This window comes from Canis lupus, chromosome 2 (genome assembly GCF_003254725.2).
Source record: "Canis lupus dingo isolate Sandy chromosome 2, ASM325472v2, whole genome shotgun sequence".
NCBI classification, from domain to species: Eukaryota; Metazoa; Chordata; class Mammalia; order Carnivora; family Canidae; genus Canis; species Canis lupus.
In genome coordinates, this window is record NC_064244.1 from 27,735,748 (window position 1) to 27,807,836 (window position 72,089).

Consider the following 72,089-nt stretch of genomic DNA (forward strand, 5'->3'; position numbering starts at 1 on the left):
AAACCCATTTTGAATCCATTTTGATGTTTCTGTGTGTTACCAAAGGGCCGTTCGAAGTAGATGGGCTTTCAGCGTGCAGAGGGACCTGCTCTAGCACTGTCCTGGCATGAGGATCACCCAACAACCCCGCAGAACCGTGGGTGTGTGGCGGGGTGCTAACAAGAGTCTAAGTTTGGGGCAGTCTGCATTAACCAGACAGAAATAAAGCAAGGGTGAAACAGTGAGTTGGGGACCCGGGAGGTGTCTATGTCCTTGCTTGACTTCTTCAGTGAAATCTGAGAAAGAAAAGAAGCTTCCCTGATGTGTGTATGGATGTGACCTTATGTGGAATCTTCAGTGTTATCACAATCTGGCCTGATGCTCCCACTGAGCCTTGCATTCTCTCAAGGGACATAAATAATCTCAGAGCATCCACTCAGACCCAGGTCACACGAGATACCCAAATCCTCCAATCTTACTAAATAAGTGGCTATCACATCTTTACCAATTCTTGCTTTATCTTGGCTCTAGTGTGCCCTGCCTCTGGATGAGATTTATTAAGATACTCACTTACAGACTTGTTCCTGCTTTTTGACAATTCCCAGTTATTTAGTGCAAACCTCTGTTTCCTTACACCCTCCCCCAAATTACCCAACCAGAGCCCAAATCCTGTAACAGTTTCTTTCCAACAACGTCTTACACTGAGATGCCCTCTGTCCCCAAGCTGTACGTTCTCTCTCACTGCAACTAGTCATAAATCCCCCTTGTTTAACCACAGACATGCTCCTGGTGGCCTTCGGCTGCAGGACTTTGACGTATCTTCAGTACGGAGTTGAGTTCTAACATCTTGGTTTTGGTTACTTATTTTTTTGCTTCTGACTACTGAACACTTTGTTCATCCAGAACCACTGGGCATCTCAGGCCACCCACACAGTCAGAATCCCCGAGAAATCCTCTCTGTGTTCTGCTTGCTGTGGCATCTCGCTCACCTGGGTCAAGCGTGGTCTCCCACACCACAGGTCAGGAATCCCAGCCAGTGGACAAATCCCTACGGAGCGTCCGCAGGCTAAGCTCTGGGCTAAAGCTTGAGAGGGAATCACTTTGCCCCAAACATCATTTTAACTCTCCACCAACTACTTTACACGGTGTGGAGACAGCTGGCAGGGTTCAACTTGGTTTTCAGGGGATCCCAGCGACCTGGGTTACCATCCGTCTGGCACCTCCCACACACACATCCCCATTCCAGAGTCTTGAGCCCACTTTGAACCAGGATGCTGCTTCTCCAAGTCTAACTCTGAGCTCAGAAAAGCTCACAAGAGGTGAGCCCAGAGAAACAAAGCAGGAGGAAATACTTAAGGGAGGACCGTATCTGCGCTGATGGGCTGAGGGTTACTTGGAAATTTCGCTTATTCCATGGACAGGCTTGGGTTGAAATCATCCTTGGATTGTTCGTCACCTTCAAATCTGCAAAATTGCCTTTGACATCACAGCCGAACAGACTCCCCTCATGGGCTGTGGTTGCATTTTGTTTCCATCTGAAGTGGAAACACCCCAAGAAGTGCTTTGCTTTGCAACATCCTGTATAATTTTATTCTGTTTGGATTTCCCATCATCTGTAAAGAAAATAAATAGCTTTCTTGCGAGCAGTGTTTGGGGCAGTATAACTATAATCAGTTTCCATTTCAAGTTTCTTCTGCTCATCTTTTCATTGCAGCCAGAGGTATTAGATTCTGATGGTCCTTCTTCTCTTTGTGTATTGATCTTGGTCTGTAGCAACTGGCTGATAAACGTAAAAATCTTGTGTTTATCATGTGCCAGATTTTTTTTGTGAGGTTTAATTTTTTTCCTTTACAAGCTGTTCAAGTGTGCTCGCTGTAGAGACCAGATGGTTTTTCTATCGCCTTGATGTTTCCTTCATGTGAATGATTGTCCAGAGATTTCTGAGGCTGGGCTGGGGTAGTATAGTTTCTATAGTTACTCTGGTTAGCATCTCTGCATTTATGCCTTTGCCAGCACAAAAGAATATTCAATCTATCAAAGTCTGGAAACCGCTTAAAAGTAAATGGCCCTGTGTGTTTTGAAATTATGCGAGGAAACCCCAGGTTTCAAGTGACCATTAATAAATAATTACCCTTTTCTTAACGTGTCCTGCCGATTCCTGATAAGAAAGAGTTGCTGGATGGCATAGCTGGTCTACGGCTTCGGGTTGGTTCGAATGTGCCTGTCTTCTATTCCCCACAGATGTAAGCTTCCAGAGGGCAGAGGAAAGCCTCAGCCAGGTGGTTTCTCCTGTGATTTCCAGGTCTCCAGTCAGCAGCAATCTGAAGAGTGGGCAACATAACAATAATAATACTTTTAACTGAGTAGGGCATTTCGATTTTTTCTAAGTCTTTCTAGGGCCATTTAATGTATATTCACACACATGGGTGTGTGGATGTAGCTGTCTCACCAAAACGACAATATCCTTTAAAAGCGTCCCTTTGCCTCCTAATCCCATCACCCTGAAGTATCCACCGTTACTAGTTTCATATGAGTTTTTCTATACTCATCAGACACTCACTTTAAAAAAATTTTTTTGCATCATACTTTACATCACTTTCTACAACTTTCTATTTTACCTTGTGACCATTATGGACAACATGACATTCTAACTCGTCCCTTGCAGACGTGCCTTCTGCATATTAAGGGCTGCAGGGCTCCGCTGTGCAAAGTTGGCCTCCTTTGTCCACGCTGCCCTAATTCCTTCTAATGACAGACAGAGTCGCAATAAACATCTTTGAGCGTGAAAAAAAAATTACAATGGCCTACCAAGGTTTTGTTTTTGTTTTTGTTTTTTTTTACCTGTTTAGCCAAATGGGGATCTAAGGCTCTTGTCTTCTCACGTACATCACCCGATGAGCGCCCCTGCGTCAGTGAGCTGAGGTTGGCAACAAGCTTCTAAGAGATGGCACCCAGTTTCAAATGCAAGAATTATAGATATTTTAGGGAAACTCCATCCTGTTGCTTACCCCTACATTTAGTTTGAACACCGAATCCCAACATTTCTTGCTTTTAAGTGTTTCCCAAGTGAATCCACTCTTTTTCCCTCTCCCCTGGATCCCCATCAGCCCCCATCTCTCCTCCGGGTCCCTGGGATGGCCAGGCAGACCTCTCTATGCCTCTCTTACCCCCCCTTCCATCCGGCAGCCTGGCCATCTCTGTAACACTCCACTCACATGACAGCACTGCCCCTCCGAGCCCCCTCCCTGTGGTCCCTCTGCCCTCGGGATCAAGTAAACACTTCTCCACACAGCTTTCACGGTCCCCTGCTTTCTGCCATCACCTGGGATTTTGCCTTTTCCCACCTCATAGCCCATAGTCCAGGCAGGCATTGGAATAACGTTCAGTTCCTCAAAAGCACCCCCTTCCCTCCTCCACCGGGTCTCTACACCTGCCATGCCCTGAGCCCCGGCCAGTCTTGCTCTCTCGTCGCCCTCCCCCCCACACCCCAGTGACTCCAGCTGTATACACGGAGCAGGCAGCATCCCTGTGACCCACAGGGAGCTTCAGCTTTTGGGCCTCGTGGACTCCAGTCACTTTCAATGTCCTGTCCTATTTTTTTTCAAGATGTTATTTATTTGAGAGAGAGATCGAGAACCCGAGAGAGAGCACAAGTGGGGGTGTAAGGAGGGGCAGAGGGAGAATCAGGGTCCCTGCTGAGCAAGAAGCCCAAGTGGGACTCAACCTCAGGACCCAGGGATCATGATCTGAGCCGAATGCAGATGCTTAACCGACTGAGCCACCCAGGTGCCCCTGTGTCCCTAATTTTAAATTAATACTTGTTTTTTCTTGAATTTTTTCTTAAAAAGGACTCACCACACTTTATAAACTCCAGACCCCACAAACCAGGGTCCTCCTTTATCGGCCACCAAACAGCTTTGCCGCGTTATACCTCATGTACAGTGCCATTGCCCTCCTGGGCCTTTCTCTACTATGGTACCCCTGTGGGCTCCTTCATGTAATTCCAGAACCTACTCTTCTACCGATCAACATGTTGAGATTTCCCAGGCGGATCTCCCTGTGCTCCTTCCATCCTCCTCCTCGTACACGCTCATAACGTCTCTGTTTATCCCTCTGCACAGGACCCGATCTTCCGTGCTTTTTCTAACATTTGCTAATTTAGTATTCTTGGCAGAACTCGGGCACATCCTGTTGACTGGCTCTTCCAACTCATTGATAAAGATTTTTAATAAACTCAGAAACCCCTGGGATAGTCTTCTAAACACCTTCCAGCAGCTAAAGCTGCTGCCATTTATACATCACTTCCACTACCTTTGGTGTGTGGTGTGGGAGCCAGTTTTTCAATCTGCATTGGAATTCTCCTATCCCAGCCAATTTGAACTTGTTTTGCAAGTAAAATTTCATGAGACATTTTTATCAAGTGCTTTAGTAAAGTCAAAATAAGTAACATCTGCTGTGTTGCTCTTAACCATCCGTTTGGGTGATGTGTGTGCATGTGTGTACGCGTGCGTGTGCGCATGCAGACGTTTCTTTTCGAGAAGCAGGCAAGGGTGTTTGCTTGGTGGTGTTTGTCCCTAAGAAACCCATGCTGCTGTTGGTCCTGGATTTTGCTGTTCTCTGGTTTGGTGCTAGTTTCCGTCAGTTTTAGGATTTTCCCTTCTCCTTATATGTGCCTGATACTACAAACAATGTTTAGCTGGTCAATGCCGCTGAGCATATAGGACTGAGTTTCACGAGCTCACCTCTTCCTTCATTGGAGGACCTCGGGGGTTCACTCTCTGCTCCCAGCTGATTCCAATCAAAGTGAACTCCCTCCCACAGGCCTCACCCGGCTCCAGGTGCTGGCACCCACTACCCTCCGGCGCAAGATGACTTGGTGCATGGAGAGCAGACTCTCATTTCCTCCACTTTCTGGTAGCTTGCTGCCGGCCTCCCTCTGGTAAATCTTCCCAGTTGACATGTGACTCAGGACCTCCTCAGCCCATGTCTCTTCAATTCTGTGTGCCTGCATTTTCTGGAACGGGACTGGTCCCTCCCTGACAAAGACTCTCTCCCTAAGCAAACTTGAGTCAGACTCCCTGAAGCTCTTCCCCCCAATATGCCTCCCCCTTGCCATACCTGCAGAGGCCAATTTATCATGAACCCTGCTAAGTCAGTCTAGAGAGAATCCTTACCTTCCATACCTGATCCATGGTATCTGACCGAATTCTTGATCGCATAGATGTCTGATGACCCTGAGCTGCTATTAGCAAGAAACCTGTCAACTGTTCAGCCGGCATCACACCTTTCCCTGACATCTCTTGGTGAGTTCCCATCCACAGATGCCACCCCGCTCCTTGGCTACCTGTCCGTGCTATTTAGAACTGAACCCGGTTCTGTACTGAGGTCTCTTCCTCCCGACCCCTTGTTACTGCTATACTTCCTGGGAAAAAATCTGGTTTTTACTGCTTTAACTACTGTCCAGCTCCAGTTTCCCTGATCATACCCACTCCCCTGCCCCTTGGAAAGAGACATGGAGGCAGAGTTAATTTCTGTAATAGTCCTTAGGCTCTTGAGGTGATGCCACTGAGGATTCAGAGCTTTCGTGGCAGGAGGGTGACAATCAGGGAGGAGCAGGGAAACAGATCGGAGGCTGAAAGGAGGATGTGAAACTTAAGATATTATATACCAGTAGTGATCTGCAGAAGATACAGAAAAAAAGGAAAAACAGAGATTGCATAAAGGTGAGCGTGTAAAGAAAGCTTGAGAGCTTCAGAGAAATGCAGATTTTGCTACGAACCATCTGTGATGGTGGCACGAAGCCTCTGACCTGAGAGGTGGAGACTCTGTGAATATTGAACGTTTTGGGAAGCTTCTTTCTCCCCACTGACCCTACCCTGTGAGCTGGCAGGTGACAGTGAGCACCCAGGTTGATACTTAGGCTGGGCGCTTGGGGAGAGTGCTGCTGTGTTTCTCTGGGTTCCCCGGGGTGAAGCAGAGGAAGTAAGAGGGTCACAGACACAGCATGTTTGAGTTCTGCTGTTTCCATGCCTAGAGCCTGTGACAGGGCTCATTTCCTGAACCATTTCTGATGCAGTATTTCAGACTTCCTGTCCCTTACGAACATGTCAGAAAATAAGCCTTGCCCCTCCAGGAACTGGGTCATTCTTAGCTTCTAATCTCTTCTCTAAAACCACAGGAGATGCCATCCTACCCATAAAGGGTGGTTTCTGGCCGACGGTTGTCCCTACGAAGACTAACCCTGACTTTATCCTAGGAGTGTCTAAGAAAGAAAATCCATAATACATTTGATGCTTGGCCAATGGCACTCCCATTGCATTTTTCTGGCTAAATGTTAAAAGGAGCATCATGAAATTCTGGGTGAGAGTGTAACTAATAATATAAGGGTTGTTAAACTAGAACTCCTCCTTTATGCTCGTGACCCCTCGCAGCCACCCCACCACCATCCGTTTGCGTACTCAGCACCCATGACTCAAGTTGGCTAGTATTTCCTCTGGCGTTGCACTAGGCCTTGGGGAAGCTCCCTTCGGTCTGTTATCTGCCTCGAATTTACCTCCTTCCTCATTGTCTTTGTTCCAGCCCACAATCTGGCTCTCCTTTCTCCTTCTCTGCAACTTCCACGCCTGCCATCATCACCTTCCTGATGAAAAAGCAAAAATTATTCCCTACCGAGAAAGTAAAAACCTGCCCGGCCATCCGTCAGGCTAGAATAACAGAGCCAGCTGCAAAGTTAACAGGAAACAATATTTCTCCCAAGGACATACTGCAACTCTCACGAGTCATAACAACTCCTTCTTTGAGTGACTACTGCTTTTTTTTTCTTTTTTTTTTTTTCTTTTTTTTTTACTCGCTGAGAAACTCTGTTCTCTTAAAATCCTAGACTGGGAGAGCCTTTGCTGTTCAAAATTGTACCAATAAGGGTGAAACCTCCCTGCTTTGGTCTGGAGGACCCAGTCGTTTTTTTGACACAGAGAGGCAGTCACAATTTACAAACCAGGTGCAGAACTTCAGATAAGAGCACAACATGCCATAGCTATCTTAACGTTATTGTTTCCACGGAAACACTTTGCAGGCCAGACCTGACACTGATCCGAACACTACGCTACTTTGCCTTGTGCCTATCAAAACATTGCTTCATTCAAATTTTATCTGAACTCCCATCGTTGCCCCCCCCTTTTTTTTCTTATTTTTTTCTTGGTGAGATAGTCTCCAGAGTGCCTCATTCTCATTGCATTAGATCAATAAACCCAAATGCATCAGTTTGTTCCTAGTGGTCTTACGATCGAGCTAGGACACTGAGTGCCTGTTTATTTACCACAACAGAATGCATTTCCCCAAAGGTTGCCAGAATAGCGACTAGGTGCATCCCTTACACTTACATGTGGTTCTAGATTTCTTTTCAAAGTAGTTAGAAACTGGAACTTCTTCCTTTGTTAGGGATATTCATACAGGAAATAAGCTGTTTAAATTATACAAATCTTGTACTCAAGGAGTCAGTCAGTCAATACTTTCAGGCAAAATTGGAAACAATTACCCTAGACCAGGGATCACTTTTTTTTTTTTCTATAAAAGAGCAATAGTAAATATCTGAGGCTTGATCACATATAGTTAACCCTGTTGTGTAGCACAAAAGCAGCTGTAGACAATGTGTAAATGAGTGAGTGTGACTGTGTTCAGATAAAACTTTATTTACCAAAACAAGCAGTGAGCCGGATTGGGCTCAAGGACCATATAGCTTGCTTGCTTTCTTTCTTATTTTCTTTCTTTCTTTCTTTCTTTCTTTCTTTCTTTCTTTCTTTCTTTCTTTCTTTCTTTCTTTCTTTCTTTCTTTCTAAGATTCAGAGAGAGAGGCAGAGACATAGACAGAAGGAGAAACAGGTTTCCTGCAGGGAGCCTGATGCGGGACCCAATCCCAGGACCTGGATCATGGCCTAAGCCAAAGGCAGATGCTCAACCACTGAGCCACCAAGATGCCCAGGGCTTATAGCTCTCTGCCCCTGGTCTTGACCATGTTGATAAAGTGGAATCACAGTTCATGAGTTTGCTAATTATCTTCTCCATTGAGTATATATGTCAAATATTACATGAGTGCCTAAGGAAGGTTGATTGAAATTTGAAGTTCTTTAAGAGCCCACAGAAAAAGAGATAATCCTATAGTTGTGATGAAGGACCATGAGAATTAACCAATGTTTGGTGCCTACTCTGTGCTTGATACGTAATGTAAAATGACAAATCTTCATAGTGCTACCAGGTCGGTATTTAAATCCCCATTTTATATGTAAGAGAATCTGATCCAGAATAATTACGAAGCCTTCCTAAAATCATTAGACTGTTCAATAGTGGCACCAAAATGCAGAACCGAGTCCATCTTACTCCAAAGCGGATCGTTCTCCAATACACCCTGTATGAATTTAAGCAAGTCAGCTCTCCTCTGCCCAGCTATGTCTTCTTTCTCATCATTGTTAACAGAGCCAGGACATTCTATTCTCCTGTGTGTGTTTAATCAGAGACTTCTGTGAAGACTTAGTAAAAGAAACATTTTATAATAGTGAGCCACCAGCTTCTTCCTACAAGAGCCTCCTGACAACATCTTTCTGAGAACAAATGAGAAAGAACTAGAACTACTGAAGATGAAACTCAACTAAGCCAGCCAATGGGAAATAAGCAACAATGGTCCCAGCTGATCAACAGGACACAAAGGTAGACAAGATCAGGGACGCCTGGGTGGTTCAGTGGCTGAGCGTCTGCCTTCTGCTCAGGGCATGATCCTGGGGTCCTGGGATCAAGTCTCACATCGGGCTACTTTCAGGGAACCTGCTTCTCCCTCTGCCCATGTCTCTGCCTCTCTTTCTGTGTCTCATGAATAAATAAATAAAATTAAAAAAAAAAAAGGGCAGATGAGATCTCTGGAGCTGGTACACGATTGAGGGATTCTGATCCTAAAAGTATTGGGCTTAATCCCTCCAAAGCCCCTGAGGTGTGTCCCGCCCCCAAATTCAAATGCTGAAACTAACCCCTAGTGTGATGGTGCTTGAATGTGGAACCTTTGGGAGATAAATGGGTTTAGATGAGGCCATGACAGTAGGGCTCCCACGATGGGACAAGTGTCCTTATAGGAGGAGACACAGGATAGCTTGTTTTCTCCCTCCATCTGTACACACACACTAGGGAAAGACCATGTGAGGACATAGTGAGAAGGTGACTGTCTGCAACCCAAGGACAGAATTCGAACCAGACACATACCCTGCTGGCACCTCCATATTGTACTTCCCATTTCCAGAACCATGAGAAATAAATTTCTTTGCTTAATCTACCCAGTCTATGGTATTTTGTTATGGCAGCCCATGCTGACCAAGTCACACCTCGAGGAAAAGACATGTATCCACAAAAATCTTTGAAATAACTAGATCTCTTCAGTAAGTTTCACTTGAAAAAAAAAAAAAAAAAACTATCTAAAGAAACCACACTCTATTCACCTTTGAGACCTGAATAAAAATAGGCTGTATTGGCAGAGCATTGAAAGCTCTGCCCTTCATGTTCTCAGACAAGAAAATTTGAATTGATTTCTAGACTAGAATCAGAGTATCGTTGCCTCACCCTCAGCAGCAAACAATCAGTGGCCGGCCCTCACAAACTGCATAGATAACATATTCACCCTCTTTAGGAAACACTAAAAAGCTAGCTTCCTTAAAGTATACACTAGGAGTAATCACCACCTTGTCATGATGCATCTTAATGCCATTTTATATTCTTTGGGGAAGAGGAAGAGAGAGGATAGCTGACAGGGAGGGTAATTGAGTTACAGACTATGGTTCATGAAACCCAGAAAGACCCACCGTGCGGTACAAGTCACAATATGCAGCTAATATAGGCTAGGCAGGCTTTGTATGTAGGCTACATGGTGGACCAAACAATCCTCACCATGGCCAATTTTAGAAGTTATTTTCTGGTCCATCTGTATCACCCTCACCCACTCAGTCTATACAGAGGAGCTGGAACTGCAGGGAGTCCAAGCAAGTCCAGTTAACACAAGAGTCCCAGGAGTTGACCACAATTAAACACTCATATCTGCCTTATGCATCTGCTTTTGGTTCCCAGATAAGTCAATGAATCTTTTGGGGAAGTTTGAACAGAAGAGCGTCTTGGCAAATGACCACTCTGCTTAAAAAACAGACTAGAGCTAATTTCTCACCTCTGATGTGCTAGGAACGGCTTTCCTGCTTACTGAGGGGAGGTAGGGGTCTTTGCTCTGATATGACAGTTCAGGTGTCAGATAAACCATGAGAGAGCCAGGGATCTAGGACACTCATTTTGTAGGAAAAGGAACTCCAGACCAAGGTGTAGGCCTTAGCTGTCTCACTCACTAACTCTTTAAGTGTGAGTGGATCGCTAAAGCCTGACATGAACCTGAGTTTTCACACAGGGAATTGAGGATTGTAGTATTTACCACCAGGGTTGAGCTAAGAGCAATTGTGTGATGGAAACACAACTAAGGAATTATAACATTTTTTTCTTTTTCTGATCAAAATAATAGTGAAGGGGGCCGTGGGACTAGGTTCCAGGTATTTGTCATGAAAACATCTCAATTCACAATCTTCATTTCATTGGCAAGCCCTTTGAAAGCACACAGTAGGGGCGCCCGGGTGGCTCAGTTGGTTGAGCGTCTGGCACTTGGTTTCGGATCAGGTCATGATCTCATGGGTCATGTGATGGAGCCCTGCATGGGGTTCTGTGCTCAGTTGGCAGTCTGCTTGGGGATTCTTTCCCTCTGACTCTCCCCCTCTCTCTCAAATAAATAACTAAATCTTAAAAAAATAAAATAAAAAAAAGAAAAGCACCCAGGAATTCAGAGAAGGTAATGTCCAGAAAAGGTGGTTATAGAGAAGGCCCTTGGCCAACACATCTTCCTGCCTGTAGAAGCCTGGAGCGCTGGTGGGGCTCCATGATCTATGTCAGGATCATTAGCAGCTGTCACTCTGACATTTAATGATGTGTGCAGAGACATATGAAGCCAAAGTCTTGGGTTTGAGCCCCTGTTATACTGGCCTCTACTCAGGTAATTTGGGCAAGTTATTTAACTTCTTTGCTCTCTCTTTAACCAAACTGGTAAGATAGGGGTGGTATGATAGTAATTTTGATGTGCCAGCTTGTCTGGGCCAAGATGCTCACTTGTATGATCAAAGATTCCGGATGTTTGGTGAGGGTGGTTTTGAGTAAGACTTAACTTATGATGGATTTTGAGTAAAGCATATGGCCCTCCATAGTGGGTGCGTCTCATCCAATAGGTTGAAGGCTTGAATAGAACAAAACACGGACCTCCCCTAAGCAAGAGGAAATTCTCCAGCACACAGCCTTCAGACTTCATCTACAAAATCAGCTCTTCCTGATTGTCTTGAAGTTGAGCTTTGAACTCAAACTGCAGCTTTTTTCCTGAGTCTCTAGCTTGCCAGCTTCTCTCTTCAGATTTTGGACTGAAATACACACACACACACACACACACACACACTCTATTAGTTCTGTTCCTCTGGAGAACCCTGACCAATACTGATGGCAATACCTATCTTGCAACGTTGTTTTGAGGGATAAATGAAAGTACTTGGTAATACCAAGTTAAATATCCTATTTTCATTATCATAAGGAAAATGAAAAAGAGAGAAAAAATCTCCTGCCATGGCTTCTACTTTAGCAAAAAATGATGCCACATCTTATTGTTTTTGTGTGTCAAGGGGATGGCATTACAGAGACAATGATCCTCTTATAGACCCAATGGGGCTAAATGTCCAACCCTGTTGGAACAAAATTGCTGTTTGTATTTGCTTGAATTATCCAATTCACCTGAACTCAAGGGAGAGGGACAACTATAAGAGCTTGCTTCTTTTAGCGCACACCAAATTTTAGGGCAGAGGCATAGAGATTGCCTCTTCCCTTTTTCCACAAAGGTAGCCTCATAAATGTGTGATCATGTGGAATCTGGTAAAGGCCCTCCTAGAGGCTACCTGTTAGGATAAAAGGAGGAAGAGGATGTGCGCCCTTGAGAATGACAGTACAGGTGGGACCCTTGACACTAAGTTTGGCACTAGATGCAGAACAAATCCCAGGGGAAACCCCATTTATGTGTCCTCTAAGCACACCTTGGACACCTAGTCTTCTCTCTACTAACCTGCTCAGAAGGGGTAGCAAAGAACCCCTGAAGATGAATTAAAAAGTTGAGATCCATGGTTAATGAACATATTCAGGAACCTCTGAAGCTCCTGTAATTAAAAAGCCAGCCTTTGGGGGAGGGTGGGGGGAACCACATCTGAGCCATTAGGAGGAGCAGCGAGAAACATGCAGGTGAATGAGCTCCCAGCCCTTCATTCTGACCATGGAATTGAATTTCCCCTTCAACCACAGAATAAAACATAATTGGATTTCTCTAAGTCTTATGGAGGTATAACTCGTAATTCGGAAGAATTTGTGTATTTAACTTTCTTCCTCATCTGACCCAGGGGGATGAATTTGAACGAAATGATGCTGGAACAAGGCTGGAGGGGGCTCTGATGCTCGCCGGGCCCCTCCTTGCTGTACTGCGCTGCTGCTGCCTGCAGAGCCCAGCTGAATACAAAACCCAAGCCTCCTCTCCACCTTCCCTCCAGTGATTAATCTTTCTGTGCTTTCCGCAGGAACCTCCCTCTGCAGTGTGCATCATCTGGCCGGGATTTCCCCTCTCCTTATCACCATCACTGTCTTTGTTTTGGGAAAAAGAAGGAAAAAAATCCATGGCTCGTAGAGCCTGCATGGGAGGGCAGCTATGTGTGGAACCCACCCCATCACATGTAAAATTCATGTGGCTCCCTCCCTCTGCCAACCCGAGCATCCTTCCTCTCCCTAAGAACTCAGGACATGCAGTGCCAACCTGCGTTCTCTCTAAGACTAGAATCCCCAAATTTTTACTTATTAATAACTAAAATCATTCTCTAACGAGTGCACTACTGCTTTGAAGACACCAAAACCCCCTTCCTGAGCATGGAGATACTCCATTTCTGTGCCGAAAGAAACCAATATTTCTGAACTCCTTTACCCTTCACTGAGGTAGTTGCCATGGAAACCATAACATTAAGCCAGGCAGTTACTTACTTCCATATTACATAATATTATCTAATGCTTAGTTACTCCTGAACAAACGTGTTTATTCAGTAGCTTTTTGGTCCATGTAATCAACCATATCTGCCTTGATTTGATTAAACAAGGAGCAGCAGCATAAAATCGTCCATCGCTGCGCACCTTGCGCCTGTTACTCATCCAGAAAATGACATGCTCTGCATTTGCCAAAAGGTCTATATATGTGAAGTTGTGGAAGAGGCTCTGTCACTGCTTATGCTATGTGTGGTTATGGATTAAAGTAATTGAGATTAAAAGGACATGAAGTTAGAAACTGGAGAAGTGTTTAAGATGAAATTACGATAGTTTTGAGCACTTTTTAAAATGTGTTATTTTTTTAATCAAAAGGGGAGGAGACAGCACAGATTCTCTGGAAGTCTGTATGTAAAGTCCTTCAAGGGAAGAAAATGTTCCCACTTAGGAACATCGTCCCCCGTATTCGTAGTGGGTTTCAAGAGTACTCACTCTCCATTTCCGTGTTATTTCTGGGACCATAATGGATGACCATTCTCCATGACCTTGGGCTCCTTCCTTGTTTAGGTATGGCATTAGACAATCCCTTATACCTCTTCTGGCTCATTTTAATGCACAATTTTTGGTTATTTCTGATTCATTTTTATGCACAATTTTTGGTTATTTCTCAATGAGGGCAATAATGGATAGAATACTAAGACATAAGTAATGCTTATTGAGACAAGGTTCTTGAAGGAGTAGTGAAACTTGCTCTTGCCCATGGGTCAGTCTACTGTCCATACATAGCAAGATCTGGAGAAATTTATTACTGCCCCCATTTTTTCCTCCCTCCCTCCCTTTTTCCCTCCTTTCTTCCTTTTGGTTCGTCTTTTTTTTCTTCCTTCCTTCCTTCCTTTCTTTCTTTCTTTCTTTCTTCTTTCTTTCTTTCTTTCTTTCTTTCTCTTTCTTTCTCTCTTTCTTTCTCTCTTTCTTTTCTTTTTTTCTTTCTTTCTTCTTTCTTCTTTCTTTCTTTCTCTCATCTTTTAAAAATACTGCTTTAGGGATCCCTGGGTGGCGCAGCGGTTTGGCGCCTGCCTTTGGCCCAGGGCGTGATCCTGGAGACCTGGGATCGAATCCCACGTCGGGCTCCCGGTGCATGGAGCTTGCTTCTCCCTCTGCCTGTGTCTCTGCCTCTCTCTCTCTCTCTCTCTGACTATCATAAATAAATTTAAAAAATTAAAAAAAAATTAAAATAAAAATACTGCTTTAGACAGTCGTTGATAGTGTTTATTAAGAAATGAATTGAATTCCTAGGCTGACATTTTTAAAACATTTTACTAAGTATTCGTATAGTTCTATAACCCATTGATGAGTCTCTGATACGTCCTTTTTAAGTATGTTCTTATTAAAGACATAATGATAATGCACATTATTATTTCAGGGGAAAAAAGATAAGGCAAAAGTCCATTAAAACCACTCAAGACTCCCACCACCCAAAAAAGAAAGATTTGTGCCATTTTAATGCAAATGGAAATAGCATGTAATTAGAGACTCTGCAGGAATACTTTTTCTTTTGATTTGGTCCATAACTCCTTTCTTCGTGTATTTTCTTGTGTGTATTGATTCTGTCATGTTCTGCTCCGTCGTGACATTTTATTTCAGGGTCTTAATTTGTTTTGCATGGAATCCTTGGTCTTTTCATCTGCAGAAAGTCAATGTTGACTTTTCCTGCTGTTCTAGAAGGTTCATTTCCCTGCAAAGTTCTCTCTCTCTCTCTCTCTCTCTCTCTCCTCCTTTTGCTATTTCTAACAACTCTGAACTGGCCAGCACATTGCTCTTTTTATGCAGCTTCCTTTGTCTATGAGAGCCTTCCTCCCTCTTTCTTCCTCACCGTTTGGGCATCACACCTGCCTACCCTACTCACTTCTTTCTGTAAGACTCAGTTCAGGCATCAAATCCTGGATGGAGTCTCCAGTTCACAACACTCGACTCGACCCACCCACCAGTGAATTTTCCCTTCCTGGCTTCTAGTTCTAATTCCTAACCTATATAGAATATATAGAAATAATTAAAATATTAATGTCTCAGTTGTTGATCAGTCTCTCTCCATTTATTTATTAAACAAATATCTATGGGGCCCTACTCTGTGTCAATCCAGGACAGTAGGTCATCAGAGGTAAATAAGACCAATGGGGTCTGGTCCCTAAACAAGCTTATCCCTGCATCTTGAATTTCCTAGCAAAATATCTGGCCCATACTAGACACTTAATATTTGCTTGTTCAATTGGTTTTTAAAACTGCCACCTTTTGTACATGTGTTACCTAAATTTTAGAATAGAAAAATATAAACTAACAGAAAAAAAAGATTTGTCTGTACTCTCACTTAGCTACAAATTAAGTTACACTTTAATGTACATATTTTCCAAACAAAATTTTCTTAGATATAACACAAATCTTATTTTAAAATGGGGTCCAACAGCACGGGTTTCTTGTACTTGAATGCCCCACAGGCATGACCATCAGCATGCGGATGGCTTCTTGTCATGCAGGCATAAATGTTTCTGAATGAGGGGACACTCCAACGGATAGGGTGATTTTTTTAGCCATTCTTGCCTCGGGTCTGGCTCTATATTTTTTTATAACTTCACTACAGGGCAGACTGCTGACTTATCCACTCATCTGGAAACAAGAGCAAGAAAGGATAGGAACTCGGTTCCCTGAAGACAAAGAGTTCAATTTCAAGAAAGCAGACCAGGATTCATCTTTGTCTATGGTTTAATAATCTAAAAGTTCTGGTGGGTCACACAAACCTTTATCTGGGTCTCTGACTTTGTACTCCAAATATTTGCCTACAAATACACCTCAAAATGTAATGTTTGGAGTCAAACTACCTTGACTTTCAAATGTTGGTCCTACAGTTGGGAAACTGGACAATGAAATCTCTCTTTTGAGTCTCAGTCTCCTTTTCTATAAATTAGTACAATAATGAAGGATTGATCAAAGTGCATGCATATATAAAACCCTCCGGCTAATGCAGGACACACAGAAAGCATTTAACAGACATGAATGTTACAAGTCTCTCTCTCTCTCCATACATACACACATACGCGTACACACTCGTAACTCAAACACACAAAGATCACAGACTTCTCTCTTTTGGAAAATTTCTAAGTCCTTTCTCCTTAAAGTAATACAATATTAATTACATTTGTAGTTTATACACCCCCACCTTTTAATAAAATGTTTTCCTTTGGCTTGAAATCTCATCAGCATATTCTTTTTGAGTCTGTAAGTTACTTATCTCATAGTATAAGAGATTTCCTCCGCTTGAAGACTCAATGTTAGCTGCACTTAAGAGTTTTCATGGTATCCACTTCACCATTGTTCAGCCATACAATCACAGAAAAGAAAACTTTGGCCCCTAGTAGTCCTAAATGATTCCGCTTTGACACATCTATGATAAATTTTGTTTGGGGAGTTGAATTGAAACCATTTCATAAAATGGAAATTTCAGGTGGAGAATTGCAAAGGAAGATTGTTAAAGTAGAGGGCATTGTTACCACCACCCTGGTTCCCTTTGATTGTTCAGGATTTTGCACTTCAGTTGGGAAATATGTTATGCTCACGAAGACCATCTTATTTTATATCCCAAGTCACAGGCTGGAAGGCTCTACCCCTCATGTACTTCAATAGGAAACCCCCAAATTAGAAAAGAAACAAAGCTCACCCTTCAAAATGTGGGGAGTTCTGAGTTAAAAGAGCCTCAAGCAACCAATCCAGGTGGATCAAAAGAAAAAAGATGATGAGGAATATGAAAGCCAGAGTGAGGGGAACTGCCATTTAAATTCTCTTTATCTTCCCCTGGCTCTACTTGCTACAATTCCAGTAGCCTCTTTATGTGCTCTGTTAAAGGAAGGCCATGTGTTTATTCTGCTATTAACAAATCAGGAAGCCTTGCTGAAATGTTTGCTTTAGCTTAACACTATGCTTGGTGGATAAGTTTAATTCAGGTCAGCACAGTTTCTTTTGCGGTGATAATAGTGGGACCTTGCTGGGGGGTTGGGGTGGGGAGAGAATATGTAGGCACGTATACATTTGATGACAGAAACCTACTTTTATGCAATTGGCTGCCTCAATTTATCCAAATATTTGTTGGATGTTCTCATAAGCCTGCTTTTAAGGTAAACGGTTCATAAGATTTTATCACCCACCGTATTTATTTATTCTCAAAACAACTCCTTCAGTACGTATACACTTACGTTTGACTTTTTTTTTTGTTTTGTTTTTTTACGTTTGACTTTTTTTTAATAATAAATTTATTTTTTATTGGTGTTCAATTTGCCAACATACGGGATAACACTCAGTGCTCAGCCCGTCAAGTGCCTCCCTCAGTGCCCGTCACCCATTCACCCCCAGCCCCCGCCCTCCTCCCCTTCCACCACCCCTAGTTCATTTCCCAGAGTTAGGAGTCTCTCATGTTCTGTCTCCCTTTCTGATATTTCCCACTCATTTCTTCTCCCTTCCCTTCTATTCCCATTCACTATTATTTATATTCCCCAAATGAATGAGACCATATAATGTTTGTCCTTCTCCGATTGACTTATTTCACTCAGCATAGTACCCTCCAGTTCCATCCACGTTGAAGCAAATGGTGGGTATTTGTCATTTCTAATGGCTGAGTAATATTCCATTGTATACATAAACCACATCTTTATCCATTCATCTTTCAATGGACACCGAGACTCCTTCCACAGTTTGGCTATTGTGGACATTGCTGCTAGAAACATCGGGGTGTAAACAATTCCCACTGAGCCTCACAGTGGCCTCGCCGGATCAACAGGGTAAACATTACTCACTGAGCCCTGCACCAGGCAGGGGGCAGAGCAGCTCCCCCAAGTGCTAACACCTGAAAATCAGCACTATAGGTCTCTCCCCCAGAAGACCAGCTAGACGGACAGGGGAAAAACAAATTATTGACCAAGCAGCACTGGAAAGTTCCAGGGGACGTTTGACTTTTGATAATTTGAGTCCACATCTAGTCTTTGAAATCTTTAGCACTTACCATCCCCACTTTATAGAGAAGGCAGCCAGACGCTCAAAGAACTAAGGTCATACACCCAAGTCCAAACATGAGTAAATCAGTGATACTTGGCTTTTTAATGAAAGCTATAGAATCTGACCCCAGGAAAATGTGAGATACATAAACTTTACATATGACTTCTGGAATGGTAGTCTCCCCCAGAGCCCACTCGTGGAAGTCCAGTTTAAGGAATTCCCTATAGTAAGTGAAAGGCCTGGATCTAATCTCATTCTTCTAAATGCAAGTCCAGCATACCTGCCCCCACCCCACCGCATTCTAATATCTAGACTTAAGTTCATGTGGTCCATGTCTGTCTACAGCCTTTTTTAAAATGATACTCTGACTCATTTCTTTTTTAATTTCCAGGCTGAAACAACTTTTTGTCTGCCTGATTCCTTCACTCCTGAATTGTTCTGGATCTTCTCTGAAGCTGACATGCAGCAACACATTCAGAAAGTACCATGAAGATTTATTCAAAGGATGCCCAGAGTTCCCCCTGGTGATTCCAGACAGCAGTACATCGAATCCACATCTTGTGAGCATGAGAAATTCATTTAACCTTTGGATATTTCATCTTGGGATTGGTAATCTTTTGTATGGCCATCACCAATTGTTGCCACTGATGTGCTGCTAGCTGACCTGTCTTTGGTACACTTAATGGACCTCTTATTTGAACGCAGAAGCTAAAAACCTAAATAATCTATTAACTGATTGAATTAAAGAGAATGTTAAAATAACCAAGTCATCCTTCTTTGTGACCAAGTTGGGTTTATTCTAGGATTCAAGCACCATGCAATAGTAACATCATAGTTGACTCAAAATAATGAATTAAGAGAGAAAATTCCTTTCAAGCTGTGCTGAAAAGCATTTGATAAAATTCAGTGCCTGTTCGTGATGAAAATGCTCAGCAAGCTAGGAATGAGAGGAAAATATTAGAAATGCATTACATATTCTTATTGAAATTTGGAAAGGTGAAATATCTGCTTGCTAGAATGGTCGCTATCAGCATTATGCCACAAATCTTAGCCAATGCAATGAGATATGATTAAATAGAAACCCTAAATACTGTAAAAGAAGAGACTGGCCAGATTTTGTTTTTGCATACAATCAAATTCTCTACACTGAAAAATGCATCATTGACCTTTCTACCTTTGCATTTGCTGCCAGTCTTGTGGGATGAGTGCTAATATCAGCCTCTCAGACCAAGGTCGCAGAGCTAAGAGGATCTGAGCCATGCTGTTACCTTTGTCTGTCTGACTCCCAAGCCACAGGCTGCATCACCATCCCATTTCATCTCTGCACTGTTGTAAAATGGAAAGGGTTATGAAAAGCAGGCACCAAAGTTTCCTAACCATTTCTCCTGTGTGTCCCTCCTAAAAAAAAAGAAAAAAGAAAAAAAAGAAAGAAAAGAGAAGAGAAAGAAGAGAGAGAAGAGAAGAGAAGAGAAGAGAAGAGAAGAGAAGAGAGAGAGAGAAGAGAAGAGAAGAGAGAGAAGAGAAGAGAAGAGAAGAGAAGAGAAGAGAAGAGAAGAGAAGAGAAGAGAAGAGAAGAGAAGAGAAGAGAAGAGAAGAGAAGAGAAGAGAAGAGAAGAGAAGAGAAGAGAAGAAGAGGCTGGGAAGTTTCTGTAAAAGTCAGAACTCTTGTCCTAGTTAAAACACACACATACATACACACACACACACAAAAACAACCTTCATTCTTCATTAAAATAAAAAGACTAAACCAACAGAAAAATGCCAATGAGCAGCACATGCCCACTGGAATTATTACTCATGGAACTCAAGCCAAGGATGTGCTTTTATTTTTCATCCTAAGATCTCATGGGTCAGCAGAAGCCTCATTTTTCTAAAATAAAATAAACAAGGGATATCTGTGCCATCTCTCAGAGGCTAATGGCAAGCCCAACAAGGGCGCTATCCCAGAGCATTTCACATAATCAAATGCCAAGGAGAGTCTCTGCAGGAATGGGGGTGGGGAGGGTTAGGGAACAACTTCTCCCAGCCACCTTTGCTCTGTCCCTCTAGCCAGCACTTGTTCTCAAGCTTTTGGTTGAAATTACATCAGAGGAAGAGAAGAAAAAACATAAACATTTGCTCTGCTACCTCTTAATTTTTCAAAATATAGTTGGCTTCACTGTCCTGAATTAATTAAGCTGCACTCCATTTAAAGCACCATTGAATATTTCTCTTTGCATGTGATTCATTTATGCTTCCTTTTCTTCTACTGATAGAAATCAGTGTGTAGGTGAGCACGTCTTGTTAGGTCCTTAGAAAAGAAACTGCATCACCAAGATCTGGTATTTATAAACTAGGCTTCGAAGCAGTCAGAGAACTCCAGAGCTATATTTTAGGGAAAAAAAAATGTGTTCTCTGCAATATATTGAAATACTGAGTGAATACTATGGGAACATCATTATTATTATGTGGCATAGATCTCTGACTTCAGCATGGTTCTTTGTGGTGTAGTCTATTAATATAAACCACCGTAGATATCCATTATAATGTACTACCGACATATGGATTTTTCTGTTCACTTTAAAATAGGTGGTTTTAATTTTATACTAGACTATCATGTAGAAGAGAATCACGTCTAACTATCTTCTGAGGTTAAATAAGAAATTTCGAGTTGTTTCCAAACACCTTGTTTCTGCAAACCTGCTGGCCATGTTGGGAACAGCTGGATTCAGAACTTACCACCTGTGCCTCCCTGGATTTGAGCAAGTCCCTCGAGTTCTGCTGTCAAAGGAAGGCTGCCTTGTCTGGTTGCTGCTGTTACTGCTCTAGTTTCTGGTGCTGACGACCTCTGAACTTACTCTCCCTTCAATAAAATGAGTGCAGATCATGGAAGGAGCTCACACCAGGATGGGATGAGTTCAGAATTATAAACTAGCTCCTCCAGCTTCATAGTTTTATCACACAACGTGGATGCAGATTTTCTCCGTCAGCATTGATTTCCTGAAACTCAAGAGTCAGGTGGATTCGAAAGAGAGTTTAAAAAATGTAGGTGTCTTTTCAGGTTGGGTTGCTCATTCTGAGTTGAGCTCAGCCAGAGAAAGACATCGTTGTCTCTGAGTGTGTTCACAAACACGATGGTGGGGGGGAAAGATGTGTGCTCTCAGCCCTACCGAGAATACACAGTCTTCTGTGAGCTCACTGTTGCCCAGCCTAACGGCTGGATGTTGCCCTCTGACCTGAGTATGAAGCAGAGCTTCTGAGGCCCTCATGTTACGCATCAACTTTGATATTTATAAGTTCACAGATGTCTCATTGTCATCTCGCTGAGCTGGGCTGTGGCACTCCCGAGCGACGAGAGCCACGCAGTGTCTTCATCCATGTAGTCCTGGCATGCACCTCGGATGACAGTCTCATCTCTCACAGGGCAATGTGGAAATGATGCATCATGGTCAAGGCTACTGGCGGTATCATCGTCATCATCATTTCTATGAATATCAATCAGACACTCAAATGAGTCAAAAGCCTTGGAACAAACAAATTAAGGTGCTTGGGTAGGCATCATGCCCAACGCAACACTCTCCCCCCTGGCAAAAAGAGAGCAAAGAGGGAAAGGATGAGGATTTATTTGGGGTTCTTTCTGGTGCCAGGCACTGTACTGGGTGGCGGGTGGCAACCACATCATCAGCTGTAGGAAGAGTTTAACCAGCAGAAGTCTTGAGAGTCCCCCAGGAAGATCCCAGCAACCGTGTTCAGATCCAAATGGAGGATCTGTGTGCAATTTAAACTTTCTAAAGGAAATCAGTGGTCTGCCATAAAGATCTAGTGTGCAGTACAAAGATTAAGAGAATGTAATGAGGAGGAAGGCAGGAGCTGCCCTCAGTCCCTTGGGCCCAAGCCTCAGCTCTGACTTGTGCCTGTCAGTTTCCTCCCTGTATCTCACAGAGCCTCTGTGACATGGGTAATAGCGGGCCTGTGCCATTCTGTTGTGGTGACACGTAAATAAGAATCCAAGCAAGCTCTCAGCACACCAATTCACACGCAAGGGCAGTGCCTGTTCTCCTCACACAGCAGATTCAGGACACCAACCATACTGAGCGGCACATGAGATTGTAGAGTCACAGCACCTGGAGACACCGAGCAAGGCTTTCCCTGGAAGGAGGACTTAGCAGCAGGTGCCGTTTTGCAGAATATATTGGAAGAGACAAACCTCCTTAAAAATACAATTGATCAGACCATATCTGATGTTCACTTTGAGCATAGGCTGAGAGTAGAAGCTCTGATATTAGCACACGGTACCCAAGCCCAGACAGGAAAGGCCAAGAATAGCATTGGCAGCCACCGAGGATCAGTAGACCTTGCTCAACACAAAAGTACCAGAGAACCAGACCAGAACAGAAATCGTTCTTCACCACATCCTGCAAAGGATTTCCCTTTTTCTTTTCTTTCCTTTTCTCTTCTTTTGAAAAATCTTTTCATCCAGTTTCTGAATGAAGGGGAAATGGAAAAAGGTAATAACACCCCACGGTGTGGTATGCATTTATGTTTGAGTCAATTACAAAGAAAACATGGATACTGTTTTCATGCCTTGCTTCCATATCCACTCATTGGTAGCAGTTCTCTCTGGGTAACTTTACTCCCTGGGGGCACCTTATCCCCAGATGCTGCTCGAGACCCCCAGAGTAGTGTAGAAGCACACATCACCCAAGGATGTCCTCCTGCCTGGAAGTCCCATGTACTGATGTCACACACTTTCCCTCATTTCAGCCCATCTACTGAGGCAGGGGTCTTGGCTGTACTGGGAGAAAATGGGATCACAGACCCTGAGCTGCAGCCCAATGCCACCTTCACCATCCCAACGGTCTTGGCACTTGGCTGCTAGGATTTCTATATTCTCCGAAACTAGATGGTCCTTTACTTGAGTGAAGTCTGTTTACCTTTATGCTTCAACCCCCAAACCTATGCAGATTGAGGAGGAAACCACTGCTAAAATCATCACATTTTCTGCCTCGACGTGAAATTGTCAGAGCTACCCTCTGCAAGGTGTGAGCCAGATGCATATCTACTTTTGAATCCTGATACTTCAATCTGCTCACCTCGGGCCCCTGTGTCACATCAACATTTTGCCGCTAAATTACCACTTGTCCCTGTGTGTTTCATCCTCTTGTATTTGGGTTTGGATTACCAGTTTAGTATGGGCAAGAAAGAATCATAAAAGCAGATGGTTTCACTGTGGACTCTAAGATGCTTTCTGGGCGTATGAATGATAGGGATGTGATTTTAGTTTACTAAACAAAGAAAATTTCAAAAGAAGCTCCAAGATTACACGAGAGAGGTGACCTTGGGACCAATTCGTGTCTGGTGCTGGGAACATGACATGCATCCTGCTAACCAGGGAGCAGGAGATAGCACTTCTCGAGGAAATTTGAAGAGATCTTTCCTCCTTGTTATGGACAAAGAGGCTAGTGAGTCCCCCTCCCCACCAACTTGTGCTTAGGAAAAGGTAGGAGAAGTTGGGTTCAGCAATCGCAGAAGGAATTTTCTGACATGGTAATCTCTTTAAGGGAAGCCAAGTGGAAATGGCATTTGACCCCTGGCATCTCCATGAGACAAACATAGTAAGTGGGGAAGTAGGCGATTGACACTAAAAAGTCACCCCGGCAAAGGCGGTGCCCCCCTTTCTTCCAAGAATTTAACTGGATGAATGAAGACAGAATTATCGAAGTTGTGGGTTCTCTCAGAATACATACAATGGTGTCATTTTGTAGTTAGAATTTCCTCCCAGTTGTTTACGTTAATTTTCAAAAGGAAATCACAGAAGAAAAGCATCAGTGGGTATTGCTAAGTCATAGTTCAAATTATTTGAGGCCATTGTCCTTGAAGAATCCCAGTCTGTGAAAGGTAGGTATACCCCATCTAAGAACAGTGTAGAGCCTCTGGGGGAGACTGTCTTCTCCCGGGGTGCCCAAGAATGGCTGTACAGGTTATGTACTGCACAACTCTGGAGGATACCATTCACACCGTGGTTACATAGTCTAGGTGACTGGCATTTCTTAGAATTATGCAGTGCCCAACATGAAAAGATGAGCAGATTAAAATGCTCTTTGGTCATCATATTGACATGTCCTAAAAATTTCAGAACAGTGACTGGAGAAATGGAGTTGGTATGAAAGAGACAAATTTGGTGTAATGGAGAAGGGTGACAAAGAACAAGAATGAAGGGGCTTTCACCAAAGCATGATGAGTCTGAAACCCTGTTCCAAACTCCTTAGGAGACAAAGCAAGAGGGGAAATACCTCCAGATTCCAGAGTTGTGGTATATGTGAAATTAGAACAAGCTAGTTGCTACTCAGAGATACAGATTTCCCTGGTCCTATGGTCTGAGAGAAATTTCTCCCTACGTGTTCAGAAAGAAATAGTTGAATGCTAACAAACTCTGAAGATGATGCATTTGAATGTGAAGCAAAACATTTCCCAAGTTGAAGAACTAGGACAAGTCAATGTTCCTGAGAATTTCTTTCTTACCCTAATCCAGAATTGGGCTACTTCAGAGCACTTGACGTTTGTCTCTCATCCTTAGCAAGGGAATTTGGAAAGTGAGTTTAGAAGGAGCAGTAGCTGTGGTCTATTTCTATTCCGATCCGACCTTCTTTCTCATAACAAGATATAATTCACCCAACACATGACTTGCTAGAGGCTCAAACCCTAGGAGCCTCTACTCTTAGAGATTGAACAGGCTCTTAAGTGGAATCCTACTGATCCTACCCAGAGCAAGGACGTTGGCATTTTGAGGCTTCTCATACATGACCCATCCCTCTTCTGCCATCCACCAACCTTACAGGTACCCGGACTGCTTAGGTTCTGTGTTTTGTGAATTTAGAAGCTGTTGACTAGTGTCATATCTCAAGTGGCTTGTGCCATGAGCCTGTTCAAGAAAAAGGCACACTTCTGAAAAGTCCAGGAGTGATCAATAAATATAGACTCAGGAGTTTGTTGAAATAGGCTCATTTTAATCCATTCACTCTCACAGAGCCACTGTGCTTGTGGAAAAAGGCTGGGGTCAGCAGAAAGAGCCATTCCCAGGAGATCCTATCATTTGTCTACACAGGATGAAAAAAGTAATGAGTTGAAACAACTCTATCTCCAAAATAAAGATATCCAGAGAAGAACTTAATGCAGTGTTGGTTGTTTAAATGTATTTTGCAAATTAAAAAGGCAAGTGCACAACTCGAAGTTTTGCTTTCCCCATGACAACACTATCAGTTGCTCTCTGCTTTTCCTCATCAGAGTTTTGCTCTAAGTCTGGGCCTGCACTATATGTGTAACCCAGGTGGGAAGCCTTCATATCTTTTATGTACATCTACAGTGTGACCTCATTAAATAGGATTTCCCAGTTTGAAGTCAATGACAATTAAGACAGGGGATCACTAAAATTTTCCTTGGCACTACTCAGGATAAAATGGTTTGCTAAGCAAATTAATAGTGTCAATGAGATTCCAAGGGAAATGTTTGCCTACTTCAGAAAACAAACTGTTGTCAAGTACATTAGAACCTCAAGCTATCAATTAGGTGCGTGCCAGACATGCTTAGATGAATGATATAGCCCAGACACAGACAGACATCGAAGCTTCCGAAGTTACGCTGCGTATTAGCTGGGTGACCTTGGACAGGTTAGCTCATGTCTTCAGGCCCTGCTTCCCTCCTTGAAAATCAAGATGAAAACATCCCAAATGAGCTAATGTATCCAAAGCACAAGACAGTTATGAAGCATTGATATGTGATGGCTGTCTTCTCTCTCTCTTACCCTTATTCCAAAATGCTACCTCTACCCAGGAGACAGAGCACATCCTATCATCCCAAGGTAAGGGACTCCACTTGAGAGTCATGAAAACTGTTTCTTTTCAAATTTTCTACTTCACAGAGTGGCCTTTAAGTTGGGTTTCCGAGATATCATTGTGCTTTAAAAAAGAAATGAGAATATCTAAAAATATAACAAGATTGCATTTTGTCCTCCTAATGTGCTTCTATAATAGGTCTCAATAGCTTTTAAAAAATAACTAAGCTGATTGCCACTGGTGGAATTACATTTGGAAATATGTATCTCTTAGCAGATGTACCAGAAAAATTATCCTCATACGCAAAGGGTAATGTGTGCATATAGCATCTATGCATGTCTCTAACCCCGAATAGAATGCATCAGCTCCATAGCAGGGGTGTGGCATATAAGGCAAAGAGACATGTGTACAGCTCTAGATACTATTTACTGAGCTGTGAAGAACTGAGTTAACCATGCCCTAGAGGCCCTGCCTCAGACGCCACATTAATGATTCCTGCATACACAAATTCATTAGTTGTTTAATTAAGTTAAATCATGAATTGAATTTGTTTAATCATTAATTAAGGAACAAGGAGCGCTGTGCTAAAATTTAGCACCTCAGGAAAAAAGGCAGAAGAAAATAGCAATCCCAAATTCCTGCTTCCTACACCACCCTGTGGTTAACCAATCTGTCCTCTCCTTCCCTACACACACAAACACACACGTGCACACTCTCAGAAATCATTCCCAGAAAATTTTTTACCTTTCCTTTTCAAACTTGGTATTGTTTTCAAAATACAAGTGAAAGTCATTTCTTTGCAGATTGTATATTTGACTTTTTTTGGCCTTCTGCAGATGGGATTTTTCTTATTTAAGGGGGAGGGAGGAGATTTGCTTAGATTCATAAAATAAAAATGGTGGCTTTTTTTTTTAACCCATGAAGGACCAATGGGCAGCAGAGGGACTAAATTTTAACCCCAAATGGATTCTTAAGAGAACCCTACCAGTAATCTCAAATGCTTCCAAAATCATTTTAAGAATTCAGATAACAGTACAATTAGAATCCCAAACAGAGGTATTCTTAGGCCTCCAGCCTATCAGAGTATTGAGAGTAAAATGGAGAATTGCATTTACTCAATACCTGAAATGAAACTCCCTTTCAGCAACCACAGTGGAATGTTGGAAGCCACCTCAAGCACTTGCATTGTGAAAACGTAAGACAGTGGTCATTTTCTTTGTGAATATCAGCAGCTCGCCTCTCGTGATCTCAGGCATGACTTGTGAATCCTATGGCCCCTCCAGATGGTTGGTGCCATAATATTGCACCAAGGCAATCTATTCTGGTTTCTAGCATTAATCAAGTGAGGCATTTCTTACAGGTGTTCCCCCAGAACAGGATGTGAATTCTGGTACACTTGATTTTGTTTCTCATGTTGCCAAGGGTTGGGGGGGTGGTAGATTTGGAAGGTTTACTTGGCAGCATGGTGAGGGGACTCCAGGCTGAGAATCCCTGCTTTGGCATAATTGTCCATATCCTCGCAGAAGTGGCTGGGTTAGTTGTCATAGCAACAGACATAAAAATTATTCACCTGATTTTTTCCTTCTGGCTTTTCAGGGTACAGCACCATGAAGTGTGGGAAACCTCTCTCCAATTTGCTCACAACAAAGGCAGGTGAGTTTTCTCATCTATTATTCCTGAAAGCCGATTTTCAAAAAAAAAAAAAAAAAAACATCTTTCAAAATTTAGCCTGGTGGACCAGTCAGCACGCAGACATATTTGAATGATATGTAACCAGACAGAGCAGTATACACTATATCAGATAAATTGGACCACCCGAATTTACTGACGGAGGTTCAGATCTTTGTGGACTGGAGTGAGATGAAGGATTTCACAGAAGAGGAAGTTACGGGTAGAGGAAGAAGAGAATTATTTGTTCTCCTAACTTATTGAAACAGAGAAAGGGAGATTACTGGATCCCTGTAAATTGTCTCTCTGCAGAATTATGTTGCTGCTTTGGATGATGCAGGAAAAAAATGGACATTTTTTAGTGCTTTGGAATTCATAGGCAGAAGATATATGTAAATATAAGTATTTACAAAGCTATAAATATACATATACACATATCAGTTGAGTTCATAGCTAATACTTCATATTCAACATAATCCTACAAATATGCATTTAGTACCTGGAAGTTGTAGAACAAGGTGCCACATAAGTATGAAGTTGAATGAAATAATCAAGAGACCATCTTTACAACAGAGAGTAATAGACAAGCCCGCTAGTGACCGAAATACAAAGCCTACAAGCAAATACTTTCAAGAGAAGTACAGATGCAGGCAAATGCCACAGAAGAGCTCAGCTTCCTAACTGAAGACATCAGGAAGAGATCCATGAGATGAGTGGCATTTGGGATGAACGAAGTATTGGCAGAGAGAATGGGGACAGCCAAGGCAGAGAAGCGGGATGAGCAAGGGCTCTGAGGTGGGCCTTCCAATTTCAGGGCAGGAGTACGAAAAACTAGAATAAAGATACAATACCAGGAAGGACTCAAATGCCAATGTCAAGGTCTGTATTTAATTTGGTGAGTCACTGAGAATTTTTTGAGCAAGTAATGACATGACTGGAACTTCACAAGACAGGTTCACAGGACAGATACTCATGTGTAAAATGAGCTGCGGTGGGGAGGAGGGTGGGCCAGGGATGGCGACATGCAAAGGTGTAGCTGCCAGACTGAGCACTAGGTATTTGACAAGGAAGAATGCAGACTCAAAATGTCTCCAAGGTTCCTGTGGCTAAAGATGAGGCAGCCTGAAGATCAATAAAATAATAACTTCAATGGAGTGAAACACCCACCCACACACGCAGGCCACTGGTTACCTCCAGAGGAAATTTTCCAACCTGCTTTGGAAACTGGTAAACAAAGGGAAAGAATCAAACATTTATAGCACCTTCCTTACACAGACTCAACAATTTGGATCATTTCCTTGCATACATGTATTCCAATTAATGAATTAAGAAGAAACGATAGACTAGAACATCACTACCTTTCAACCACTAACAAAATAATAGTTCTAGGTCTGTGGTTCTCAGAGTATGGTCACTGGACCACCAGCATCAGTATCACCTGGGAGGTTATTGGGCCAAACCCAGATCTACTGAATCAGAAACAAAGGTGGAGTCTCAAAAATCTGTAGTTTAATTAGCCTGCCAGGTGATTCTGGTGCATACTCAAGATTGAAAACCACTGGCCTGGACAATTACCATCAACGGCTGCTAATATTATCATGAGCCTCCTATTAGAAATATAATACGTCGCCTATGCAGCAGCTTTGCCAAATAATGCATATCATGCCTCTTTATCAAACTATCTATTTATAGGAAATGTGGGGGACTATAGAATACACTAAACAAACTTTTCTGATAATCTAATCAACAAAATTCTAACTGTGGGAAAACCTACCAGACAAATACAGTGGGTTCTTCAACAAATGAATTGTAAGGAAAAAGGAAGACAGAGGAGGAATCAGAGATCGAGCATTTTTGACAAGAAATAGATCAACTGATTGTGGTGTGTGGATTTTATTTCTATTTGATTCAGGTAGATGTCAACCACAAAAACAAAATTACAAGATAATTGACAACCAGAAGTGGAACACTGACTCAAAACATGATATTATGTTAATTATTTTTCAGTGATAAAGTGTTGTGGCTGTTTTTTTTTTAGAATCCCTATCTTTTAGAAATACATACTGAAGCATTTATAACTTCAAAATAATCTGAGTGGGGTAGATATAAAAACAAAAAATAAGATTGGCTGTGAACTGATTATTAGTTGCTGGATGATGGGTACGTGGAGGTTCATTGTGCAATTCTGTCGACTTCTGTAAATGTTTGAAATTTTCCAAAAACGATTTTTGTAAAAATAGAAAGATTTCAAAGATATATTTCCTCTACCTCTGATGCACACACAAAATATCTCTGAGGTTAGCAGCTGGGGTGATCATAAAAGTGGTGAGCAGGAGAAAGTACTGGAGTTCAGGGCAGGACAAGCTTGGTTTTGAGCATGTGGAATTGAAGGCACTGGCAGTGTGTTAATGGGGAGGATTCCAGGTCATTTGGGAAGGTTGGCTTGTAGGTTGGAAGAAAAGCTGGTCTAAGAATTACCAGGTTAGATAACATATAATATAGATATTAGCTCCATATATGCTCAGAAAAGAACAAAAAAATAAAAATAAGTTGCCAGAGTAAGTACCATTGTACACTGTTTTATGACCTAGCCTAGGAAGAGAAGATGTAAAGATGCATGTTGGGTGTTATAAGTCTCAAATGTCACAGCAAACGAATACTTGACCTTTGCATAAGTCAGGATGGGCTAGGTCATGTACAAACAATAGGTAACCCCCAAATCTCAATGATAAAACAAACTTAAATATATATATATATATTTTTTTAATTTCTTTCTTGCGTATATGGACAGCACTGATTAGCATGGGTGCTCCGCTCATTGGGCTTCCCTGGAAGCAGGAGCATCTCCAGAACAGATGTTTCAAGGGGAAGGCAAAGTGGTAGTTCATGCCTTAGATTAAAATCTAAGCCTCTTCCCTGTTTGCATGTCACCTCATCGCACATCTCATTCAACAAAGCGAGTGACAAAGCAGGTGCCATACTCTCTCACCCCTGAGACACATCTGAATTCCAAGAAAGCAGGATGTGCAGTCTTCCCAAATGGCCCAGTATAAGGAAAGGAACATTTATGCACAGCTCTGTCACAAACTGAATCGGGTCCCCCCTCAAATTCATATGCTGAAGCCCTAAGCCCGCATGTGACTGTTTTTGGAGGCAGGACTTTTCAAGGATGTAATAAAGATTAAATGAGGTTGTAAGAGTGGAGTCCTGATTGAATAGGATGGTGGTGCTCTTGTAAGAGGAAGAGACACAGGGAATGTGAGCTCACGCAGAAAAGGCAGGCCATGTGGGCGGACGGCGAGAAGGTAGCCTTCTGCAAGCCAAGAGGAGAAATCTCACCAGATATCAACCCTGCCAGCACCTTGATCTTAGACTTCCAGCCTCCAGACCTGTTGGAGAATCAGTGTCTGTTGTTCAAGCGCTGGTAAGCCCTGTCTTGTTATGGAAGCCCTAGCTGACACCGACAAGCCCCTGTGGCTACCACAACACAGAGGCTGTGTCTCAGGGTAAGAACCATCCTCAGCATTACACAGTTTTTTTTTTTTTTTAAGGTTTTATTTATTTATTTATTTGAGAGAGAAAGAGAGCACAAGCAGGGGGAGCAGCTGAGGCAGAGGGAGAAGCAGGCTCCCCTTGTGGGGCTCGATCCCAGGACTCTGAGATCCTGACCTGAGCCAAAGGCAGACGCTTCGCCTACGGAGCCACCCAGGTGCCCCAGCATTACTCATCTTTGTGAGATTCCAGCGGCGTTACTTGGCGGTTTACACCATCTATCAGATTAAATGAACCTGGTAAAAACAAATAAAAATCAGACACAAGTAAATGCTTCATTAAGGACTCCTCCCTGTCTACGCCAAAATGTATGTTTTAAGAGTTATTTTCATACATTTCAGATGAGGATAAATAATCTAGGCTCCAGCTTTCATCCCAACTTGTTTAACAAACAAAGATGCTGCCAAGTAAACTGTATTACTTCTCTCCACTTAGAGTAGAAATGATCTGATACAGAGACTGAAGCCTACCTGCTGGCTGATGGTTACTGTGTGTCCCACTGGCTGGGATTTCTATAGACTTCTGCTGGCTTGTCTTTGCATCTGCTTCTGGTCTCCTGCCCCTGGGGGGCTGTCCTCTCTCCAGCAAAGGTAGGCTGACCATCTTTTTTTATGCCCTTCCATAGTGTCCTTTATGGTTATCCCTGCTTTTCTTTTGCGTATCAAAATTACCTTTTCCCTAGGGCACGTTCCTCAGGGGGCTGCACCCCCAGGTCTGCTCTGAAAAGGGCTGCCATGGCCCTAGGAGAGGCAGAAAGCTTGCCACTAGCTGGGGAATGCTTCGTCATCACCCATTCTGGGGCTAGGGCAGGGCTTTCCCCTGCCGGCGCCTGACCAGGACCCTGACAAACTGAAGCGGAGGGAACTTAGGCAACTTGTCCAAAGTTACAGCAGCAGATCTCGGGAAATAATAGAAGCAAAGACTAACTGATCAATTATGATGCGCCAGACGCAGAAGAAAAGTACTCAGAGTACAGGATGGATCAAATGGAAGAGACGTTTCACCTCAGTCATGGCTTGGGCCTCCAGGGCCGCAGGAAAAAAGGTGTCAAGTATCCTCTGTTCCAAAGTGAAGTTGAATCCAGTCTGCATACGCAGGACTTGCAAGGTGGTTTTGGGATGGTTGGCTCATCCTCCATCTCCCAAAGTGTGTGGGGACCTGGCAGTCCAATAGAAGAGTGGAGGTAAGCCTTGGAGAAAATTGTTGGCATTTCTTCAGGGGGTTGCCTCTTCCCTCTTATAACTTGCGAGAGGCTTGAAAGGGACACCTGCTGTTTGTCCCCTGGAGTTGAGAGGTACAGAGAATATGGGTGTCTGATGCCCGCCTATGGAATATAAAGCTGATGACAGTGTTCAAGGCTGTGAAGGACAGGAAAAGGCAGAGCTACAGTAGGAGGTCCCTGCACTTGCCCAGGCAGGGAGGTGGCATCAGGAAGCCTGGGAGTCCCATGAGCCAGTAGGCTCTGTCCAAGAGAAGTGCCCAGGGAAAGTAGCACAAAGGTGCCTTGCAGAGGCCCAAGAAGAGGGAAGAGTGGAACCCAATACCAGCTGAACCGTATTCTGCACAACTCACAAAAGACCCCCATGGTACAGTCTGCTGAGGAGAGAGAGCTGTAGGCCAGAGTGTGGATGCTGGGTCAAGACAGGATCAACCACTTCACCTCCTAATCCTCTCCTGCTTGTTGATTAGGCCAGGGATGAATGTGAGGACAGGGAAGGAGGGGCTAACCAAGTAAAGGGATGCTGCAGCCTGCTCCCCCATCCGGTTTCCCTCTGAGTAGCACAGAGGGAAGGAGATGTTCCCAGTGGAGTAAGAGTTCTGAATATGTGTTGGTCATCTGAGCTGGATATTTTAATTGCTGAAACTGGAAAGTTCTCATGACTGAAATGGACCAGATGGGAATGTAAATTGGTATAGCCCCTGCAGAAAACAGTATAGGGGTTCCTCAAAAAATTAAAATTTCCATATGACCCAGCAATCCCAGTTTTGGGTATAGACTCAAAGAAAATGAAAATGGTATCCCAAGGAGATATTTGTCCTCTCATGTTCAGGGCAGCATTATTCACAATAACCAAGACATGGAAACAATCTAAGTGTCTGTCAGTGGATGAAGAGATAAGGGCAATGTGATACATAGAAATAGAGATACAGATTTATATATCTCTCTATCTAGATCTTTATCATTATAATAGAATATTATTTAGCCATGAGAAAAAAGGAAATCTGGCCACTTGCAACAATACAGATGGATCTTGAGGGCATGATGTAAACCGAAATAAGCCAGACAGAGACAGACAAATACTACATGGTATCATTGATAGGTGAAACCTGAAAAAAAAAAAATCCAACTCATAAAAGTATAGAGTTGAAAAGTGGGATAGAGGGGAACATTGGTAAAACTTCTTACACTGTCTTACACTTTCATCTATGAGATGAGTAGGGTGTGAGGATCCCATGCATGACATAATGACTATAGTTGATAACACAGTATCATAGAGTTGAAATTTGCTAGAAGAATAAAACTTAAATGTTCTCATTGGAAAAACTGAACAGGTGAAGTACATGTTCACTAAATGGGAGGAAAGTTTTCACAGTGTATGTCATTATGATATACACTTTAACTATTTTACCATTTTTTTGTCAATTATGCTGCAAGAAAGCTTAAAGAAGGAGAAGAAGAAAGAAGAAGAAGAAGAAGAAGAAGAAGAAGAAGAAGAAGAAGAAGAAGAAGAAGAAGAAGAAGAAGAAGAAGAAGAAGAAGAAGGAGGAGGAGGAGGACGAGGAGGACGAGGAGGAGGAGGAGGAGGAGGAGGAGGAGGGGGAGGAGGAGGATCAGAAAGCTATAGAAGCCACCTGTTGGGACAGAATAAGAATTGGCCCAAACTTAGATTTGAAGGTGGCTTTATGATTATGCCCCACCGAGTCTATCTCAATTAACAAATTCATTATGCTTTCCAAAGAATGGAAAATAAAGCAAAACTTTGACAGCCTCATTTAGGGAAAAAAAGAAGTATAGGTTTTGGAGTTTAACTTTGTTTCAAACCTGGCTCTCCCACTGCTGAGCTCTGTGGCCTGGGCCAGTTACTTGACATCTCTGGGCTTCAATTTCTGCATCTGTGAAATAGGTGTTAGGTTATTCATTTCCCATGATTTTTTCAGGAGAAAAGTATAATAGTTATCGGTATTTTATGGATAAGGAGGTTGAGGTGCAGAGAGGTTCTGTACGTTCACCTCTCAGTGTAGCAAGTAAGTGGGTGATTGGGATCCAGACCCTATGGCCTTATGCTTAACCACGACAATATGGCAGCCCACCAACTGTGCAGAAGGAAAGGAGAAACAGAAAGTCTGGGCATTGAGGCTGACACTCTGATCCACCTTTCCCTTTAGTAATTTAGAGAAGTGGATCAAAGCTCAAGTGACATTGTCCATAAAATAGAGCCCATCATATCTGTTCCTGAATACTTTTTAGGACTTTCATACAATTCAAATACGATAGTCTTAATGAAAATACAGATTACAAATCGCTTTTAAAAAGCAGAGTTATTATGGACTGAAATTTGAGTCCCTAAAAAATTCATTTGTTGGAACCCAATCCCCAGTGTGATGGTACTTGGAGCTGGGAGCTTCTGGGAGGTGATGAGGTCATAAGGATGGGGCCGTCATAATGGGATCAGCAGCCTTGTCACAGAGGCCAGGGAGCTGTGCATTTTGTCTACACGGCGTGAGGACACAAAGTCAACAGTTTTGCAGCCCAGAAGAGGGGTCTCACTACGACCTAACCACCCTGGCACCCAGAGCTTGGACTTCTGGCTTCCAAAACGGTGAGAAATAAATGTCTGTTGTTCATGAACCACTCAGTCTATGGTTCTTTGCTTTAGCAGCCCAAACGGGCTAAGACTACACTAGATAATATTATTGCCTATTGAATGTATTTGATTTCTCACAGGGAGTTTTAGTCAAAGGAAAAAAACACAATGAAAGAAAGATAAAGAAGGAATTTCTAATGACACTTTGAGTTGCTTTCTTATTCAGACTCTGACTCATCACTGGAGTTAGTAACAACTTCTTAATGGTTAATGTCAATGGTACCAGTTTTATTTTAATGAACATATGATATTTCAGGCATCATTCCTTAGGACAGTAAATCTGTGGCATGAAAGGAAGGCCACATCCCAAGCCCAAAAGACCCCGTTGATAAGAATTGTTTTTGAAGAACTAGCGTTGTTTACATAAATATCTTCATACAATATTGTTTTAAGGAATCCAACCTTGAGGCTCGAAGAAACAGGAGGAGCATATATATGTCTCAAGACCAGATTTTACTATTTTATCTCTGGCTTTGCAGGTCACACATTCCCAAACGCTGATGGAATCTCCCACAGCCTCTCGGTTCTAGCCCTGAGCATTTTGCAGACCATGACCTAGAGCCTGTACGTGCCACAGGCCTTTCTTGTAAAGGAAGATCTGTCCCCTATACCAGAGTTGTCCAATGGAAATAGAATGTGAGCACAAATGCCAGTCACAGATGTAATTTTCAATTCAAATAGTCACAGTAAATTAAGCCACACACATGAAAGCCACATTTCTGTAAAAAGAAACAGGTGAGCCTAATTTTAATAATATATTTTAGGTAATCAAATATATTCCAAGTTTGTCATTGCAACATGCAATCAGTATAAAAAAATATTGAGATAGTTTACATTCTTTTTTCAGCCTAAGCCCTCAAAATCTGGCTTGTATTTTACACGGACAGCACATTTCAGTTCGGGCTAGCCACATCTCAAGTGCTCAATAGCCGTATGTGGCTAGTGGCTTCATAGTCAATAGTTCAGGTTGATGCCTTCAGCTGGCTTGTCCTGGGCCCAGGGGAACTCTCTCTGAACACAGAATGTCAAACCTGTAGGGTTATGGAACCCACCAGAGATACCATCTTATACATGACAGCAACAAAGAATATTAATATACAGTCCATTGAAGAAGGTGGGGGTTAGGGGTGCCAATGCCCCACACAGTCAGAAATCGTGTATACTTTTGACTCTCCAAAATCTTTACTACTAATAATAGCTTACTGTTGACCAGAAGCCCAATAACAAAGTTGATTAACACATCTCTTGTATGTTATATCTAATACAGAAGCTGTGTTCTTACAATAAAGCAAGCTACAGAAAGGAAAATGTTATTAAGAAAATCCTAACACGGGCACCTGGTGGCTCAGTTGATTAAGTGTCTGCCTTCGGCTCAGGTCATGATCTCAGGGTCCTGGGATCCAACCCTGCTCAGCAGACAGCCTGCTTCTTCTTCTGTCTCTGCTATTCCTCTCTATTTCTCTGTCAAATAAATAAATAAAATCTTTAAAAAAAAGAAAATCATAACAGAAAACACATTGATACTACTGTACTATGTTTATTGAAAAACTTCTGCCTGTGTGGACCTGGTATAGTTCAAGGGTCAGCTCTATAGTCATCAGAAGCCTATGCAACGTAGAATTTGCAACTCACATCATTTTTCACAGATGAGAGGAGTGTGTTGTGTTCACCCATTGGTCCTACAACAGAAAGGATGTTGGATTGAAGAACATAGCCTCCTTAATTTCTCAATTCTCCAACATGTGGACAGGTTTAAGTTTGCAGATTTCTGCAAATTCAACTTCTCAGAACCAGAATCTTTATTACAAGAAACAGCTTCCTAATCTGTAGGGAACTGGTAAAGGTCAATATTTGGGTTACTTTCTTTGACTGACAGAAGCAATGAAGCTTCGCTCCCTGTACAAAGTGAATTGTCATTTTATTGAAAAACAGAATAGACATCTTTTTATGGAATTTGTTACATGCTCTGTACATTTTTTTCTTGTTATTGTGCTTAGCGCTTTTTATTATGTTTATTAGATTTCCCTTTAGATCTCTACGATGGTTTCTTTATTACTTAAAAATGGGTTTGTCGATCATTCCCCCTTTTTTCCCCCAATTTTTCACTGAAAACAAGTTACACCACCTGAGTGAATTATTTCTCTTGGCAACTATGAGGTAGTGAGGAAATTTACTCTTTCCATTCAAATTTATATGAGGTCTTTATTTCCCTGTGTGTCAGAAATGCTCCCTGCAACTCTTTTTTTGGATATTTGAAAAGTTCATTTGTAAAGATGCCCAGACATCTATCTCCAGTTCCCTTTAGAAAGATGCCATTTGGGTCGTTCCTGACCATATTGTTGATGTCGTTAAGTCAGAACCATTTTGTCCACTGAATGCAAGCAGTCCTTCGAAGAAAACAGTTTTATCTCTTAAGTTCCAAGAAGACTGTTTCCCTGCCCCAACTTGTTCGTATACTACAGTCAACTTCTATGCCTCCCTGCCTATAGCAAGATCAAATCAATAAGTAATGCAAAAACAGAGAGCAATCCCAAAGCTATTTCTATTTCACATTGCACCAAATTATGTGTTTGGCTTTGTTGTTCATGATGTCACCTAAGATTTATGGCATTTTTTTTTCATTTTTTGGCTCAGATTGTTATTAATATTAAATCCTGTTTCTCAAGCATCTACCAATTGAAAATAAGTGAGCACAAGGTTTCCCAAACATAATCAACAAAGCAGCTAATCAAATCAAGACTAATCAAGACCTCACTGTATTATCTCCCCTTTTTCATTTATTTGTGAAATATTTACTGAGCACTGATCTGATCAAGGCACTGTGCTAGTCTCTGACTCTGTTTTCAGGAGCTCACACTTTTGTAGAAGATATAAGGCACACAACTAAGTGACAAGCATGATAGACAGTGATAGTTTTGTGAGAGAGACAGAAAAAATTGCCATCGCAGTTCGAAATGGGGGGAGAGGCATCAAAAGAAGTTAAGCGTGAGACGGCATTTGAAATAGATATGAAGCAGTGGACTGGATTTGGACATCGGAAGATATGAAGTAAATAAATACCAGGCAGAGGAAGCGGGGTTCATCTGAAAGCAAGTTATCTGCTCTTGAAGAAACTACATAACTGTTTACTAATTTAGAGCACTCCTGGTATGTGCCTAAGACTCTGGGAACGTGGGGCGTCTGGGTGGCTCAATCGGTGAAGCATCTGCCTGTGGCTCAGGTCATGATCCCAGGGTCCTGGGATCGAGTCCTGCACCAGGCTCCCCATTAAGCAAGGAGTCTGCTTCTCCTTCTCCCTTTGTCCCTTCCCCCTCCTAGCACATGCATTCTCTCTCTCTCTCTCAAATAAATAAATAACAACATTTAAAAAAAAAAAAGACTCTGGGAACATGAAAAAAATGCACTGCTCAGAGAAGTGCGAATTGTTGCTTATTTAATAATGAATTATTGAGGCCATCCCCAACATAAATGTCTTCTGTTTTTGTAACTCATAGGACACTAAAACTGGTGAAGTAATGGCCCTCCCCTCCCACAGACTTGTTGAGGCTTTCTTGTTACTTGATTATGCGTTTGAGGAATAAAATACATAATACTACCCTTTAGAAGGGAAGCATAATTTCCATTCCAAACATTTGTCTTGTGTTCATACAGTTGGTAGCAGACAGAGGCACACACGCACACTCATTATGATCATTATCTCTAGCACAATCAACATTTCTACTGAATGTATTTCTGAAGGGAAAGAAAAAAGTCCCAGTCAATACATATGCTTGAGCTGGTGAAATGTCAAAAATTAGTACCTTTCTTTGATGCTTTCAATGCAAAAGAGTCTGCTTTTATAATTCATGTCTTCATTTAATCAGTAATGAATCAACAAGTTAGTCTATGCATAGGAGGGCAAAAAAAACAAAACAAAAACAAAAACAGCAGTACGTCAATGCAATGATAATGAAGGGGATTAGGGCATGCCACCCCAAAAGATGCCATTTTGGCATGAGGATTATTTTGAGCTGAAGGCAATGAGAAACAGCAGATGCAGGAGGAACACGCTGCCCTCCTCTTTTCCACCTAAAAGCAGGGCACACGCTTCTAGTGTGAAAGTGTCTCCTCTCCTGTAGCAAGAAGATGACACACTGATTTGAGTCTGCACAACAAACATTACTAAATGCTGTTTATCTTCCATTCGTCTCCCCCGTATATTTACTGCCCCTTGAAGCCCAAATCCCTTTTCCTTCAACTAGTCTCTTCTCCACAATTCATCCCCTTTGTTAAAATGGCCTATAAACTCTCAAGCCAAACAACTTCTGTTTTTCACCTGTTTTCTGTGAAGCTTCCTGTACAAACAAAATAAACCTTTTCTCTTATGTCTCTGTCTTTTGTCAGTTTAATTCACAGGCCTCGTCATTGAACATAAGAGGATAAAGGAACTTTTTTTTCCCACCCAGACACTGGCGACATCAGAACTCAATAAATATTGAAAGACACTGACCAGCAGGCCTAAGATACAGTCTCAGAGGCCCAGATAATCATTCGCTCTAGCAGCTGAGCCTGGCAGACACACAGACTGAGTGCGCAAGCTAAGTTACCGGTTCGAGGCATGTTCCAGGAATGAGTCTTCTAACAGCATTGCTGCAACCTCTCTGCTGCTCCCTGACGCCTCTCAACTCAGGCCACCAGAAAAGAACGGTTTAATCTTTTTTGTTTCTGTTTAACCTTTTTTGTTTCTGTTTTTCACATATGCATGTTCTAGTTGATTAGCAGGATGATAGAAAGTATCTGTGATATGCTCAGCTGGGCTGGGAAGATAATAAACCTCATCTTCTTGGGCCTTCAGAACTGAAGAGCTTCATTGCTCTCAACCCAGAAGCACATCCTGCCATTGGAAGATTTGAAGATGCATGTGAAAAAAAAAAATTTTTTTTAGGCTTTGTTTCCCAGGCAACTGCTCTCAATTCAAGATTGAATGCAAGCAAGAGGATCCCCCAGAGGCACTTCTGTCCCCCACTTCCTCTCATCCCCTTTATCGCAATAAAGCTGTAAACTCTGAGGACCCAGGATGCCACCTTCCTTTGGAGAACAAAAGGAGGAGATGCAAGGGATGGTTCAGCAGTGATGCTGAATTCACTAGGATGAAATGCCTGCTGGAGGGCAATAGATTGTAGAAACACCGTGTCAGATCGACAGGGAAGAGGCACAAGTTGACCCACATGTTGGCAGGCCAGAGACGATGGAACAGCAGCCATTCTGTCATTTGTCATTTGTCTTGACCTTGAAGCAGCAGTTCATCTCAGTTGATAACAGGCCAGGAAAGCTGGCCTTTTCAGACCCACAAAGTAAAGCCTTGGTGTCGGAATGACACCTAAGTTGCCACCAGGGTTGCTTTAGCACGGCACGAGCCGTAGGTGTCTACTGTTGAAATCTCCTGCCATTTGCATTGTAAGGAGCCTGAAATCACGAGGGATTTTGAAATCACCTTGGCAGTCAGTACCGACTTGGAGATTTTCCAATAGTCTCAGGACCTGTTAAATGTATGTGATACCCACATACCAACTATGAAAACACGCTTTGTCCTTGCAGTTAGAAGGTAGGGGCCACTCCTCCCTGGAAGGCATGCCTCTTACCAGAATCCTCCCCTCAGCTTTCTGAAGTGAGGCTGAGTCTGGGGAGGGGACGTGGGGAGGAACACACTTTAAATGTGTTATGTCAAGATTTTTCTTTCTCAGTGTGCTCGTGGCACTGGCCTTCCGATACATAGCACAAGGATCGTGTGCACAATTTGACGTTCGAAAATAAAAGTAGCTGTTGAATCGCTAGGTGTTGGACATTTTCTAGGTAGGTAAAAGGTACAAACTTGTTCTTTGGAAGAAAGATCCAGTTGAAAATGATTTTTTTAAAGCAAATATTCACTATTGCCCCCCATCCATCTATCACTACTTCTACCGAGAGTATTTCTGAAAAAATATTGCTAAAAATGTCTAGTTTAGAAATTCCTATCAATGATGAAGTTTGTGTAAGAAGAGAGGTTTGAAGACATAAGTTCTAGATTATTCTAGAGGAGTATTTATGACTTGTTTTCTGATTAAGATTTCTTGCTTTCGTAGCCTGACAACATCGATCCATGTATTGCTACTCTATAATTGCTACTGAGCCACAAAATTACAAATGTCCTCAAATTAGTCATTTTCCAGCCGTGTTTTTGTTTTTGTTGTCTTATGACAGCCTGTTCCATTAGACCGACAGCATTAGCTATTGAACTTTTCTCTCAACACAATTTTCCTTTTAGCAAACCTGTTCCCCCAAAGTCGCCTAAAAGACTTTTGGGATTATCCCCCTCCCTCAGCCACATCCACATGTCTAAGACTCTGTGCAAACCCCTTCGAATGGCCCAGTCATCCTCTAGACATGTGGGGGTAGGGAGACAGGTGGCAGTGTCTTCCATTTTCCAAATGTAGGACTGTGCTTGGTCCTTTCCTTTGTGTTATTTTGGTTTGACTACACAAATAATAACATAACTTAAGAATCCAGGAAGCTTTTCTCCAAGCATCATTTTGGTAGTATAAATATCAGGCCTTAAGTAGAATGGAATGCTTATAGAACATCAGGTCTGTGTGTGAAAGGAGGTTTTGGGGGATGGTGACAGTACAAGGGACACCCCAAGGAGTAGGAGCAAAGACAGCACAGCGACCCAGCACAGTCAGGGTGGCGCTTTCATTATACGAACAGGAAACGATATAGATTTGCCAACTAGGATGTTCGAATTTAGTGTTGTGAAAATTAATGTTTTGTTTTTTTTTTAAACCCAAGAATGCCAGTACTCTCTTGGTGTTTATTCTATCCAAGGGACAACTAATTTCACAGAATCTCCAGTAGAAAAACATCACAGCAAGCAAAGAGAGAAAACAAGAGGACAAAGAATGAACAGGACAGAAATGGGATAAAAAATACAAACCACGAACAAATCAAAGAGGAAGAGATGGAAGGGTGAAAAAGAGAGCGAATATAAAGCTGCCTCCGAAATCTGCAAGAGCATGATCCCCTATTTGTATAAGACAGAGTTAAAAGAAACAGAACAGTTATCCGGATGATGATATATACTACAAATGCCAAAGATTAAAAACTGCCTGATTTCACATACTCTTGACTTTCCGTTCCAGCATGTTGCTGGAAGTTCCCAGGCACATGTGTCTGTGAGCAATCCCAGCATTCGACGATGCAATATAAGAAGCTCAGGATTTTATATCTGGTAGGGGTCTTGGAAAGGATTTAGTTCAAACCCCTCAGGATGTAGATAAAGAAAGTAAGAAATGCTTCCCAGACTCGGAAATCTGTTCCCTTCGTTCCAACTCAAGTAGAACAGATGAGGAGTAATGGTAATGGGATGAGGCACACGGTAGGGGCGTTGGTGACTATGAGTGAGGCCAGTGTGGGCTCAGCAAGCTATTATCTTTGCAGAGCCGACAGTTGGAGCGGTGCTGCTCTCTGGACCATCAGCCTCAAATTGAAAACCATGCGTCTTTCACAGGAGCCATCCTACTTTTGGAAATTCAGTGTCAGATGGGACAATCGCACCAGATTCCGGAGCAAGCTTTCTTCTAAGAACTTAAGTCATCCCTTTATGAAACAACCTAATCTAAAATGCGTTGGAAATTATTTGAGTCTGGATTCAAAAACGTCAGGCTTTTTATTTATAAAGAGACTATTTTAAGATAGGACCCAAATATTTTTTTCCTATAAATCTGTTTGAACTGTTTTTGAGACCATTAGCCAGTTTTCAAAGAATTTCCCTGTTTAGCAAAGGGAAGGTTTGAAATATTTTCAAAACTGCAGAGTTAGGGGCAGCCTGGGTGGCTCAGCGGTTTAGTGCCGCCTTCAACCCGAGGCCTGATCCTGGGGACCCCGGATGGAGTCCCACGTCAGGCTCCCTGCATGGAGCCTGCTTCTCCCTCTGCCTGTGTCTCTGCCTCTCTCTCTCTCTCTCTCTCTCTCTCTCCCTGTCTCTCTCATGAATAAATAAATATCTTTAAAAAAAACTGTAGAGTTAAAAATTTTTCAAAACCATGTTTCCTCTGAAAGCTTTTTTGTTGTTAGTACCCATGGGTTTCCCATACACTTGTGTATATTATATAAGACTTTATCCCATATACGAGGCTGAAGAGAAGTCCATAAAAAGGCCACTACACTCTCCAAAGTAAATATTTTTCCCATTACAAAAATAACAAATATTCAAAAAAGAAAGTCCAAAAAAACACAAATATAATTAGAAAAACATGACTCATCACTTCATCATTGTCAACATTTAGTTATGTTTTCTTTCAGGGTAATTCTCCAACACATATTTTTTGTCATATTTTAAATCATAAAATTGATGTAAAGAAGAAACTGTAGGACAGGATGTTTGCTGGTGGCAAGGTACTTGGATTATCGAGAAAACATCTCAATTTTTCCTGCTTCAGAGTGCCTTGGAGTGCTACTACTGGTGTACCTAATACTTGTGGTGTTTTACTACTGTTTGTCTCAAGCACCTTATGGCTGACTTTTAAAGTGTGTTTCCGTCCATAAAATCTCCGCCTTTTATCGTGTCTCTTCTTTAATATTAGGTCTTAAATCACTGGAGTGTTGAACTACCAGAGTACCACTTGGGAAACTTGTCCCTCCCTCAAAGGAAACCAAAGAGTGATCTAGCAAGAAAGGAGTAGGTTGGAAGGGAAATGAGAATCAGAAAGTAGAAAGGCCCACAGCAAATGAAGAAGCATGAATTCATGAGTAAAAGCATTTCTTCCCTGGAAATTTTCTTAGACAGAGTGGCAACTCTCTGTAAGAAGGATGTTGTCAATTTAATGTAGCAATTTAGTACACATTTTTATCCCATAGAAAGGATAAAGTTTACAAATCCGTTCGCACCCAGTGAACTGGGTGTCCAGACCAGCACACCTTCCTTCAGAAGAGCCCCACGGGTCTGTGGCTTACCACGAAGACAGCATGGTGGCCAGGATGTTAGAGCAATGGTGGATAGATCAATGAAAGTGTGATCTGGAAGTAGAGGGTGCTCTGAGGACCTGTACCTGTAGACTTCAGCCATCTGAGAGACTGGCGTGCTAATGGGAGTGTTAGATTTTCCTCTGTGAAGCTCCAGGACCCGGCGTGTGGATGCATCCAAGGCTAGAAGTCAGCTGTCTAAAATTAATTTGCCTCTAAATATTGAGATTTACCCAAACATAATGGTATGCCTTGTCCATGCTTCCTTCCATCCTGGAAAGTTTAATAAGCAGTTGCTAAGCAACCTCTAACTAGAAGGTTCTAAAGAGAATTTCTACACTAGGTTGTACATTTTAGGGACTTATACTGTTATCTCTCTAACATGCCTTCAACTCCCAAACTCATGGATACATGATACTGCCAGAAGGATCTCAACCTCAGGAAAAAAAAAAGAAAAAAAGCTGGACTAAGCACCAGATGACTCTGAATCCTACTACCCATTAAATTCTTAGTTTTTTGGCGGTCCACTCAAGAATCATATCCCCAGAGTCTTTTGTTTCCAAGTAAAAAAAAAAAAAAAAAAAAAAAACATATTTCTTAATTAATTAAACAAATCTACACAGCACAATCTATGTATCTATGTCTTGGTACAAAGAAGTCCACAAGACAATGAGTAGAATGCCCAAAACAGACCCTCTCCTAAAAAAAAATACAAAGCATATTGCTGCAGTTTTGTGCTAATAAGCCTTGCAAAGCAGTTAGATTTTCTAATTTCCTAGTTCTTATTTTTCATGACAACATCTGTTGACCTACAACTGGCATCCAGCATAGCACATATGTGCCAGAAATTGTAAAGGTAGACGGGAGCAGAAAAGGAGGGGGCTGCTGTTCAGGAGCAAGGAGGAGGAAGAAGGAAAGCAGGATTTTTGTTTTTGCCTTTGTTTTCTTGCTTTTGTTTTTTAATTTGCTTCTTAAAGCCAGAAACAAAATGCAAAATACCCACAAGAAGAGAAAATCCGACCCTGAGCTGGTATGGGGCAGATGGAGGCTCTTTGTACACATTCACCAAGTGACGGCTGGGTTGATGGAGCTATGTTCTGAAGGTCATGACTGTCCCCAAGCAAATGACCATTTAATGACTTTATTGCATTTCCCTTCCAAAAAGTGGTAACATTTCGTGCTAAATGTTTACAGGTTTTGTTTGGCTTGTTTTATGTCAAACCTGCTTCGAAGGTCAGCAGCACCCAGTCCCCCATCCTTCTAATTCTATGCTGTGTTTCCTTCTGCAAAACGAAACTATTCCTGACTTTCAGCCGTCTAAGCTAAGACAGCCGTGGGTTTCAAGGGTATTCACGGAAAAAGATGAAGTTTAATGAGCATCTATTCTCTCAAAAGATCTCATATTTTTGCAACAAACCTCTAAATGATGCATAGTTCAGGCATGAGGCCATTTGAGATTTGACCCCATTGTCACTCTGGACCTCAGTTCCACTTTGCCTTCATAGGGCTTATGTTAATAAAGCAAGGTGAGAGTGAAGACAACAATCCACCTTTTTTTTTTCCTTCCAGAAATGACACGATATTTAGAGAAAGAACAAGGACTGAATAAAAAATAATTGCGCTCACTAAAAGCGATAGCTTCCCGGCGCATAGTTACAGATACTTTTTACTGAACCACTAGTTGCTAAAACTAATGATTACCTCTGGCCTCAGTTGGAAATAACCTACTATCCAATTATAGTTTCCAGAATAGTTCCCATCTCCTCTTTAGAGCAGGAGGCAGGAGCAGTAAAAGGTAATTAGCAAGAACTGCAGGGACAGCATATTTTCTACACTGGGTGACAATGTTGAGTTCAACTGAGTGAGGGAAAAGTGGCTTTATTTTCTCCCCTTGATGGAAATTTTGACTGCTAATGTTTCTGTGTATTTGACGTGTCCTGAGACTGTATAAAACCACTCCCATGAGCGCGAGGGAAACTGAATAAAGACAGTAGAGAGAACCAAGATAATTGATGGTGGTAACCCAAGCCAGTGAGGGCTTGATTGTTTCTCAGACTCTGACAATCAATTGTCTTTGCTCTGCCCATGAACTGGGGAGGACTAGATGGGAACACAGGCTGGAAATAGATATGCATAGAGTGGTCCCGTGGAAAGCAAATTATTTTATTTTTTTAAGGTTTTATTTATTTACTTTTGAGAGAGAGAGAGAACACAGAGGCAGTGGGAGAAGAGAACCGTCTATGAGCAGGAGCCTGTTGTGGGGCTCAACCCCAGGACCCTGGGATCATGACCTGAGCCAAAGGCAGACGCTTCACTGACTGAGCTCCCCCAGACACCCCAAGGAAAGCAAATTATTTTAAAAAGGATGAAAAGTTTTAATAGAAAGCTGATAATAAGGCAAATAGGCTCCCAGTGTAACGATGTAATGACAACCATCACTGGCTCCGTGTGGCTACTTCTGGCAAAACACTCCGTTCTCAGTTCTCATTCACTGGAAAGATGTGTTCTGTATCTTCAGTGGGAGGGGGGATGTGGATTCAAGGGGCTCAAAGTCCAGTGAATGGTGGGGGGCAAGGAGGGGGCATATTGTTTAGAAAAGAATTAAAGAGGAAGGATTTCTAGGATCAGTAAAACCAGTCAATAAAAAAAAAAAAATCAGTTAATAGACACGACTGAAAATTCGGGTGGGGGTGGGGGGAGCAAAAGAAAAAACTCCAAACCAAACAAACAAAAAAGGAAAAGTGTTGGGACTTTCTAGAGGCTGAGGCCCAAGACCTTCGAATTGGGCCTAAGATGCTCTGAAGTCCAGGGATCTGCAGTGGAAGGGATTTGAGATTCCCACCTGACGTGGCATCTCTGTTGTCTCCTTTTTGGGTGTCCCAGGAACCGTGTTTTGCACGTATTGGCGCAAAGCTGACCTGAATGTATGGGAATTCTACTCTGACACCCTGCTGTGGATTTCCCGTCTCGTCCCACTGCGTCTGCATTAGCCGTGCCTTCCACCAGACGAGAGAGGTAAGAGCTCCCATATTTTATGAATAGAAGAAATGGGCACCCAAATCTGGGTTTCTCCGTCTGAGAGTGGCCAACGGCTCTGAAGATCTGGTTTCTGAAAACAGTCTTCCTGCCAGCATCTTGGGTACCTCCGGGGAAATGATTAATTCCTCCCGAATCTCATTTCCAGAGAAAAGATCAAAACTGGCAGAAAAATAACCCAACTCCATAGATATGACTGTGAAGGAGCAAAGTGTGGCTTATAATTCACACGACTGCAGTCAGAATTTTCCCTAACAAAGAGGCCTCTAGTTGTACAGAGAAATAGCAGGCAAGCTCATCAGCAGCCCACGGGGTGTGTCTGTGACACTCAGACTATGGTCCCCACCCAGGGCCCTTTTTAGATGAGCAGATCCACCAGTGCCAGCGCGACCTGCTAAGTACACCGTCTTTCACTTCTGTCTCAGACACCACAGCAGTGACATTGGGAGACCAGCTTCTGAACCCGTACCTCCCGGAACCTGCAGCTTGAGTCAATTGTTGAATAAAAAGCATGAGTCAAGCAAAATTAAATTGCCTTCCCTTCTGGCAGATTCGAAGCCCGGGAACCCCTTTCTCTTTACCTAGATGATTGGGACTGCGAAGACCGACTTTCTATTCATTTTCCCTCCTGACCTCTAATGAAAGGAATGGAATTCTTTGTGCTTTCACAAGTAGAACCTAAGAGCCTCTTGGATAATCTCCGCAAGGAAACAAATTGAGGAGTGCCTGGGTGGCCCAGTGGGTGAAGCATCTGCCTTCAGCTCAGATCATGATCCCAGGGTCCTGGGATTGAGCCCCAAAGTCATGGTCTGGTTCCCAGCTCAGTGGGGAGTCTGCTTCTCCCTCTGCCTCTCCCCTTGCTCAAGTTTGTGCTCACTTTCTCTGAAATAAATACATAAAATAAATAGATAAAAAATACATAAGAGTTTTTTATAAAAATCTCTTTTAAAAAAAGAAAGAAAGAAAACAATTGGGCAAGCCAACCTTTGTGGCAGTGGTAACCCCCTGCAGCCTAGGTCAACCTCTTTCATATTTTCCTGGTTTTGTTCCTCCAGCTCCTTCCTGATGGACTTGCCTGCAGTTCCCTGGGTGCACCCCAACAGCAGCAAGAAGGGGAGGCGAATCCACAGCTTGCTGTTCACAGGTTTAAGAACTATTTGGCCTAAGAGGGCTTCAAAGTGCCCACAGGGCATACTTTCCTCTTTGTAGTTTTCACCCATAGCAGAGGGCTCCTGCCTCAGTTTCCCTAGCTAGCGATCGTATGCACACTCAGGAGCCAGCTCATTGGGCTAGTTTCTGAACTCTTGTCTATGTAGGGGTTATAATCCTACCACCAGGACAAGTCTTTGCACAGATATTGTGTCACACCCCCACTCCCTGGGCTTCTTTCACAGTTTAGGCTGGGCCTTTCCATACATGGTAGGCCTGAGCAGAGTCTTCTCAGTCCACGACTAGGCCAGTCTCCCAGTACCCGTCCTGTCTTCCTGTCTGACCCATTTCCCTCCCTCCTCATCTGTTCACCCAGAAAGCAATGTGACTCCCAGTCAAGGCACCCCAAAGAACAGCTAGTCTTTGTCGCTGGAGCATCCCAAGGGGCTCCAGTGTCTACTGTCGCTGGGATGAAGCGCCAGAGTAGGGCTTGGGACACTGTCCCCAGATCAGGGAAGACAACCCCCAAAGTTTCATTCCACCCCTCTGCTCTCTGGATCCAGACTGACTTCCTGCCTGTTTGAAGTGTAGGTTCCCACTGTCCGTGACTTTGACACTTTGGCAGATGACACAACTCTGCTTTCTAAGGAAGAGAGTAACTGAGAACAGTCTCCATCCCTTCTCCCCATGACCTTTTTTAAATTATAGGAGCACAAAGGCAGGTTTGAACTTCTGAGAGGTAAGCCTAGTTCTACACTAGATGGAGAGAGACCTGGGCAAAGGATGAGGCTTAGTGGAACACTGCATCAAATGGGTCTCAGCATCCTCGACATTCCACCTGGAGACTGGGGTGGAGTAATAAGATCCTGGTGGATGGCACCATTGCTTGAGGCCTCCCTCCCCATCCTTCTAAATAAAAGATTTTTGGGGGGCCCCTGGGTGGCTCAGTGGTTGAGTGTCTGCCTTAGGCTCAGGTCATGATCCCAGGGTCTTGGGATCAAGTCCTGCATTGCACTCCTCACAGGGAGCCTGCTTCTCCCTCTGCCTGTGTCTCTGCCTCTCTGAGTCTCCCATGAATAAAAAAGTAAAATCTTTTAAAAAGAGGTGTTTGTATCATTTTTTAAGTAAAATCTTTTAAAAAGAGGTGTTTGTATCATTTTTTTTTTTAAATCTTTTTATTTTTGAAATAACTGCAGATTCCTAGGAAGTTGCAGAGATAGGACAAGAAGGTCCTCTGTCATCTTTATCCAGTTTTCCTCAGTGGTGCCATTTCACATAGCTATAGTACAACACCAAAAAGGAAGAAACTGACATTGGAGCAAATGTAGGGGTACAGCTCTAAGCTATTTTATCACTTGTATAGATTTATGTAACCACCACAGTCGAGATACTGAACTATTATTCCATGATCACAATGCCCCCCCCTTTTTAAAAAGATTTATTCATTTGTTTGAGAAAGAGAGAGCCCACATTCATGAGCATGGGGGAGTAGGGGCAGAGGCAGAGAATTTCAAGCAGACGCTGCCCTGAGTAAGGAATCCAACTTGGGGCTCAGTCTCACGACACCCAGATCATAACCTGGGCCAAAACCAAGGGCTAGACACCCACTGACTCTGCCACCCAGGTGCCCTCTTCATAGTAGAACGCACTTCCCTTATCCTCACCACCCCTAATCCCTAGAAACCACAAATGTTGGTCTCCATCCCTTCAATTTTATCATTTTGAAAATGTTGTATAAATGGAATCATGCAGGGTGTAACCTTTAAGATCTTTTTTTAATTTCCATTCAGCACAATGCCTCTGAGATCCAGCCAAGTCATTGTGTGCACCAATAGTTAATTTCTTTTTATTGTTGAGTAGCATCCATGGTATGGGTGTACCACAATTTATTTAGCTATTCATCTAGCAAAGGACATTGAGGTTGTTTCTACTTTTTGGCTATTAAAAATAAAGCTTTTATGAATAATAGTGTACAGGTTTTTGTATAGATGTACATGTTCTCTCTGGGATCAATGTTCAGGCGTATAATTGTGGGATTTATGGTAAGTACATGCTTATTTTAAAAAGAGTCTGCCAAACTATTTCCCAGGTGGCTGTACCAATGAATGTATGACGGATCTCATTTCTCTGCTTCTTCCCAGCTCTTACTCTTGTCGCTAATTTTTTCTTTTCTTTTAGCTTTTCTAATAGGTGTGTAGTGATGTCCCATCCTGGCTTGAATTTACATTTCCTCCATTGCCAATATTGAAATTCCTTTTATATTCATGTTTGCCACCTATATGTCTTCTTCAATGAAATGTCACTTCAGTCTTTCACCCAATTTCTAGTTGGATTGTTTGGGTTGTTTTTTAGTGTTGACTCTTGAGAGTTCTAGATATGAAACCTCTGCTGGATATGATGTGTGCAAAAGTTTTCCCCCAGTCTGTGGCTTGTCTTTTCCACTGCTTGCCAGGGGAATTTGCAGAGCTAATCTTTTTAATTCTGATAAAGCCCAATTTGCCAGTTTTATTCTTTTATGGATCGTGCTTTTGGTGTGTTGTGTCTAAGACCTTTTCGCTTGGCCATAGGTCTGAGAGATTTTTCCTCTAGAAGTCTCTAGTTTTACATTTGACATTTAAATTTATAATCCATTTTTTCTTAATTCTTGCATAAGGTGTGATATTTAGGTCAAGGCTCCCCCTGCCATGAATATTCAATGGTTCCAGCACCATTCTGAAAACACTATCCTTCCTCCATTGAATTACTTTTACCTCTTTTATACGTGTATGGATTTATTTCTGGGTTCTGTTCTCTATCACACAGTCTTGTTTATTGTAGCTACATAATGAATCTTAACATTAAGTGGAGTGATTCCTCCTGCTTCATTTTTCTTTTTCAAGACTGTTTTAGTTATTCTAGTCCCTTTACCTTTCAATGTATGTTTCAGAATCATCTTGACAACATCTATGAAAGATTTTGCTGGAATTTTTATAGGAATTGCATTAAACCTACATGGATTGCATTGCATTAAACAGACACTGACCTGACATCTATCCTACCTTGAGCCTTCCAATCCACGAACTTCATGTGTCTCTCCGCTTGTTTAGATCTCTGATTGTCCTCAGGGTTTTGTAATATTCAGTATACAAATTTGGTACATGTTTTGTTAGATTATACCAAAGCATTTCATTTTGGATTAATTGTAAATTGTGTTTGGGGGCATGTTCATTGCTAATGTATAAGAATACACTTGATTTTTGTATGTTGATCTTTTGTCCTGCAACATTGCTAAATTCACTTATTAGTAATACACTCTTCCTTCTGGCCTCCAGGGTTTCAGTGAGAAATTTGCTGTTGTTTTAATTATTTTCTCCTACAAGTAGGTGTTGTTTCTCTCTCACTGCTTTTAAGGTTTTCACTTTGTTTTCAGTTTTCAGAAGTTCAATTATAATATCTTGATATGGATTTCCTTGGGTTTATCCAGTTTGGGGTCACATTGCTTCTTTAATCTGGGGGCTTATGTCTTTTGCCAAAGTTGGAAATTTTTCAGCCATTCCTTCTTTAAAAAAAAAAATAGATTTTATTTATTTATTCATGAGAGACATGCAGAGAGAGGCAGAGACAGAGGCAGAGGGAGAAGCAGGTTCCCTGTAGGGAGCCCGATGCAGGACTGAATTCCAGGAGCCCAGGATCACAACCTTAGCTGAAGGCAGATGCTCAACCACTGAGACATCTAGGTGCCCCCATTATTTCTTTAAATACTTTTTCTGCCCACTGTCTTTTCTCCTTTCCTTCTGGGACTTTGACTACATGAGTGTTAGATCTTTTTTATGGCCACACAATTCCCTCTGCTCTTTTTTTTTGTCAGTTTTCGCTCTAATTTTCAGATTAATTATGAATGCTCTGTCTTCCAGTTCACTGGTTATTTCTCTGTCTTCTCTACTCTACTGTTGACCCCATCTAGTATATTTTTTTTCATTTCAGTTATTCTTTTTTTCAGGTCAAAATTTCCAGTTGGTTTTCACTTTCTGTTTTGTTGCTGAGACTTTTTATTTTTTTAATTCATTTCAAATGTATTCATAGTTCCTTTCTGAAGCATTTTTATGATAATGGCCATAAAATCCTTGTCAGATAACTCCAGTATCTCTGTCATCTGGGGTTGGCATCTGATGATTATCTTTTCTCATTTGAGTTTAGATTTTCCTGGCTCTTGGTATGGCAAGTGATTTTCCAATCATATCCTGGACATATGCAGTATTATATTATGAAAATCTGGATCTTATTTAAATCTCCTGTTTTTAGCAGACCTCCTCTGACTTTGTACCAGCAGGTAAAGGAAGGAATCACCTCATTAATGCCTCATATAGGAGTGGAAATTCAGGTTTATCGAAGCCTTTGTTGATGCAGTAAGGGAGGGGCCGTCTTGTAACTTCTGGACAAGGGTGGTAGTTCAGGCTTCCCATTAAGTCTCTGATGACTCCATTCTGGCAGGAGAAGTAAGGGCCTCTCTTGATACATGGTCTCTACTGACACTATTGTGTGTATGTGTGTATGTTCATGTGTCTGAGTGTGTGTGTTGAGGAAGGAGGTTCATCACTCTGAATCAATCCTGATCCTCTAGTGGGTCCCATACAGGACCACCAGTGAAGAAGCAGTGGGTCCCTCATTCCCACTGTGGATGGAAGTTCAACTCTCTGGGTGGCCTCTGCAATGAAGTCTCCATTCCCCACTTCTCTCTTACTATTGGCCTTCTCTCTTACTGTTCCAGCAGAAACTAGCAGGAACTAAAGGGTGCCTACTTAACAGTGTGTCCAAGGCAGAAGACTGAGCTCCCTACTCAGCTTTTTCTGGCAGGTGTGGAGAGGGATCACAGTTTTCCCTGTGGTGTTAGGTCTTGTGATGGTGGTGGTTGCCTCAAACTTTTCTGTCTTGGTAGGCTGCCCATTTCCCAGTCCTTCAACTAGAGAACAACATTTTCTTGGGGCTTGTTTTGTCTGTGTGCATTAGTGCTTCCAAATTGCTGGCTTCTCCAGGGCCCAGTCTGGGACATACAATGTAAAAGGAAGACAGAGAGACTTATAACCATGTTGGTGTCCTGAGGGCTCCAGAACTGATCTGCCTTCTCTCCACCTTAAAGAGTGTTCTTATGTTTATTTTACACATAATATTTGGGATTTTTAGGGAGAAGTATGTCTACACGATCTTATTTGGAATGTTTACACCATTTTAAACTTGAAATGTAAAACAGCTAGCTTGTGAAAATTATGAAGATAATCTACCATAATAAACATGGGCAAGCAAGGAAGCATTCCCTAGGAAAACCAAATGGTCATTTATTGTGAGCTGACCCATCTGAGCAGGGAATAAGCATGATTCATTTATAGACCAATATACAATGATCTGAAAGGACAGAGAAAGATCCTTAAAGAAGAAAGAATAGAAATGGTAGCAAGCACTGAACTAGTCTTCAGAATGTCTTGAAGGGCAGGCATATGTATGACCTCCATATGAGCTACCATGAGATGTAGCACACCCAGAAATAAAGTGGGCTCTGGAGTAAGCCTTAGTATTTATATATCACTCACCTGTTGTTACTTAACCTCCCTGAGCATTTTTTCATGTCTAAAATAGGGGTAAGCCTTTAAAGGAGTGTTGTAAGATTAGAGACAAAAGTCATAAATGTTGTAGCGAGGCACTCTACCTTGCTGAAGAAACGATAAAATACGATAGGTTATGAAGATATTAAATATGGAATGATACAATGAAAATGAGCTCAAGAATGTGTGGGAAACAAAGGCAAAAGAAAAGATTTACTTCACTTCCTTACTACTTAACAGTCCACTGGTAAGTCCTTGAAACAGGCAAAGTGGCCTTCCTCTAGGGACTCAGCTGCTTCGAGGTTTAGTACTTCGCTTAGGGCCAAAGGCAATCTTAGCCCGACCCCCAGGATCCTGTGAATCTACTTTAACATATAAAAATTCCTTTAGAAACTTCCTTTATCTCTACCCGCCAATATATATGTTACCAATCACCCTCCAAGCATATGGCTCACCAATATACATCCTGCAGGGTCTGAGTTTTTACTAGACAGTAATAGATAACATTTGCCTAACAATAGCTAGCCCCCTCAAAGTCCTGGAAACCTCGTTTCCAAGACACTTTGGAGGCTTGCACTGTCCCTAACCCTTTCCCAGCCTGAAAGTATCTAATGGGCTACACCTCATGACCCCAGGGCTGCTCTGTCTGCCCCTGGGTCCTGTCCCTATGCTTAAATAAAACCAGCTTTTTGCACCAAAGATATCTCAAGAATTCTTTCTTGGCCATCAACTCTGAACCCCACCACTTCCAACCATATCAGAACTTAATTTGACAAAACCATGGAGGATATTCGAGAGATAAAAGAGAGTGTAACTTGGTGTATGAGTTAGGAGGCTGTTGTACGTTTTCTGAAAGAGGAGATAAAAATTGGAAGCCAGGGGCATATTTGGTCTGATAGAAGGAAAAAAACTGAAGAATACCAACAAATTTTTTGAAAAGGAAAAAATAACATTATTTATGACTGAATACGACAAATACAGATGAGTAAGAGCTCACTAATTCTCCGTGAATGTAAGGAGATGGTGGAATTTATTTAAAAAATTAGTGTGGGCAGCCTGGGTGGCTCAGCAGTTTAGTGCCGCCTTCGGTGCAGAGTGTGAATCTGGAGCCCCACCTCAGGCTCCCTGCATGGAGCCTGCTTCTCCCTCTGCCTGTGTCTCTGCTTCTGTATGTGTGTGTCTCTCATGAATAAATAAATAAATAAATCTTTTAAAAAAAATTTAGTCTAAGTTCTTTGCAGTTATGTGAAGTAATCAGTGCTTCTTTGCCCGCATATATAATCAACTCTTGCCAAGTACAGGCTTTCTCTAGAATCTCTTCTTGATGATTAAGAAAACAATGATTCACAGTGTAGAGGCAGAGAAGTTTTCTTCTCTTCTAGGTTCTTTGGCTGGTCTTATAATTAAATTGATATATGGTAAATTAACAAGAGAAAAACACAGAGAAGTTTAATAATGTGTGTACCTCGTGTAGACATTGAAGAGACACAAGGAAACTGAGTAACTCCATTGAAATGGTTGAAACCATCACCTTAAACATCATCTCCAGCCATGAGACGTTGGGGGTGGGGAGTTAGTTATGGGTGGGGTCCAGGAAAAGCCCATGAATCAAGGGTGAGATTGTTATGTAGATTTAAGTCACCATCTTCTCCACTGATAAGAGTTTCTAGAGATTTGGGGTCATCCCCTCTAGCAAGTACAGCTAGGGAGACACCCTTACAAGTGGAGATTTCCTTTATAAATGTAAATGTCTCTTGCAAAAGGGTAACTTCTGCTCAGTGTTCAGAGCTGGGTCTGGGTCAGCCTTGTCTGCGGTTTCTTAACAATAACCAGTTTAAAATAATCCCCTCACCAAAGAGACGCGGTAGGGGGCAAATTCTGCTCCCCTTCAATGATTATCTTTTTTTATTTTTATTTTTAATTTTTTAGTAATTCTGTAATATACATTTAAACAATTCTCGTTCTTGGGATCCCTGGGTGGCGCAGCGGTTTAGCACCTTCCTTTGGCCCAGGGCACGATCCTAGAGACCTGAAATCAAATCCCACGTCGGGCTCCCGGTGCATGGAGCCTGCTTCTCCCTCTGCCTATGTCTCTGCCTCTCTCTGTGTGACTATCATAAATAAATAAAAATTTTAAAAAAATAAAATAAAATAAACAATTCTCGTTCTTAATATTTGAAGCTTCCCCTCTGGAGATTTCTCTGCACTTTTGATTTTTTATATTATATTGTATTATATTAAGATGTTATTATATTAATATATGTTACATGTTTTAACATATACTTATGTATCAGAGAATTTTCTAAAAAGGAAGAATTATCATAAATAATCTTATTTATGAGTAAATTTTATTTTAGCATGAAGTTTTTCATATTTAAAATTCACAGTAAAGACTTTATGGATTGGTTACTTTGTTTAATTGTGAAACGTATTTGCAAGTGGGCTAAGCTATCCATACTTCAATTGTCTTCCTTTTATTTTATTTTTGTTTTAAAGATTTTATTTATTTGAGAGAGGGAGCAGGGAGAGAGTGTGCGCGCATGCGAGGGGGAGACAAGGGGAGAGGGAAAAGCAGACTCCCCACTGAGCAGGGAGCCCAATGCAGGGACTGGATGCAGGGACTATATCCCAGAACCCTGATACCATGACCCAAGCCAAAGGAAGACGCTTAACTGATTGGGCCACCCAGGCACCCCAATCGTCTTCCTTTTATACCAAGTAACTCTAAGTCACCAATTCCACATTTTCCCAAATCCCTCCTTAGGATGCAAATCTCAGTTTAAATTTTTAACAGGTATACACTTCCAAACTCCCCTACTCAAATAACATATAAATACCCATAGCTGAAAATGAAAGATTTCTTTTGGTTTACCAGGAGTCAAGGAGAAAAGGCAAGAGGAAAGATGACAGTGGCATCATGAAGTATGAGTTGAAAGTTAATTTCTTCAGAGACAGGAAATGCCCATCCAAACACACCACACACACACACACACACACCTTGACATAAAGTAGCAAGTAAGTCCTGCACACAATACAGAAAATACTTTCCAGAGAAATGCTTGTGCATAATTCTCATAAGAATGGCAAACTACAAAGGCTTGTGTCAATAATTTTCAAAGAGAAATCATGGCTCCTGCCATTTCTTGGGGACTCTGCTTGGAATTCTGTGCCCCCCACCCCCCCGCCCACATTATCTCATGGAATTCTTGCAGCAATTCTGGGAAATGAGCAGACATGATTATCTCAGTTGTACAGATGAAGAAACTGGGTTTCAGAGAGGCTAAGGGATTTGTCCGAGGTCACCTTGCTGGTATGAACTTGAGCCCTGACTCAGCTCTGAATTTGCTTGACTTCCAGTCCTGTTGTCTCTGTACTGAGTGCACTGCTTTGTATAACATCCCCCCACAGCACAAATAGATAACGTGGGTTCTCTTTCCGATAGGAAAACAATAACAAACTCTTTCACGTTGGGAGTACTAAATTATTTCATTTGAATATTTGTCCATTTTACTATAGGAATATTATCCGTGGATAACTCGGCGACAACTAGGGAGGAGTCTTGAGTTAATTCCTGCTTCCCTCTTGTGTCAGAGACTAGTAATGACAATTGCAAGAGCTGCATGCTGCCTTCTACCTTCTTTATCTCCCCTTTGATTCATCCTACAAATGGTTCCATTTCTTCTCCTTCCTAGTGAAGGAAAAGTCTGAGTTTGAACATTTCATCTGCTCACAAAGCATACCTCAGGTCCCTTGAAAGTCTTAGTAAAATCTATTTCCTTAAAAGCAACAATCTCAGTGTGTGATAGAATAAGATTAAATCAATACAACACAATCCAATAAACCTTCTTTGTCTCCTGTCTTCCACGCAAACTGTCTCAAAACAATTTTCAGTATTAAATAATGCTATTACCAAGTGATGAGCACTTCTCTGGAGGAAGCAGAAGGAATATGGCCGCCATGGTGGGCTTTGGGTCTATTTTAGGAAATTAGTCACTGCTTTATAAAATACAGATGTATCCTTTCTGTTCACATTGTTATGTCTCTGACAAGTCGTGCTGTTTACTGCATCTTTACATGCTTTGCAAGTGCTTTCCATTTAAAGAAAGCCTCAAATAATGACTCTGCAACATTAGCTGATTTAAAAATCTGCTTTTTATGCAGATCAGATTTACTCAAGAACGCTCTAGAATTTTCATATAAAGGGATCGTATACTAACAACAGTCTAGTTGGGAGCAGAGTCTGAAGACTTGGCAACAGTTTCTTCATAGACCATATGTTTCTCCGGAGTGGTTTTAGGGAGGGTTACAGAGGTTGTTGGCAGGGGTGCTCCAGGATCACCCCAGTTCCAGTCACCTTTTGGCACTAGTGCTGAAATTATCATTAAATACCTCTCACGCCCGCCACAAAGCTTGGTGAGACTGTCGTGAAGTCAAGATGCCCATCTTTCATGTTCTACTCTTCCTTTTCTCTCCAGCTTACTGTCACTAATCTTGTCTCCCAAACCAGTGCCAGGAGCTCTCTGCCCACGACTGCATCTGAAAAAAAAATCATACCTGGCCTTGTTATTTGAATTGTGCCAGGACAAAGCTATGCCATGAGGCAGAACTGACTCTAAAGTGTCTGTGCCACCCCACCAAGGCTTCATCTCTAAAGAAGCAGGTGCTGGGAAGTAATACAGAGGAAAGAAGAAAGGGTGCTTTTGCTTGGGGGGTCCACTGTTTCTTCCCCTCGTAACAACACTCTAGCAGATCAGAGGCATTTACAGAGAGAAATTACTAGTGACTGTACTAGCTCACATGGTAGTTACTAATCACAAATGGCTACTTACATTTAAATCAATTAAAATCAAATAAAACTAAAAATTCACTTCCTTAGTTGCCTTAGCCACATGTTAAATGCTCACCAACTACGTAGGGCTCCTGGTTAGCATATTGGACAGCACAGGTGTAGAACACATCTGTCATCACAGAAAGTACTAAAAGACAACGCTTCTGGAAGATTGCATCTCATGTGAAATTTCTTGACTCCGATGAGTTCATAATCAATGGCCCAAAGAATGGAGATTGAGAATCCCTGAAGTGTTTTCTCTTATAACTATAAGTGACTGAGTCCAAAGCAGGAAAGAAAATAATAGGGAGTGGGGGGAAGCAGGATTTAAAAGTCCACATAGGGGAATCCCTGGGTGGTGCAGCGGTTTAGCACCTGCCTTTGGCCCAGGGAGCGATCCTGGGGACCTGGGATCGAGTCCCACGTCGGGCTCCTGGTGCATGGAGCCTGCTTCTCCCTCTGCCTATGTCTCTGCCTCTCTCTGTGTGTGTGTGTGTGTGTGTGTGTGTGTGTGTGTGTGTGACTATCATAAATAAATAAAAATTTTTAAAAAATAAAAAAATAAAAAAAAAAAAATAAAAGTCCACATAGGGCCAGGAGGGGAATGGCAATCCTCTGACACTGGGGTTGATTTTTCTTCTACCAGAAACTGGATCCTACACAGCTGTGGCCGGATTAAAGGACCAAAAGAGAAATTTAGTTTTGCTATAAGTACAGAATACTTATACTCTTGTATATTCTTGCAATACCCTTAACCTTAAGAACTCTTAGAAGAAACAAAAAACCCAGTGGAATATTTGCAGCAAAATAGACACAAAATCATACCGTATCATTTTCAAGGTTATGCACATATCCCAATACATTTCTAGTCTAGAAGGTCATACATTCAATACACAGAAGTGACTTAGGACTATAATTATGGAAGGGAACTCCAGAAGATGATTTCTCCATCTCTGACTCCGAAAGTGCAATGGTAGAGGGGATATCCAATTTCATGTTGATGAATACAAATATCAAGTAGAAAATAGAAGTACATTTTTCCATTCATGCACGTCACCACCCTGATTCCACTCAGTGGATTTCATGGTAGTTCTTTTATGGGGATGAACAATGTCCCTCTCCAAGGCACCCCACATCTTACCAGGTGTATCCAACCCGCGAGAGTTAGACCCCATACGTGGGAAGTGGCCCACTTAAAGAGAAACACTACACAGCATGAAAGGTGTCAGTGGCCCATGCCTAGAAACATCTGGAGCCTCTCTGAATTCTAAAACCACAGTACAAATTTTACATCATAGAGGGACCACTCAGGTTTCAGCTACTTATAAGCCATCCATGGAGGAAATTTTATTTTATTTTAAAGATATTATTTATTGATTTATTTATTCATGAGACACAGAGAGAGAGGCAGAGACACAGGCAGAGGGAGAAGCAGGCTCCGTGCAGGGAGCCTGATACAGGACTCGATCCCAGGACCCTGGGGTCACGCCCTGAGCCAAAGGCAGATGTTCAACCACTGAGCCACCCAGGAATCCATGAAGGAAATTTTAATTGTCCTTTTGCAGAGTCTTGCTCTGAGGGCAGGTAACTCTAGGGTCTGCTGTGGTCTCACCACCTTGGCACCCTCTGGGTCCTCTTCACTACACAATCTCATTTGGCTCATACAGCAAATTCAAATAGATATTATCAACCCTGTTACACTGGTAAAGAAACTGAGAAGAGCATTTTAGAATTTCAGAAATGGAGTATCTGAGGGATTTCTAGATACATCTCTTGCAAATTTTCCTTCTTAAATGTCAGCGTCTACTTTATTGGCTCTTGTTTGGAAATGTCACACAGCAGAAAATTCCTAAACCATATGAGAGCCATTTTAACTGCCTTTGTGTGTCTTCCGTCCATGGTTCTTTTCCAAAACCAGGTTCTGGCAAGTGCCTCTAGTGTGCTGTACTGTTTATTATGCTGATCAAAGATACTTCCTACGAGCAATCCAAATTCATTGTCTACTAAATGAGGTGACATTTCTTTTCTTTTCAGATGGGTCTCCTTCCAATTGGTGCGCACACTTTGGATATATTAAAATATATCCAAATATACACTAACGTTTTTCCCCCCCAAAAATTTATCTTACCCAAGTGAACCCTCAAATTTGCTTAAGGAAAAAACAAATTACTACAAGAATATTTTCAGGTCTTTAGAAACCTGAGAATGGGGATGTGATCAGACCTCAGGAAACACAAGAATCAGGAGCCCGAATGAGCACAGACCTCTTTCTCTGTCTATCTTCTCTGCTCGTATCTATACATCTGATTTGTTGTTCTTTCTCATTCTGCAGAACCACAAGACAGGAAACATCATTAACAACATCTCTTGAGCTTTTTATTTTATAGCTTTGGCCACAAGACAGACACCAAGCTGACTCAGTTTCCAACAGAATACCTCAAGGAAGAGAGGTAGCAACCCAGCCTGGAAGAGATTCCATCTTTGCACAGGTCAGCTCTGGATGTAAACCAGGGCATGTTATTTAAAACAGTAAATGGCTAACCATGGGGAGTGTGTGTGTGTGTGTGTGCACGTGTGGATGTGTAAGCTTGTTGGCAAGAAATTACCACTGCTAATTTTCTCAGTCTCTTTTTTCTTTAAAGTCAAGATCTCAAAATATCACTAATGAATTTTCTTTATTACCTGGCAGATTAAGAATAAAATAACTTCATATTTAAACATACTCTTGCATTATACAAACACTTTCCTCCCCCTTTTGACAAAATATTTACAAGTACCAAGATAATAATGTTTTTCACAAGTTGTCATTAGGTTGATTGGGCATCTTGTCATCTGGATACAATACATTTTGAATTGTCTGAAATATTTGAATTAAATTGATGTTGATCTCCCTCTTCAAAGAATTTTTTATTATAAAAGCATAGCTTGGAATACTAAGTAACACATTATGGATTCACAATATTTATATCACCTAAAAAAGTAATGATGAGGGCACACGCCTTGAGCATTACAAAAAAGAAAATATTAGCTGTGTCATTACTTCTCACTTAACCAAAATTTTTGCTGTCTACTCACAGATACTGTGTCCTTATTTATATTTTTCTTCTGATTTATGATCACTTGTTATCTTGAAGACAGCTTATCAACTTGATAATAAGAGCAAAATAATAAATATTTTGAATAGATCCCTTAAAGCAGTAGGCAAGATTGAAAGGTAAACATGAAAATGTAGGCATATTACCATTGAAATAAGCAAAAATAATGAATGTAAGAGATTATCTCTAAACAAATATTTTAAGAACAGGCATTTCTCAAAAGAAGATATATACACATCCAAAGGATACATGAAAATATGTTCTCATCATTAGTCATTAGGAAAATGCAAAACAGAAGTGCATTGATATGTCACTTCACACTCACTGGAAAATGATAATCAAAAAGAAAATCACAAGTGTTGACAAAGATGCAGAGAAATGTAAACTCTCGAATGTTACTGGTAGAAATGTAAAGTGTGAATGTGCTCCAGAAAACACTTTTGCAGTTTCTGAAACATTAAACATAGAGTAGAATCCACCCCTAAGTTTCACCCCCAGGTGTATATCCAAGAGAACGGAAAACGTACATCCACATAAATCTCTTACACAATGTTCATAGAAGTATTAATAATAGCCAAATAGTAGAAACAACTCAAATGTTCATGTGTAAAAAAAATGTGATACGGCTACACAGTGGAATATGATTCAGCCATAAAAAAAGAGATACTGATAGGGCCACCTGGGTGGTTCAGTGGTTGAGCGTCTGCCTTCAGCTCAAGGCATGATCCCAGGGTCCTGGGATCGAGTCCTGCATCGGGCTCCTCACATGGAGCTCGCTTCTCCCTCTGCCTGTGTCTCTGCCTCTCTCTGTGTGTCTCTCATGAATAAATAAATAAAATCTTTAAAAAAGAAAAAGAAATTCTGATAGATGTTACTGCATGGATGAACCATGAAACCATTAGGCCAGACACAAAACATCACATTGCATGATTCCATTTATATAAAATGCCCAAAATAGGCAAGTCCATATAGAGAGAAAGTACAGTGATTGCCAGGAGCTGGAGTTGAGGGGGGGATGTATGACTACTAACAGGTATGGGGTTTCTTTAGGGGATGATGAGCCTGTTCTGGAATTACATAATGGTGATATCTCAGAGCTGTGTGACTATACTAAAGCTAGTGAATTATACACTCTACAGGGAAGGAGGAAATAAATGAAGTAAGTCCTGTTATCACCTGTATTTTACAGACGATAAAAAAGAGTCATTAAAGATAAGCCATTTATCCTAAGTCACACCACGACAGTCCAAACTTTAACCACCGTGTCATGTGGAACTCTTGCAAAGTTTTCCTTGCTAGCAAAAGCTCAACGGACAAACCCAACAGATGGCATCAATTCTTTTCCAGCTGGAGACAATGATACAAAATAGAGATATTTGTGCCATTTTTAGCAAATCAGGTAGTGTACCCAGATATGCTGTAGGAGTCCAATGGCATGTAATGAAATCTGAAGGTACCTTTACTGAAATAGCCTCTCATTGGATCATTTGTAAACCTGTTCCGTCTTTGCCACATTTGGAAGCTTTTCCTGAAATGGAACAGGAGTTAGGCATTCGCCTGAAGAATGAGCATCAGTGTGGGCTTGTCATTTCCCATTTTACAAAATGGCTTAACCTCTCAGCACTTACTTTTTTTGTCTGTAATACCGGGATCATAGTAGCACCCCCTTAGAAGATGAATGTGAGGATTAAACACTTAAATTAATACACTTAATCTGCTTAGGTCGGTGCCATGGACACAGTGATTATTCATAAATGTTAGTTATTATAGTACTAATTAATATGCTCACACAGACACCATGAACAAATGATTCACTTTTCCCCATAATTCTTGTTAATATAGTTCATAACAGAAAAAACAATCACTTTTAATTTGAAGGAGAAGCTGGTCATCGTTCAGAGGCCACTATAATTGCTGCAAGAACAAGTGATTGCTCATGGGCGTAGGATGGTGAGCAGCGAAGTAGCTCAGTGATGCAGGGAAAGCCAAGGAGGAATGTGTTCTGCTGAAATTGTGCACATTTTCATAAAGTAAAATCTTTTCAAATGGGTGAAAACTAAAGCCAGTTGAATTTTCAAAGGAGAATTGCTAAGATGGGGAATGGTTTCCTGCAGGATCCCTTAGGCCCAGCACATACAGCCATTCAAAAACCCTTGGTGTCTACCTTTGTATGTAGATCCACCCTCTCACCCCTCCCTCTTCACCCCGCAATCCATCTGGAGGTCTCTGAGCTCCTTCTCTTGGCTCCCCTCTGAAAGCTAATTACCAGAGTCTCTATGGCTAACCAGAACCGAGTACAAGACAATAGTGCCTGTAAGAGCCTGGAGATCTGTAGGGCCCACCACCACTGACTCCACTTTTGCTACCACTGCACCATAGTTTTAACCCAGTTGAACAAATACACCTCCTTTCATGTAACAGACAGGTGGTTAGGGTTGCAACTCTCCCTCCTCTTTCTTTCTTTCTTTCATTCTTTCTTTCTTTCTTTCTTTCTTTCTTTCTTTCTTTCTTTCTTTCTTTCTTTCTTCTTTCTTTCTTTCTTTCTTTCTTTCTTTCTTTCTTTCTCTTTCTTTCTTTCTTTCTTTCTTTCTTTTTTTCTTTCTTTCTCTTTCTTTCTTTCTTTCTTTCTTTCTTTCTTTCTTTCTTTCTTTCTTTCTTTCTTCTTTCTTTCTTTGTAAATGCATTAAAAAGGGAGGAAAGAAGTAGGCCAAAACCTAAAGTCCAGACCTACTTGCTTTTCAAAAAGCTGATCATTAGTTTAGAGCAAACGTCTTACACTTTTTGGAGATTATAGAGACACAGAGAACCACAAATCCATACACAATTACTCTGCATTTCATTTGAACTATATTTAAACTGCTGCAGGAATGCAAGCTACTGTTGCTTAAAAATACTTGAGAAAAACCAACAAAATTCCTAACATTAAAAGTTCAATGTTAAAAAAAAATAATAATAAAAAAAAAATAAAAGTTCAATGTTATAATTCTTACAGCCTAAGCTAATTCCTCTTCTAGAGATCTAGAATTTTACAAAAATCATAAAGAAAGAAATTGTTAAAATCACTTAGTTTGGAGCACCTTGGTGGCTTAGTAGGTTAAGTGTCCAGCTTTTTTTTTTTTTTTTTTTTTTTATTTATGATAGTCACACATAGAGAGAGAGAGAGAGAGAGGCAGAGACACAGGCAGAAGGAGAAGCAGGCTCCATGCACCGGGAGCCCGATGTGGGATTCGATCCCGGGTCTCCAGGATCGCGCCCTGGGCCAAAGGCAGGCGCTAAACCGCTGCGCCACCCAGGGATCCCAAGTGTCCAGCTTTTGATTTAGGCTCAGGTCATGATCTCGGGGTCTGGGATTGAGCCTGGAGTGGGGCTCTGTGCTAAGCAAGGAGTCTGCTTGGGATTCTCTCTCTCCCTCTGCTCCTCCCCTCACAATATAAATAAATAAAATCTTTTTAAAAAATCATTTGGTTCAAGTTCTAAGTTTAATAGAAACAAAAACCAAGGCACAAAAAAAGTTATATGTTATAAAAAATAAGTCACAAAGGTAAGTAAGTGGCTCGTCTATGATCAGAGCCAGTCAATACACTATTTTGTTCAGCCTTCTGCCTAAAACAAATTCTCATAATAAAGTCATCATATATATGGGACTTCCTTATTTATTTAAATAAATTGTTTAAAATAGTACTTATTTATTTAGCTTCTATTTATAAAAATAAGCAATGCTCTTTAGGAAAGAACTTTAAAAATATAGTAAGAATAAAATGCAGGAAATATTCATATCCCATCCACTTTCTCCAGTTAAATAAATTATCCTTGTCACTAAAAATATAGAATTATCTTAATTCTCCATTTATGCAACTACAGTTGATTGAGGATTCATGTGGCTCTGCGCTGACATCTGGATATGTATCACCAGAAGACACTGCCAGGATGATTCTGTACAAATGCTCATATTTCCAAATCGGTTTCTTGCAGCCTGTCCGGGAGTTGATAACTAGGGTTTGACATATTAGTTATGGATCCTCAAAGATCTTTTTATTCAACACATTGTTGAGGAGATAATTTCCCATGAGTCTCTTGTGTTTCTGCATTTTGGAAGCAGGGCACTGATCACCTCTTGTGGCAGGCCATATTTTCAAGTATTTTCTAATAATGAACAGTCTTGGAAGACAGAAATAGCGCCTCCCTCCAGAGCAAAGGGCAGACATGCCTACTGCCCATTACAAAAGATTTGGCTTCCTAAACTCAGGACTCCTATACTGTAATACAACCTACTTCATTTCCAAGCACCACTGGCCCTCTTTGAGTTGACCAGTGGGAAGAGGACTTGGGGAATTAACACATAGGATGCTCACATTTGGTTACCTACCCAGTGCACAGCTATTGCTGACTTGAGGTCTCATGCCTTCTACTAGTGGACTAATTTGTGATCTTCCCTTCTCCCAGACCCATGCCCTCAAACTATATAAAAGTAGGTAGAACATGAAATATCCTTAAATTGCACTTATGGAAAAGAATAAAAATCTTTGGTCTCAGGAAAAGTGGGAAGAGGGTCAAACAATCATCCATCCATTTTTGTGACAAAATTAGATGTTGGGATCAGCCCCTCTCATTATAAGTAAGGTAGAAAGAAAAACCATGTCACATATGCTAATATACTAATATAATTAAAGTACACACAGGTACACACACAATATATCAAGGGCAAATAAAGAAATTAACCTAGAAGAAAATAAAACTTAATTCTTCTCAGTTGATTTCTGCTACAAATAACTTAAAAATAACACTGATTCAATAAAATTTTAAAAATCTTATCCTAAAGTTAAGTTATAAAACAACAGAAGAAGGAGATTGGAAATACAAGAAATTAATAGTCAACCAAAACCACAGATTTTTGGAAGCAATTAATTAGAAAAAGCAAGGAGCGGAATAGGCATCACTGAAAATCAAATTAATGACATAAAAGAAATAGTCTCATGCAGATTAAAAAGAAAAAAAATGATTAGAGACTCATAAAGAACATTAGAATAATCCGACCTAAGAATATCTTTTACCTACAGTATAAAAACCATTAAATTGAACAGCTCTCTATTATTTCTTCACGGCCAAGAGTGGAAGTATATGGGAAGTGTTTAGCTATCCTGTTTGCGGATACTCTCTCTCTTTTATTGTTAGTATTATTGTTATTATATTCTCATTTGAGTAAATGAAGGTATGATGTCTGTCCTGAGATTTTTTAAGATTTTCTTGAGAGTTAATTTGGGATCAGTTTGAAGGGGATAGCTCATATGTCCTTGAGAAAAAATATAGGTTCTGAATTGGCAGGATGTATTTTTGAAGTATCCAATTGTGCTTTTCCATTTTTAGAGATATCTCCTCATTATTTCTCTTATTGTCTGGTGCTGAGATTCTCAAGATCTCCTAATTTCTATGGACTTGCTTTCCTCAGAAAACTCATTGTCTTTTCTTTCCAATTCATGAGATATGCCTTACTGTACTTTTTTGTTTTGCTTCATTTTCATTTTATATACTTAGTACTCTGTGGGCCATTTCAGTCTGGAGTTCCATCTCCCAGGATTCTAGAAAGCCTTTCTACACTATTTGTTTGAAAATCTCTTCTTCAATTTTTTTCTCTTTTTATGGAATCACCATTATTTGGATATTGGATCCAGTAGGCCATTTCTCAAATTATTTTCTTTCATTTCCATTCTATTTTCTGAACCTTTATCTTTATTACTCTAAGGTTTTTCTGCAACTTTATCTTTCAACTGTTCCGAAACCTAATTGCAAACATGAGGAGATAGAAAATAGAAGATATAAGTGAAAAACCTAGGTATTGGTCCAGAAGTCCCAGTTCTTACAAATATTCCATATGTTTTTAGAGTATGCATATAACATATAAGGCTAATATTTTTAAAACGTAAAGATCCTTCAACCTTTTGCATTTCTTTCCACATGACCTGCTCTCCTATTCTGCTACAGGTGTAGATTTACCTAAGGAACGATTATGAACACTATAACAGGAAAGCAAAGAAGATATGTTGAGCTTTTTGAGTGTGCACCCTGACAATTACCTAGAAAGCCAAACTTTTTCAAAAGTGAAATGGTTGCAGATACCTGGGTAGCTCAGTGATTGAGCCTCTGCTTTTGGCTCAGGTCATGATCCCTGGGTCCTGGGATTGAGTCCAGCATCGGGCTTTCCAGGGGCAGCCTGCTTCTCCCTCTGCCTCTCTCAATGTGTCTCTCATAAATGAATAAATAAAATCTTTTTTTTTTTAAAGTGAAACAGTTGTCTACATTTCTGAGGTTCAATGTTATATTAAGAACAGGATCTGGTGTGTTTGAACAGCCAGTTAATTATAAGTCAAAAATAGGGAGACTTCAGGATATGATATACACAGAGGTATAGGGGGAAAAAATATCTCATTTTTATTTCCTGGAGAGGGAGAGGAAGATACAGGAAAAAGAGGTCAGACCCCAGTGTCTGATTCCAATTCTCCTTTAACCCCCTGATGTCAAAATTCAATGGAAGAGGAGTGAGGCAGTTGGGTGCTGGCTGTGAAAACAGTGGAAGAAAAGGAATGTGACCCACTTCCCTGTGCGCAGCCTCAGGAAACTGCCAGCCTTTAGAGAAGTCCACATTTGGTTCTCAACCACGTCCCACTTGACATGAAAACAATAGCTCTGAACAGCAAAGGAGGTGGTTAAATAGATGTTACAAAGGTCTCTGTCCTGGTTCCTCAGAGTCTGGGTATGACATCCAGGGAGGGTTGACAGATTTAGCAAATACAGGTCAACCTGTTGTAAATTTGAATTTCAGATAATGATAAGTACTTTTAAGAAAATAAAAGAGGGTAAAACATAAAAGATAGGGATTTGGGAAATCAAACCTACCCTGAAGTACTGAGATAGACTTGACAGCAGCTGTGTGGTTCAGGGGAAGAGTATTCCAGGCAGAGGACACAGCAGGTGCAAAGGCCCCAAGGAGGCCAGTGTGGCTTTGTGGCGGGAGATGAGATCAGAGTGGAAGCCAGGGTCAGATCACATGGAGCCCTCTATAATAAGGGAAGTCATCCATGGGTTTTAATATAGAAGTAACATGACTAGACTCCGACTTGTAATGCCATTTCTGGCTATTGTGTAAGGAAGGGTCTGTTCAGACACGTGAGTAGATGCAAAGAAAGCAGATAAGTAAGCATTTTGTTGGCCACACAAAAGATGATAATGGCTGAGGCCAAGAGAAATGATTGACTAGGGATATGCCTCAGAGGTGAGGCTGACAGGACCAGCTGGTGGACATGAAGTGGTAAATAAAGTAAGAACAGCGTAAGTCAAAACCCCTGAATAATAGAGTCACCTTTCCCCTCACCCTTTGGCCAGGAGTTAATCATTGTCCAGAATGCCATACATTTTATGTAAATGTCTCCCTCCAAGGTTGTTCTGGTTGGATTAACAATAGGGAAAGGAAAAGCCAACACTAAACAAAAACAACAGGTAAAGGAAAAGCCAACACTAAACAAAATCAGGCAAAATCTGGAAATAAGTGCTAAGAAGAAAAATAAAAGGATAATGTAAAATAAACTGAAATTCCTCATGGGCTACCTTATTTTACACTGGAAGTGAGCCCCACAAGATGAAGGAATGATAGATAGCAATGTATACACACACTTAGGAAAGATGAAATTCTCACCAGCCGGAGCCCTGACCACAGATCTGAGACAATGAGCTTGCACTGTCCCTCTCTCTGAGCCAGAGCTAACTTTCCCAGCTTGGTAAAACATCAGTTACTTTTCAGAGAAGGAAGGAAGGAAAATAGGAGAGAGGGAGGGAAGGAAGAAAAGGAGGAAGGAAAGAGAGGGAAAGGAACGGAGGTAAAGAATGAAAGGAAAAAGAAAGAAAACCAGTAACACTAGGTGGCAGTGATTTCATGACTTATAAAATTTCAAATTGGGCAGACTCTGGGCTTCATTGCTAGGGGAGATGCTTGGCTACAAGGAGAAATCCATGAGTCCATGAGTCCCAGGGAAACTTTTCTCCACTCCCATATCCAACATTGCTGTGCAGATGAGTGCTGGATTCATGCCCCTCTGACTTCAGAACAGGTCAGTCCATTTCAGGGTTCCTCCACATATCACATCTTTAGCAACTGCTATCTCCTTCCAGGACTCTTGTTAAGGTTGCAAAAATAATTGACATAATTAAAAGCGTGTTTACGGACACATTGGTATTTTTATCAGCCATTAAAGTTCCAAGCCTCAGAAGACCCTAGAGCATGGTTCTCAACCTTGGAGTCACCTGGAGAGTTTGCAAAGGATAATGATGTTTGAGGCCCATTAAAATGGATTAAACCAGGATCCCTCGGTGGAGGCCATACAATGGGATTTTTTTTAAAGCTCCCCAAGTGACTCTAATATGCAGCTGGATTTGAGACACACTGAAGAACCAGAAAAAGGAGCAGCCACAATTTGTCCCCAAGCTGGTGGAGTCGTAGCTATCCTTCAGTGTGACCTGTAGTAAAATCAGCCAACACAGACTTGTTTCTCCAGTGGGGTCCTTGGGAGGCTGGAGCTCCTTTCAAACTCAGCCTACCAGTAACTTGACAGGTGAGCCCCCACCCAGAACCGGTGGGGGGGGGGGGGCGGGCACCAGCAGTACAGCATGGAGGCCAAGAACAGGGGCTCAGACTCGGGACAGATGCCAGTGTGACTTACTAGCTGGGAGATTGGGCAACGACTGACTCCTTCTCAGCCTCGGCTCTCTTTCCTGTAAAATAGGAATAATTATCAGCATCTCACAGACTGTTTGAGATATTAATCTAATATATGTAAAATATCTACAGCCATCCCTGGCACAATAAATTACAGCTATTGGTCATCAAAGTTCCTGCTGAGAGCTCATCAGATGTGCTGTCAGAGGGGCTTCTGGGTTCCAGAGACAATGATGAATTATAATTCCATTGCAAATACAAAGCAGACAAGCTAATAAAACTTGAGATGGAAAGTGCTAGTGTTTACTTCCCACCGCAGCCATTGCAGCTACTCTCAGCCCTGTGACATTCTTTGCTACCCTCCCCACTACCATTGCATTTCAAACCTGCATGAGTGAGCCAGGTGACGGTAATGTTCTCCAGACTCTGTCGCTTGCAGCGTTATATGGAATAATGCAGACTGAAATATTAAATACTAATGATAAGGGAGGAGTTCAACAAATGCTGTCTTGTCTTTCAATGGAATAGAGTACAACCATTAAAAGGAGAAGTTTTGGAGAATTTCAAAAGGCTTCCGCAAGGTTGACAATACACAGTTGATCCTTGAACAACATGGGGCTTACGGGCGCCGACCTCTCATGCAGCCCAAAAGCCAAGTATAACTTTTGACTCCCCCGAAATTTAACTACTCATAGCCTATTGTTGACTAAAACCTTACTAATAACATAAACAATCAAGTTACACATATTTTTTTTTTGCTAAGTTGTTTTTTGAGTATAGTTGACGCACAATATGTCATTAGTTTCAAGTGTACGACATAGTGATTCAGCAAAGCCATATGTTATGCTACACTCACCGTAAGGGGAGCTTCCGTCCATCACCACACAGTATGATGGCGATTCTTATAATATCATTGTATTCCTTATGCTGTGCTCTTTATTCCCATGACATATTCATTCCATAACTGGAAATATGTATCTTCCACTCCCCTTCACCCATTTTGCCCATTCTCCCCATGCTCCCTTCTGGCAACCACCAGTTTGTTCTCTGTATTTTCAGGTCTGAGTCTGCTTTTGAGGAGCACATATTTTTTATGTTATGTATTATACACTCTATACTGAGAATAATGGCTAACTTTTTCTTTCTTTTTTTTGGATTTCTAGGCTACATGGTTTGTTTTTCAAATTGTCACAGATGTCAAGAAAAATTTGTAATATATCTATTGAAAAAAGTATACATATAAATGGACTTGCACGGTTCAAATCTATATTATTCATATATTGTTAAGTGACCAAAAAAGGACTAAATGGTTTATGTAGGTCAATTCTAACTGTGCGTGTGGGTGTGTATCTATGGAAAAATAATCACCTCTGATTAGAAGCCTCTCTTGAACTATACCCCACGTGCTGGTATGAGACAAGTCAAACATTCCTGGAGGTAATTTTCTTTTAAAGAAACAATTATCCTGTCAGTATATTTAATAAATGGTAGTGTCTATCCGGTCATCCTGAGTTCTTTAAGAATTAGACGGGGATTAATTGAATGAGATCGATTACATGGACAAACAGATGAATTTTTTTCTGGAAGTACTTGCATTCAGATATTTTCTGGGCTCCTAAGATGCCTTAAAGGTTTAGTTTCATCTACATTCTGTCCCTATCAATCAAATAAATAAAATCTTTAAAAAATAAAATCAAATAAA

General features: G+C 41.5%; 2 long non-coding RNA genes across 6 annotated transcripts; one reads left to right on the top strand and one right to left on the bottom strand.

Moving 5' to 3' along the window:
* Nucleotides 1–27,635: 27,635 nt before the first annotated feature.
* On the bottom strand, nt 27,636–44,280 carry LOC112659014 (uncharacterized). 4 transcript variants are annotated; one of them, XR_007405852.1, is made up of 5 exons: nt 44,233–44,280; nt 36,361–36,484; nt 34,201–34,271; nt 32,162–32,315; nt 27,636–31,393 (listed from the first exon to the last, which is right to left on the bottom strand). It is a non-coding gene; the product is annotated as an uncharacterized LOC112659014 (long non-coding RNA). The 4 variants fall into 4 exon arrangements; XR_003136109.3 differs by having other exon boundaries at nt 44,086–44,278; XR_007405851.1 differs by having other exon boundaries at nt 43,991–44,278.
* On the top strand, nt 34,801–43,021 carry LOC112659015 (uncharacterized). Of its 2 annotated transcripts, XR_003136111.3 has the most exons (4): nt 34,802–34,978; nt 39,407–40,607; nt 40,747–40,855; nt 41,828–43,021. It is a non-coding gene; the product is annotated as an uncharacterized LOC112659015 (long non-coding RNA). The 2 variants fall into 2 exon arrangements; XR_003136110.3 differs by having other exon boundaries at nt 34,801–34,978; nt 39,407–40,855.
* Nucleotides 44,281–72,089: the final 27,809 nt, after the last annotated feature.